Source organism: Rhipicephalus microplus, chromosome 6 (assembly GCF_043290135.1).
Source record: "Rhipicephalus microplus isolate Deutch F79 chromosome 6, USDA_Rmic, whole genome shotgun sequence".
Lineage (NCBI taxonomy): Eukaryota > Metazoa > Arthropoda > Arachnida > Ixodida > Ixodidae > Rhipicephalus > Rhipicephalus microplus.
This window is the reverse complement of record NC_134705.1, coordinates 100,974,368-101,046,456: the sequence shown is the minus strand read 5'-3', so window position 1 is coordinate 101,046,456 and position 72,089 is coordinate 100,974,368. Positions and strand designations below refer to the sequence as shown.

At 48.1% G+C, this 72,089-nt stretch overlaps 2 protein-coding genes, 3 non-coding genes and 1 pseudogene across 5 annotated transcripts; 5 read left to right on the top strand and 1 right to left on the bottom strand.

Annotated features, from left to right (window-relative positions):
* Window positions 1-21,247: 21,247 nt before the first annotated feature.
* Window positions 21,248-23,691, bottom strand: LOC119168509 (uncharacterized). The gene is made up of 3 exons (XM_037419911.2): window positions 23,555-23,691; window positions 22,422-22,504; window positions 21,248-21,814 (listed from the first exon to the last, which is right to left on the bottom strand). Exons 2-3 carry the CDS (start codon window positions 22,492-22,494, stop codon window positions 21,264-21,266), a joined length of 624 nt encoding a protein of 207 aa, XP_037275808.2. The 5' UTR covers window positions 22,495-22,504; window positions 23,555-23,691; the 3' UTR covers window positions 21,248-21,263.
* Window positions 23,692-52,735: 29,044 nt separating this feature from the next.
* LOC142765962 (uncharacterized protein T26G10.4-like) lies at window positions 52,736-54,187 on the top strand. The gene has a single exon (XM_075867769.1). The coding sequence runs from the start codon at window positions 52,736-52,738 to the stop codon at window positions 54,185-54,187; it is 1,452 nt and encodes a 483-aa protein (XP_075723884.1).
* Window positions 54,188-54,492: 305 nt separating this feature from the next.
* Window positions 54,493-54,675, top strand: LOC142766513 (U2 spliceosomal RNA). Its single transcript, XR_012884561.1, has one exon. It is a non-coding gene; the product is annotated as a U2 spliceosomal RNA (small nuclear RNA).
* Window positions 54,676-58,433: 3,758 nt separating this feature from the next.
* On the top strand, window positions 58,434-58,627 carry LOC142766460 (U2 spliceosomal RNA). The gene has a single exon (XR_012884531.1). It is a non-coding gene; the product is annotated as a U2 spliceosomal RNA (small nuclear RNA).
* Window positions 58,628-61,350: 2,723 nt separating this feature from the next.
* LOC142766458 (U2 spliceosomal RNA) lies at window positions 61,351-61,544 on the top strand. The gene has a single exon (XR_012884530.1). It is a non-coding gene; the product is annotated as a U2 spliceosomal RNA (small nuclear RNA).
* Window positions 61,545-70,541: 8,997 nt separating this feature from the next.
* LOC142766193 (U2 spliceosomal RNA) lies at window positions 70,542-70,716 on the top strand (annotated as a pseudogene).
* Window positions 70,717-72,089: the final 1,373 nt, after the last annotated feature.

Genomic DNA, 72,089 nt, shown 5'->3' with positions numbered 1-72,089 from the left:
TTTTCTGTTTTGGCTTATTTCGTTTTCCCTTCACGTTTCATTCGCCGACGTATAGCGCACTATATACCAGAATTACTATTCTAACCGTACCACACCCTTCACAAGATTTCCCGATGGCTCAATGGCTTAGTTCAAGGGTTCGTGTGTTTCTTATTAGCAAAATACCTAAAAGCCCCTCACGTGCCCCTCACTGAAAGAACGGCAAAAGTGGTTGTATTGCGCTTATATATATCCTGAATTAAACTGGCACTGTTTTCGACAATTCGTTGTTTCGACAATGTGTTGTTTTCTACAAATCACAATGATCTTTTCTTTCAAAGGACGTGTATTATTTTCAATGTGGTCCACATTTTCTTGTATATATAAGTATTTCACATTGATTCAGAGTTAAGTGTCTGATTTCATCGGTGAACTTGACCTAAACTTGTGATCACGTATCAACAGCGCACGTATTACCATGAAACAAGGTATGTTAACATTGAACTGCCAGACCTCACTCTACTAGAGCTGCTGCACAGGCACGGCATACCACAGCACAAACAAAGCGCACTTCCGCCAAGTACCACAAGTCAATTTCTCATTTTTTGTTGTGGTTGAGGTACTTTTGGGTCATACAATGCTCGCATGAACGATCGCAAACCACAATGGTGCAATGTACCCACGCCATAGAGGAGAGACCACAGTTGACATGTGGCATAGTGATTTACAGCACTTACCATTTTTGTTACAATCCAAATAGCAATATCGCACTCGTACGCTCGCGTGAACCTTATTACATGAATTGAATATCACAGCGTAACTGCAACGTACAAAGGAGCATTTTTGCGAGCTCAAAGAGCGTCATCGCAGACAAGAGCCAGAACGCACTTTTGACGCTGCAATCATCTTAAGCAGATTGCATCAGGGTGCGAATAAAGACAATAAAGAACCGGTACAAGTACAAGGACATTGCGCCAGTTTTAGTGCGCTGCCAGTTCACATTTCACTACAGATTCGAGAGTGTGCTCAAGGCACAATGCATGCTTTGTCCCCAGTGGCTACTTCATTACCACACCCGATGCCAACGATCACGTGCGCTGCGTGCGAGAAGCACCTGCCCTCAAGTTTCGTGACGATGACTTTCACATCGAGTTCCACGGATCTCAGGACGACCTGCCCCTGCAGTATAACTTTCACCTGAAATGCGTGGCTGGCTGCCCCAAGTTTTTCAAAAAATGACGTCCTCGAAGAGAAGGCAAAGCACTTTGATCTCAGGCTAGTGTTGTTGCGAAGTGTGCCACCAAGGTCATGGGCCACTCTCACCACTGTTGGGTATCGCGTGTTTCTCAGCTCGGGGCTGCTTCTGCGCAGAGAGAGTAGAAGGAGCGGGCAAGGTGACGGTGAATTAAGGCAACATTTATGCGCAGCATAATAGAGGCGTTACGTATTCGGTACTGTGGCCGACAGCTTATGGAGCTCGAAGAGCCGGGATGTCCTCCAACGCTCTGACGTACTCTCGTCTGCTGCTCGTTCTCATGCCGCTTGGTTCTCTTAAAGGCCCTGCTAACCGTTATGTCAGAAGGCTCTAATAAGTAACGTCGCTGGTACTTGCGTCAGCAGCCTCCAATCAGGAACGCCGCCATCCATGAGTCAGCAGTCTATAATCAGGAACAGCTGCTGGGTGCACCCATGGGCGAGTGCTGTTGGCCCACGTTGCTTAAGACACGCCACGCGAGATGATGCCGAAAGCATCATCGGGCTGGAATCGGACCCGTGGGTGAAGGGAAGTTGCGGTGTGTTGTGTTAGACACCGTTGCAGAGATTTGCGTAATCCTGACTTGCTCACTGATTTTGAGACTGGTTGTATTTTCAGAATAAAAAACGTTCGATTTTGACTGCATGGCATAACAGTGTATAAAAAGCGCCTTGAAGAACTGAAGAACTGAAGAACTGAATCCCCCGTGAATCGCGTGGATAGCGGCAGGTCTTTCAGTGTGCGTGCAAAACTCGTTCGATTTGTGGTTGATGTTGATGTACTTGAACATTTCGATGCCAGTGACATCGGGGTGCGTGTGAATGGTCGCCTCGTAAGGCTCCCACAACCCCTGCCACTCACGGTTGACACCATTGAAGACGGGCACTTGAAGTTTTGGCAGCGCGACTCACAATCTTGGGGCCCGTAGCCTATTGTGATCAACGTGGGTTTGGCCAGTAGTACCCGAGTGGGCAGCTGCCATGGAGTAGCTGTATGCGTCGCTCGTACCCGCATTCCCTGAATGATTGGTTTCGTGGACGATAGGGTCAACCGTTGCTCGCGCGTTCATCGCAGATTGAAGCCTGCTCATGGCTTTCACGATCTTCTCGTGGTATTCGAGAGCGCCCTCAACTTCTTCACTAAACTCTTCCCCTTGGAGGACATCGGCAATGTTTTAGAGCACTGCACGTGGCCAAACCGGCCCGAAAGCTAGGGCCTGGCCTGGCCCTTGGCCGGGTCGGGCTGGGTAAGGCGTCGTTGGGTCGGGCCCGGTCTGAGCTGGGGCCCATGAGCTTAGCGCTTGGGTAGGGCCTGGGCCTGCGTCAGGCCCGTATTAGGACCGAGTCTCATATACAGGGTGTTTCAGGTGACATTTCGAATAATATTTAAACATTACAAAAAGGAGCCATCTGCATGGCACATGGGGCGTTGCCTTTACTTTGACCATCTTCAAAAGAGTGCAAATAAATTGAAACTAAATTGAAAAAAATTAAAACTAAAATTCTGCCTAGTTTAAAAGAGTAGCATTCTCAATTATCACATTTTTAAACTGAATGGTAGATGCGCTGTTTCGTGCATTGGTTTCGTAAGCAACAGTAGCAAGATTTCATCACTCCGCCGCCTTGCAAAAGTTTTAATGTGGCTATAGGTTATTCGTAGGAAGAACTTTCATTCGCCCCATTTGACTAAACTAACACTTCCCACTGGCTCTAGATATTTGCACAGCGCAAGACTACGAGTAGTTACGACGTAACTAAAGAAGAAACAAGGACCGAAAAAGCGTTCTTCTGTCCTTGTTTACAGCGCTCTTTCTGTCCTTGTTTCTTCTGTAGTTACGGACCCCATTGTGGCGATGGCTTAGTGGTTAGAGCATCCACCTCACATGCAAAAGGTCCGTGGTTCAACTCCCGGTGCCACGCAGTTCCATACTGCATAAAAAAAATACTCCGCGTGGTGATAGAACTGCATTAGGAGGCCTGGGGTGCAGCCTCACCGGTAACCACCGCCGGGAACGCACTCTCTCAGCAGAGAATGATTGGCCACCCTGGCGCAGTATTTGGCCACTACCTCCCACATGCATACGTCAAATGACTCACGGCCCTCAGTCCCCAGCAGCTGCGAAGCAACTGACCTTGGCAGCGGTCAAATCTGCAACGCAGCAGAAAGTGCCAAGAATCTCTGGATCCGGACAGGCCGCCATTGGAACCTGAGCTTCGCAACGTTTAACGCTAAAACCTCATCTAGTGAGGGAAGTCCAGCTGCACTATTCGAGGAGCTAGAGCGTGTTAAATTTGTTATTATACGGCTCAGTGAGGTTAGGAGGATAGATGAGGCCTATACGAGGCTACAGAATGAGCACGTCCTGTGCTATCGGGGCCTGGCTGACATAAGAGAACTTGGAGTAGGGTTCCTAATTCACAAAAACATAGCTGGCAACATAAAGGAATACTATAGCGTTAGTGAAAGGGTGGTAGGTATCGTAGTTGAAATTAATAAAACATACAAATATAGGTGGTACAGGCTTACGCGCCTACATCCAGCCATGATGACGCTTCAGTTGAAAGCTTCTATGAAGACATGGAATCGGCAATGAGTAAGGTAAAAACACAGTACACTATACTGATGGGAGACTTTAATGCAAAGGTGAGGAAGAAGCAGGCTGGAGGCCTGGCAGGGGAAGATTATGGCATCGGTACTAGAAACGCCAGAGGAGAGCTACTAGTAGAATCCGCAGATCGCAATAATTTACGGATTTTGAATACCTTCTACCGAAAACGAGAAAACCGCAAGTGGAGATGAAGGAACCCTAATGGCAAAAATAAGATTGAATAGCTCTTTATAATGAGTGCGCACCAAGGCATCGTGCAAGATTTGGAAGTGCTTGGCAAGGTACGATGCAGACACCATAGAAGGGTACGGTCTCAAATTCTCCTAGACTTGAAAGAGGAACGACAGAAACTGATACGCAAGAAGCCAATCAATGAGCTAGCACTGAGAGGTAAAGAGCGGGAATTCAGAGTCTCACTTAAGAACAGGTACTCGGCTCTTTTTGAGAAAACCAACCTTAGCGTAGATACAATGAATGATAATCTGACAAGTATCATTACGGAGTGTGAAGTAGAAGTTGGAGGCAGGGTACTTAGACAGAAAGCTGGCAACTTTCCCAGGAAACGAAGAATCTCATTAAGAAGCGTCAAATCATGAAAGTCTCATGTACAGCAGACAAAATAGAACTGCCGGAGCTTTCGAAGTGGACTAATAGGCGTAAGGCATGCGATGTAAGAAGGTATAACATGGAGAGAATTGAACACGCTCTGAAAACCGAAGGAAGAGGCAAAGCAGTAAAGAGAAAACTTGGGATAGGCAAAAAGTGGACGTGTGCACTAAGGGACAGAGAAGGTGAAATAATTACCATTATGAATAGGATAGTTAAAATAGCGGAGGAGTTTTACAGAGATCTGAACAGTAGCCGGGACAACCACGATCTTAATACTATAAGAACTAGCAGTAACCCAGATGACACCCCACCAGTAATGATAGAAGAAGTCAGAAAAGCTTTGGAGAGCATGCACAGAGGTAAAGCTACTGGTGAGGATCAGGTAACATTAGATCTGCTGAAAGATGGAGGACAGATTGTGTTAGAAAAACTAGCCACCCTGTTTACGAGGTGTCTCCTGACGGGAAGAGTGCCAGAGTCCTCGAAGAACGCTAACATCATTTTAATACATAAGAAAGAAGATGACAAAGACTTGAAGAATTACAGGCCGATCAGCTTGCTGTCTGTAGTATACAAGCTATTTCCGAAGGTAATTGCTAACACAGTAAAGAAAACATTGGAATTCAATCAACCAAAGGAACAAGCAGGATTTCAAACAGGCTACTCAACAATCGACCAGATTCATACTATCAATGAGGTAATAGAGAAATGCTCAGAATATAACCAACCACTATACATAGCCTTCATAGATTACGAGAAGGCGTTTGATACAGCAGAGATATCAGCCGTCATGCAGGCATTGTGGAATCAAGGCGTCGAAGAACTATATATAAACATCCCGGAAGAAATCTACAGGGGATCAACTGCTACCATACTGCTTCATAAAGAAAGCAACAGAATACCAATCAAGAAGTGTGTAAGGCAGGGGGACACAATCTCCCCAATGCTATTTACCGCGTGCTTACAGGAGGTTTTCAGAAGCCTAGAATGGGAACAGTTAGGGATAAGAGTTAATGGAGAGTACCTTAGTAACCTGCGCTTCGCCGATGACATTGCATTGCTGAGGAACTCTGGGGAGGAATCGCAACTCATTATTACGGAGTTAGACAAGGAGAACAGAAAGCTTGGTCTTAAAATTAATCTGCAGAAAACGAAAGTAATGTACAACAACCTCGAAAAAGTGCAGCGCTTCGAGATAGGTAATAGTGCACTTCAAGTTGTAAAAGACTATGTCTACTTAGGGCAGGTAATAAACGCGGAGCGGAACCACGAGATCGAAGTAACGAGAAGAATAAGAATGGAATGGAGCACATTTGGCAAGCAGTCTCAAATTATGACAGGTAGATTGCCACTATCCCTCAAGAGGAAGGTATACAACAGCTGTATCTTGCCGGTACTTAGCTACGGAGCAGAAACCTGGAGACTTACAAAGAGGGTTCAACTTGAATTGAGGACGACACAGCGAGCAATGGAAAGAAAAATGGTAGGTGTAACCTTAAGAGACAAGAAAAGAACAGAGTGGATTAGGAAACAAACAGGGGTCAAGGATATCACAGCTGAAATCAAGAAGAAGGAATGGACATGGGCCGGGCATATAGCGCGTAGACAGGATAACCACTGGTCGTTAAGGTTACTGACTGGATTCCCAGAGAAGGCAAGCGGGTTAGGGGGAGAGAGTAGGTTAGGTGGGCAGATGAGATTAAGAAGTTTTCGGGTATAAATTGGCACCAGCAAGCACAGAACCGGGTTAACTGGTGGAACATGAGAGAGGCCTTTGTCCTGCAGTGGACGTAGTCAGGCTGATGATGATGATGATGATGGTGATGATGTTGATATGTTTCTTTGCGAATTTCAATTTGTGCCAGTCTACAACTCTGAGTTACGAGCCCTTAAATTTACGTGTGTCAAATTTCATATTGATCTACATAACGTTGTAATCGCTACCTAGATCCTGAACGTATTTAGCTATGTTCCTTTCGTAATTTTCTTCGTAAAGATGGGCTCTGGTGGAGTATCTGCACTAACATTAGGCCCTTGCCTTGTAGTTCTCGAAGGCTGTCTGGTGTAACGCCGTTGTCTTCTGCATCCATCCTTTGTGTTCTGCGTTTGAGGTTTTGAAATTTGTATCCCCATGTCACGTGTCAATGTTAAAATTCTCCTCCCAAATAACCAAGTCTCTTCCATCCGCGATAGAGAGGGACTTGCATAGAAATGTTCATAAACAGGGATATGTATTGCAGTAGCACGGATAATTATGCTAGTTGGTATCGGTTCATCGTTTAACTGCATCAGGGCGCGCACACGGACACTAGAACTTGTCTCACCTGCAAGGTCATTTGACAATTGCGATATATAAATGTACCTAACCTTGCTCTCGAATGCGAAAATGTCGCGACCCGTGTGCTCAGATTTGGGTGCACGTTAAAGAACCCCAGGTGGTCAAAATTTCCTGAGCCCTCCACTACGGCGTCTCTCATAATCATATGGTGGTTTTGGGACGTTAAACCCCACAAATCAATCAATTGCTCTCGAATGAACTTAGGTTGCAGGTAGGCGCTCTTGATCTGTTCAATTTCCTGTTCTAGAGTACGTGTCTGTGTGCGCGACGTCACTCTGTTAAAAGAGGTCGATTGCTCGCGTTGCTGTTAACAGTGTGAATAAGGAAGTTTTGATTATGCAATGCAAAGCATTTCTTTGCCTATCCCGTGCACTTTCTGCGTCTTTCTACGCATCTATCTATCTATCTATCTATCTATCTATCTATCTATCTATCTATCTATCTATCTATCTATTTATCTATCTATCTATCTGTCTAACTATCTATCTGTCTCTATGCCTATCTATCTATCTATCTCTCTATCTATCTATATATTTATCTATCTATCTGTCAGTCTATCTGTATGTCCGTCTGTCTATCTGTCTGTCTATATATCTATAGATCTGTCTATCTATTCATATATCTGCGTATCTATTTATCTAACTATCTATCTATCCGCCTACGTCTGAGTGCTCTCGCGTTCACTATATTACTTGGGGTGAACCAAAATTGGTATGGCAGGGTAAGATGGCTTGACCAATACGACTCGCTGGTCATGACATAAGGTTTGTCAAAATCCCGTCACGTACGTCTTCAAAACGTCGCCAAACAGTGGCACATACCCGCGGGTGGGCACCTACTGCTATGCGGCTTTGTGGTGCAGGTGATTGAGAGTTCATAACATTGTTTTTAATTATTTAGTTATGATACATAGAAACCATGAAGACAGTAAGGTATTAGGGAGGGAACAGGCTGACAGCTGCCATTTATCAGCGCTCAACGCCTGCCTGCACGTTCAGGAAGTGGAGGCATAGAGAAAAAGAAGGTAAAAGAAAGGAAAATTTGAGAAATGAATGAATGAAATGAACTTTGTTGAGACCAGACTCGTTGTACTCGAGCCCTAAGGTGGGTGGCCTCCTCAGTATAGGTAGCCATGGCTCGCTGCCGGTGCTTGAGCCCAGTTCACCAATCGTTGCTGATTGTCAGGGTTTGCGGCACCAGCAAAGCCTCCCACTGGTCTTCTAATACTTTCTCTGTGTCCGTTTCTTTCTTTTTGTTTGCATTTAGAGGTGGCAACAGCGGTACGTCCCGATCGTTGCGACACTTCAGCACCGTGTTGCACAGATGAGAGAGGAAAAAACAACCAAAACAAAAAAGAAAATTAAAAAACTACACGAAGACAGAAATAACTATTGACACGGAAAATATCTACAAGTGCGTAGGCAGCACGTTCTTTTTTCATTTAAAAAAAAATAGCTTGGTGAAATGGGCCTGGTAACGCAAAGCTTCAGATAATTCTGGGAACAAGCAACAGTCAAGACTCATTCAAGACGTAAACACGCAGCCGGCAAGTCTATAGGCTCATATTTCTTCGTATACCATGCTCACTGCACAACAATTGTAGGTTACTCTAAAATTATGTGCTGTAGTGTCTCCCAGGAGCCGCGCGACGAACATATCAAACTGTCCGCACGTTTTTGTTGATATGATCGTTTCCGCACTGATGCAGAACAAACATTTACCTTAAATGAATGGGCTCTCTCACGATAATAGGGCTCTGTAAATTGGTGATGACGAATACAAGACACTAACCATCCGCTTTCGAAACGTTGATCGGCGTGCTGCTTTAAAAATTGTTGATGGATCAGCAGACGAGCGTTGTAAAACTGGCAATGAATTTCTTAGCAGTTAAACTCGTTGTGGGCATACGTAGACGCGGGGTGATCAGCCTCTTCAGTCCCAGAAATACCGACATGCGAAGGTATACAGGGCAAGTGAGGGTTACCCCACAAGTAATAAGGTATGGGGCAAACTTAACAATGCCAAAACTACTTGGGCAATTACAGTCTTTTTTAATGAATTTCTTAAAGTCAGCAGGGCAGTCTGTAAGTTCTAAAACAATTGATTCTTCTACTAGCGGCTTCTAGTACGTATTTCGAAGCGACAGTAATTTCAGCTAGTTCCGCACTTGTTGATGGGGATGGATGGTGTATACGAAACACCCGTGAGACACTAGTCGAAGGAGCAAAAAAATACACAGCCACCTTGGCCGTCAGTACGTACAGATTTGTCTGTAAAATTTTGAAGATATTTTTCCATATTTTCATGTAGGTGCAACTGGGCCAATTGAATTAGCGTCGAAACAGGCTGTTCAGACTTTTTTAGTATTGCGGGAATGAAAACATGAACCAGGATATCTACCCAAGAACAGCAAGAACATACACGGCTGATTCTTACGCGTGAGCGTTATAAAAAAGCTGGCATCGCCAGCGTTCACCCAAAAAATGCAAGTAACGAATGCAAGTAACAACACCACACAACAAATTGGACAAAAGACAGGCGGTAACTCGGAGGTTAATACACACAAATACGTACCACAGCCCGGTGATCTTACGGGTGTTGCCCCGCCGCGGTGGTCTAGTGGCCAAGATACTCGGCTGCTGACCCGCAGGTCGCGGGTTCGAATCCCGGCTGCGGCGGCTGCATTTCCGATGGAGGCGGGAATGTTGTAGGCCCATGTGCTCAGATTTGGGTGCACGTTAAAGAACCCCAGGTGGTCGAAATTTCCGGAGCCCTCCACTACGGCGTCTCTCATAATCATATGGTGGTTTTGGGACAACCCCACATATCAATCAATCAATCTCACGGGTGTGTTATCCTCACCTATACCCGACGGACAAGTGTAAATGTTGCGGAGAAATGGCCACACTGCGACACATTGGGTCCCTTCGCGACGCATGTTAGGCAGGGACGAACTCCGAGGCCAATAGCTGCTGCCACCACCGCGCGAGGGAAGGGGCCGGCCTCCGCCACGGCTGCAGTCACTGTTGCCGAACAGCAGCGTTAGCTGCGCTGCCGCTGGGAGGCAGCACTCACAAGAGACGAGCTGGCCCACCAGCTTTGGGCCATGCGGCAACCTGAAGATGTCGCCCGGGTGCAAGGACTTCGAGCGGTCACCCCAGGCCCCGCCATCATAATCGACGGAGAGTCGGAAGGGACAAGGGTTAATCCTTTCTCCTCCCTCCTCGCCCGGGAAAACTGCCGGACTTTAAATGAAGTTCCTTCATTCATTCATTCATTCACTCATTCATCCAACAAATATCAGGATTCCAGCAGAAATTGAACCCCAGCATTCTGCGTGGCAATCAAGTGTTGTACCTATATTACTTTCTACAATAATATATTACACAGAACATCGCGCCTCCTTTGTCTTCATACGTGGTTTAATAGACTAACAGTGCGTACATTCCTAACAATATATGCGTCGCCAATGAGGAGATTGCAATATATCTTTATTAACGAACTGGCGCAATTTTGCGACCTTCAGTAGTCCAAATCACGGTGTCTCCAGGTCATTTTCTAACAGAAACAATTGAAAACATTACGACTGCAGCTTCATGAAGTACTAATAATAAGAAGATCTGTAATAACAACTACAATAAAGTTTGACGACATCTTTTCCAACAATTGCGATCATTTGCGCAGTAAATACATAAATCGCATTTTGGAATACGATTTGTGTAACTTAAAAACGCCTGCAGTTGTTGAAACTGATGCTCCAGTTTTCAAGGAAAAGGAACGTGTGGGAATTGCACTATTATCTCTGAGTTGTTCTTTTTCAATTCGTTCAGACGTAATTACTTCTTTTTACCATACGGAATTGCTTGCTATTATTTTAGCCGTGAGCAAATTTGGCCTATCACCATCAGAAGCTGCCTTTCTGACAAACGGCCTATTCGTCTGTTCTTCATTACCTGAATCAAATTTTTTAAGCTCTCCATAATTATTTATTTATGTTCCTTATTTCAAGAAATATATGTATTCTTTGCTTGGTGTGGCACCTGAGCACAAAGGTATACCTCTCATTGAACAAGCGTATCACCCGCACTTGCCTCTCAGAATGGTCCTATAATGTCTGTTTTCCCGACGTTGGAGTTTGGAATTTCGGCTTGATTCGAAAAATTCGCCACGTCGACTCTTCGGCTATGTCTGCGTTGTCAGCTTCTGGGCTCCCTCACCTCAACTATATATGAAAAAATCAATGGTGCTCCTTCAAAAGGGCCGAGATATCATTTATTAGATTACGACGCCTAGTCCTGCCACTAAAGTTTTACCTGCACTGGTCTGGTCTGAAGCAGTTACCTATATGCCCCAATTGCTATGAGATCAAATTTCTGGATTATTTCTCTCTAACGTGTAGCTATTCACCAATCAGAGGAAAGTACTTCTAGACGAACCGCTTTGAAGATTGGGATTATGTTTATTCCTTCTAGTTCTTTTTTGCTTTGGGGCTAGCGTGCAGGTTTTTAGCCACAGGAGCGTTTGCCTACGAGTGATGAGACAAATTGAATGCCAAGCTTATCAAAATCCAACATACGTTTAAAAACTGATGATTTTCTTCTTTCGATCAAGAGAAGTTGTTGTTGTTGTTGTTGTTGTTTCCCTGTGCAAATGGCTCGTACCCGAAGAAGAGGATTGGCCGATTATACGGTGAATTTGCCCTAAACTTTCAGCATTGCGTCATTCCTACAAATTTTTTGTAACTTAATTTTGATTTGAAATACCGATATCGAGTTTGCAGAAAAAAAAGAAGAAAAATAGTGAGACAGTAATTTTGCAAGAAAATCGTTTAGTCGAAGTGATGTATTCTTGAACGGCGAATAAAACATCCCTGTGGCTGAAACCCAGTGTAGAGGCTCCAAATGAAAGAGGATCAGGTTGTGATAGTTGCAAGCCCAGTCTTTGAAGAGGTGGCACTAGTATGCTTTGCCTGAATAAATCGAAATGGTGACAATGTAATAAAAAATGACTGATCGTTTCCTCTTGAATGCTGTAAATGCACATAGGGGAATTCAATATGCCTGATCTATGCAAGTAAAATTGAGGGAGGTAACGTGGCAACAAAATTCAGGAGAAGACGCCGGAGAAACCCCGCGCCTTGTCGTCGTTATCTTCTTCTTCTTTTTTGGTAAATAGACTTATTTTAATGATTGTCAGACTCAAGAATACTGATCAAAACACAACACTTTTTATTTTGAAATAGTCTAACGAAGGATTTCAGTATGTAGTGCTTACCATTTTCAAACTATGAACACAATCTTTTATATAGCAAGGCACCACTTGTTTCATGGCCGATCTCTCATGGTAGTTTGCACAAGGATGAAAAAAGCGATCAATCAATAAATGGCGTATGTGTCATGCTACGGCTGCCAGTCAACGTAGTGTCCCACAAGTCCACAGGTAGAAGACCTGGCAGCCACGCATCACCAACAAAGTCCTCAAACCTCAAAAGGACGTCTTGACCGTATGTGCAATGCAGAAGCGGATCCCCGCTGTACGCAGTGACTAGCACCAGGAGTCCATGGCATAATCAATGACGGACCTCTACGTCCCTAACTACACAGGTTCAGCAGACGACGGTCTCATAGAGGACTTTTCAACCTCTTCGAACGCCATGCTACCACTGCATCATGGACGAAACGCGAGATGGTCGTTAACTTCAGTATACGTCTACAGTGAAACACTTGACTTTTATCTGACACATATATTCAAAGATAACGAGTGAAAATCATTGATTTCAATAATCGGATGAAGACTTGTCTGTAATGCATCAGCTGCAGCCTTTAAGCTCGTCCAACACTGTTGACGATGATAATGTTTGGTGTATTGGGTCTCGAGGGCCATTCAATGGCCAATACGCACCATGTCATGGGAGTATAGTTTGTGGGATCTTGTTGTGAGATAGAGTACCACCACGCTCTTGGAGTGAACGGAAGCAGCAGATGCAGTCGGTCCACACCTTACAACATCACATTTATTTAACTACTTTTTCATCGACTACATTTTCAGCCGAGTTACTCTAAAGTCAATCATCCTTAAAATGCTAGGACATTCTTACACAATATTAAACAACCCTCAACAACAAGACAAACAAGGCGGTGTCACCAATGACTGGCTCACCATAAGGGCCCCCGGTAGACGGCCCGCGGTGCCGTGCACCGAGGTCGCCCTGCGAGAGACAACTGTTTGCGCCATACGCCAGTAGAGAAAGAGACTCGCTACTCTGTCTCTGCCGTCACCAAAGCTTGCCTTCCGCAAGGGGTTGCCGCCGGCGCTACCGCTCTAACAACCATAATGATGATAACAGTGATCAACGCTCGCGAACACAACGCCACTTATTGCTCACCAGCCGTGACCCCCAAATGCGGCTTCAGTGCGAGACATACACGCCACGAGGCGCAAACAACAAACAGGCGGTGTCAGCACCCTCACAAGTTCTGAGCAACGATTATTATTGGTGGCTGTGAAGAGCATTAGAGTTTTTCGCCCTAAGGCTGGTTGAAGACCCAGTATTAAAAACAGGACCGTGACGTGAAATGGGTGTAGTGTAAATGGATGGCGAATGTTCGTGATAAGAAAACCACGGTGCACATGTATTGCATTAGCGCAAGTGCCTCGATCATTTATGCCCTTGTGTCCAAGGGCCACCAGGCAAGTGTTTTCTTCAGTGTAGCCATCAAAGCACGACCTCTCTGAGAAGAGGTCACTGCTGCGATGATTCTACCAGAACAGCCATGCCTCTGCCTGTGAACGCTGTGAAAATAACTTGATTTTTTTAACTTGAGTGAATAACTCAAGTTAACTCAAATAACTTGAGTGAATGGGACTCTCATGCTTTACAAAAACACATGTCCTGTATACATGCTTCACAATACAACACAAAATATTGCCGTAATCATGCGTGGTACAAGCGTATGTTGCCGCGGAATTTCAGAACAAGTTATTATCATGATGAAATCATCGTTTAAAGATATAATATGTGGGGTTTAACGTCCCAAAACCACTATATGATTATGAGAGACACCGTAGTGGAGGGCTCCGGAAATTTCGACCACCTTGGGTTCTTTAACGTGCACCCAAATCAGAGCACACGGGCCTACAACATTTCCGCCTCCATCGGAAATGCAGCCGCCGCAGCCGGGATTTGAACCCGCGCCCTGCGGGTCAGCAGCCGAGTACCTTAGCCACTAGACCACCACGGCGGGGCGATCGTTTAAAGCCAGTCACCCACTAAATAAAGCACACACACTACTCCTTTACCAAGGGCACGTATTGGATGCACAGCAAGTAGGAAAAAATTTCGTACAGTATGTCTTTGAAGTGCGCACCAAGAATAGAATATCGTTAGTGCGTTATTCATTTTAAGCCGAAGCTTGTGGGTACCCTAACTTTTTTCATGCAATGCTTTAATTATATTTGTAAATTGTGTTCTGTAGCGTGCTTGGTACATAACAATAAAACAGAAATTCTTCTGATCTCCCAGTGATGATGTGTAGGTGTAGTTTGAAATTAAGGCATGTGTCTTATTTATTTTTTACTCTTTTCGTTGCGCTGGTAAGAACCTAAATATAAATTCACAGCATCTTTCGTCACTTTGTCGTTTAAAGGCGGCCGCTGTTGTTTCATAGCAATATGATTGAACATGGTGCGCATGTGCGGTTCAGATATTTTGAGCTCCGCCACTAATATCAGAAATGCTGACGTCTGTAGAATTCGTCCTTCCTTCGAGTTGTTCCGAAGCACGTGGCTCTGAAATAACGTCTTCTTTCTGAATGATCGATGCTTACGCTTACGGAATTATTCCTTTGTCACTGTTTTTGCAGACTTATCTCATACGTCTGTCTACAGACAGTTGTACTGATTTGATAAAGTCATTCTCGTCTGATAGTGATGTTGTATACCCTTCTCTGCCAAACATTGATAATGGAACGCCCGACGCACTCATGTCCGAAACATCCATTATTGTGCTGTTTGACTGTTCAGAAGCAATATTACAGTGATATCGGGCGTTCAATCACACCATGGATGGCAAAAAGGTTGCAATCATAATTTCATGCGTAAGCAAAGCAAGCGTGTTATGAATTAGAGTTATTTGCAGCTTCCGCAAGACACAGTGACTGAAAATATTCCACAAAATCGATTAAACATCATCTACTTTTAAATCTAAAACACTTCTTTGCCTACTACAGGCACATTGAGTATCTATCTATCTATCTATCTATCTATCTATCTATCTATCTATCTATCTATCTATCTATCTATCTATCTATCTATCTATCTATCTATCTTACAACCTACGTCTGAGAGCTCCCTGTTAACTCAGTGCAAACCAAAATTAGTAATGTAGGGTAACATGGTTTGACCAATACGAGTTGCTGGTCATTACGTGAATATTGTCAAAATTCCGTCGCACATACGCCATCAAACAATTTTCCTAGACAGTGGCACTAAACGGCAGGTGGGTTTGTCACTAGTATGTGGGTATAAGCCGCAGGTGATTGAAGCTTCATATCTCCCCAGCAATGACGAGAACACACATGGGCAATTTCGACGAGTGAGCGGTAACAAGATGCTAACATCAGCAACGTTGACCCGACGAATGGAAAGAAGAAATGTCCTAGTCTCTGCAGGATTCCAAGCCCAGCATTCTGCGTGGCAGTCAAGTACTGTACTGCAATGACACGCCACGTCTGAAAAATACTTTTCAGAAATACGATAATGTTCATGAATCATCAATGGTAGTTGGAGTACTGGCTATTTATTTTATAAACACAACATATGTACTGCAATGGCAAAGCTATAACGTTGGGTTAACGTCAGTGGTATTCAGGTGCCATTCCCTGAAGTTGATTTACTTAAAGGTGCGCAGGGCAACCATCTTCGCAAGCTCCTGCGCTTCACATTATTATCTTAACGCTTCTGGTGTGGCTAATATTAATGTTTATGACAGCATCATTGCGAAACTGTAAAGAACTGGTCATATGAAACATATACGGCTGTTTAACGTATGTCTGTGCGTGAATTTGCACATATCTTTCGCGTCACTTTGTTACGTTTCCCTCAATAAACAAATCCAAGCACAGCCACCTTCGATGCATTTGCTTCGTATAACGTCGATTCCCAGGCTACCTGGAATTGGCTCGCAGTCAAAATCATCTTTTTAATATTTGTAGCGTACACACAAAGTCACACTGTGCGACGCAATAGCAAGCAATATTCCGTGAATTTCGCGTTTGTTGTGCGGGCTCGTCTGTCTCATGGAACAGTTGCGGTATACAATAAACTGCCATGGTTTACCAACATACCATGTCTTCAACATTATTTATGACTCTGAGTAGTCAGTCAGCCCAAGGTGTAAAAGGGGTTCCTCAAAATTCGCAACACCAACTGTTAGCATTGAATCAAATGGTGACAGCATGTAAAAAATCTAAGATAAAGCTTCAACTGGGTGCGAGAATCATGGAGTCGTTATGTATTACAAGAGCTTGCCTTTCTTGCTTTTCCAAAGGAAGCCGTCTTAGTCTCTTGAGTTTGGCGGCCCACAGTCAATAAGGTGCCTGGCCGCCACCGTGAAAGAAAAGTTATCATCATGCATTTCAAATAAAGTTTCTACTAAATGCAGTATATGTCGATGCAGAAAAACTGCAAGCACCGAAAATGTACATTCACCGCATTTCTTCGTAAAGCACAGAACACGTACTTTTCACATGTGCGCTGCAATTTGGGAAAGCGCGCCCCCCTTGTTGTTTTCTGAACGCGAAAATGTTCTAGCATTCCCATGAAGTTAGTCTCCTCTGATGTTCACTGTGCTAGGGTAGCCTTGGGTCTCGATGCTTGCTCGAACCTCTTACCAGCAAGAAGAAAAGGCTTTACCGGCAGAAGATGCTCCAAAGCGCTTGATATGAGGATCAGTTGTGGGCTCTGCGGAAGGTTTACAATGACGTCATAAGGGTCGGCCTGATAATACGAACGTGGGCGTGACCCGCCTCGATCTGAAAAGTCCACGCTTCAGGACACTGGTAAAGTTTTGTCAACGAATTAATAAATGACCTGCAGACATGAAAAGGTGTTTTGGAACAACTTGGCTGAGCAGTGGCAGTCACTGGTTTCTTAAAATACCGAAACCCAGCCCCACATTCACTTTATAACAACTTTATTGTTGCCGTAAGCAGTTCATCTTACACTAGAACGGATGCAGTGAGTTCAAAAAAATGTATTCCCCTCTCGTGCACTGGTATGGTGCTTCCACCACTACAGGAAAATTCAGACAGACACGAGGTGTTCCCCAAGGAGTGGTTTTGTCCCCGTTACTCTTTAATATCTTGCTTAGCCCCATTCCTCGTCATCAAAGAGAGAACACGTATGTTTACGCGGATGACATAGCATTCTTTGCATCTGCGGATGACATACAATCACTTTATACCCTTTTACAAGAATACTTATTTACCTGGAAAGCTTGGCTAGACAGCATTTGTTTAACTCCTAATGAACTGACATGTGCAGTTCTACCGTTCCCTCCGCAAGACAATATAAATATACCACTCTCAGTCCACCAAGCAGATATTCCCCAAGTGCAAACACTCAAGTACCCCGGAATCATTTATGATGGCAAGCTCCACTGGAAGATGCATATTCAACATACAGTGACAAAAGCGTCACGCGCGTTAGGCCTACTCAGAAGAATCAGTAACAGTCGATGGGGCATGTGGACAGACGCCTTAATAATGATTTACCGGATGTACATACACCCTATACTGGAGTTTGGGTGTGCGTTATTTTATGGCGTACCAGCATTTTATGGCGTACCAGCTGCATTTCCGATGGAGGCGGAAATGTTGTAGGCCCGTGTGCTCAGATTTGGGGGCACGTTAAAGAACCCCAAGTGGTCGAAATTTCTGGAGCCCTCCACTACGGCGTCTCTCATAATCATATGGTGGTTTTGGGACGTTAAACCCCACATATAAATCAATCAGGGACGTGCCACTAATAGTGAAGTGTTCTGGTGCCCGAGTAACTGTGCACACTAATCAGAAACGGCTTTTTAGTTTACTATTTTCTATTTTTATATAGAGTTCATTATTGCCTCTAGTATATCCTGCCGACAGTCGGTGGAGTGTTCATTTTTGGGGGGGGGGGGGGGGAGGTAGTGTCGGGCCTATGGGCTCATATCTGCAGCACGCATGGTGAAAGAAGGGCGAGGAGAGCACATGTGCATAGCGCATGCTCGGGTCGAGCGTCAGCACATGAAAAAGCCGGAGCGGGTGGAAAAGTGGCAGGGGGTGCGGATTTGGTCGTGCTAGGCGCGATGGGTTTTTGCTCCCTGCTTGCTACAGAGCTGATGCCACGCGGGTTTGGGCGTCGGCTAACGCGAGTAGATGACTCGTATTTTACGTCGGGTTGCATGTGAGTCTGATTTCCTGCTGTTATGCTTCGCGCTGGCTTTTCTGTCGTTTCGCAGCGTATGTTCCTTTGACCGCCAGTCTGCGGTGATTGTTCCGGGTTGTGGATCCTCCCGGGTACGCTAGTGCTGTGTTGTGCCGGTCCGGAAGGCCAGCTGTGATTCTTTTGAGCGGTAAATTAAACTCGGTCGGTCAGTTGGTCGGTCCACTTCAAGCAACGTGCTCACTTTATCTGGCTCTCCAGTTGTCTGGCCCGCTTGCAGTGGTCATCGCACAGCTGCACCCAGTACTAGAGCTAGAGACTGACCTCTTTCACGGCCAGATCCAGTGCATTAGGCGCGGCAGCCACCTCAGTTCATATGCCTTACGGGCAGCACCAATAGATGATGAGAAATCTGTAGCGTTCATTGCCAAGAATGGGTGCGTGTTCCTTATTACAATCAGCAAATCGATTTGCATATGAGCTTGCACCATATTTTTTTCGTTCAGTTTCCCGAAATATAGAACATTGATTCTAGAACCTACTAGGCAAGTACGTTTAATAACAAAAGACTTTTGATGATATTACTAAAAAATGAAACACGGCTATTTATGTAACCCGGCGCGTGGTACATAAATATTTTTTCAAACACAAGTTTTCAGTTAATGTAGTAAACATAAATGTTCACAAGCCATGGAACACGCTCTAACACAAAGGACACATGGCACACTGTCATCTACTACAACTTATTGCGCGGTAACTACGCTCCTTATGCGCGATCGTTCTCAAAACAAAAATGCGTTGTTTACCAGATACTACTCGTCCATTTCACAGGCTGCCCATGTTCACACATCTCTTTTTTTTCTAGGTTCCCTGTAAAAATTAAAACCAAAGTGAAGATAACGCAAAAATAATTTGCTAGGCCTTGCCTACTCATCTTGCAGCTAGAATTCGCGTTTTTTTTCTCCAGATTTGATGTTTGCTGGCCACTAAATTACTGCGCGGTAATACTGACAGTACCGATAACTTTTTCTATTGACGAAATATTGCTAGTCGGCTAGAGAATGCAGCTCGCACAGACAATCGCTTGTTTCACAGCGCTCTTCCCAAGTTTCTTTGATTTGACGTAAGAGCGACTGCTATGCGGTAACGCCTTCGAAAATACTTCTTGTTTGTCTTTTGTCATATGCTTCATTTCCGTCAGCTCTACAAGCTGATAAAACAAATTTGTTCTCATTTGCGTAGGATCATTTCTATACCACATGCTTTTAAGGTTGTGCAGATTTTAAAGTTACTATCACCTTTCCTCATTTGTGCTTCGCATTTTGTCGATTCCCACCATACATGGGATCTGCTGCCAGTTTCATTGAGGTACACACATGGGTGCGTAATGCACGAGTATATACTGCGTCTATGTACATATTACCTAAAAATTCACACTTAGTCGTGCGCATTTGTCGGCCACCGGAAGCGTGCCTTTGGCGATGGCCCCGACGTCAGCTTTATTCACGCCAATTGCGATGAAGACCTCATTTCACTGAAATTTCAGCGTCGGCGTCAGTGTCGCAGTTGGCATCATTCCTCACGAGCGAAAAGCATCTTGTCCTTGACCAATAAATCTGACGAAATATGCAAATGGATACACTAAAAATTTTAGGGTGCAAGTGAGAATACTACTGAGGTCACCCGCATGGACCATACGTGACCTACAGCAGAGCCACTAAATTTCTTCAAGTGCTTTGAAAAAAAAAACCAAATATGAATATTATGCACTTGAAGCTGTCCACTTAATGCATTGTTTATTGCGAGGCAGAAGCGTGTACTTACAGCAGGCGCCGAAACATGTCAATTGATCAACCAGTGATCAACACTCTACAAAGCGCTCGGACATAAATAAGGATCATCAGCAGCACAACCATTAAAAAAGTGAACAGCTGCTTTGTTTCACGTATTACCCTATATACGGACGCAGAGGAAGTGTTGCCCTTCGCTATAATGAGAAAAAACAATTATTATGGCGTAGTGGGCACAAGAGAACTGTGCTTGCAGAAGGCATTCATTGATGCTTTTAAACGGTCAATGTAACGCGCATAATCGTCGGTTTTCTTATGGCATGGTTGAGGTATGCCTCGAGAAGATGGACCACCTGGGAACACAGAGTGCTCATGGCATTTTCTAAAGACCTGCCATGGTTGTCTAGTGGCTAAGGTACTCCACTGCTGACCCGCAGGTCAAGGAATCGAATCCCGGCTGCGGCGGCTGCGTTTTTGATGGAGGTGAAAATGCTATAGGTCCATGTGCTCAGATTTGGGTGCACGTTAAGGAACCCCAGGTAGTCTAAATTTCTAGAGACCTCCACTACGGCGTCTCTCATTTGGATGCTGTGATTTTGGGACGTCAAACCCATCATATCAATCAGAAAACAGCAGCAGCCAAGCCGGTCAGCATGCGGTGCACACGATGCCAGACTACACTATCTCGATCTCCTCTGAAAGGCTGAGTTAATGCGCCCAACTATTTTTTTCAGCATCTTAGTCAACGTGCTTTTTAGGATGCTTGTTCGACCCTATCGATTATCGGGTGCTTCTGGGAGAGCAGTCGCTCCTTCGGATATACAGTATATAAAGCGTGACCAAAACGACCCGAGGCACGAACGGCAACGCCGCCGACTTCCGATATTTTTCGTTTTGACTGTCAATCAATCTACCCACATCCGCCGCTTAGATGTGCGGCTCCCCCTGTGTCAACTATACTTCTCGGCGTTCCGCCTTAAGAGTTTGCCCACCATTTGGCTACAATACTGGTAAGGCATAAAAATAGTTTGTAAGTAAGGCTACGACAATTTACCCGTGATCGATATTGTCAGTTTCGAATGAAAGGGCACTAGAACTTGCTTAAGATGAAAAAAATTCTTCATTGATCTCGCTACAATTGTCATAAATATGTAACTGTTATTTAGCTAGAAGAACAATTCCTATGTCTACCACCACTGATTTTGTTTCGAAATTTATATCCACACCGGAAGAAATGGCGCACCAAATTCATGCCAAATTCGTTTATTTCGTGATCTGCTCGAGCATTTTGTGCATTCTCCAGGGCAGGTTCTCAATCCAGAAATCCTTGACAAACGCCGGCATGAGTTTGCCCATCAAGTGTGCCACCGTGTTGACCACCTCTCCGGCGCCCTCTACCTTGATGTCCATGGACTCTATCCACTTAGGTGACACCCTGACTGGTTTGAGTGCCACCTTGCCGCCCTCTTCCACAACGTCGAAGCCGATGCAGATCTTGACGTGATTCGCCTGGGTGCCCAAGAGACCACTCTTGCCACCACAGTACTTCCAGGGAATGGACATCTTAACCGGGGCCTGCGAGCCCATGCTGGTGTCGACGTGCGGCTTTCCGTTTTTGCAGTACACTCGTACAGTGCCGTATCGCTTGAGATAAGACAGGCCGCTGAGCGTCATGTCACCGACTGTGAATCCGGCGAGCACTTCGTTGTGTTTCGTGGCCTCGTTAGGACCGGGGAATGAGTACTCGTTGGGAATCTTGGCGAGAAACTGATCAACCAGCTCTTCCCAGTCTTCATCCGGAATTTGACATTTTTCTGTGAAAGTGCACAAAATAGTAATCATATGCGTGTTTTAGGCATAATTATCACTATACAAGTGATGCTGTAAGAACCTCAAACAAACAGGCTGCTTCAGCGAGTAGGGTCTTTCACGGCTAGCTACTTATTGTACACCAAACACTTTGCTAACATATCTGAGCTGAATGGCACGTGGCCACATTTTTTTTACATGAAAATAGTTTCAACAAGCGTGAGATGAATGGTTATTTGTGGGTATACTCGAAGGGTAGAATTTTATTTAGTACATTTCTGAGGCATGTTGACAGCAAAAGCAGACACAGAAATAATGACACCAAGAAACGCTTAATTAGCAAAAAAGAACTATATTTCAGTTAGGCGCTTTATTTTCAACCATGCAAAGAGTTTTCGTTACTGGCACTACAACCTGTACACCTTTTGCGCTACCAAGTGTATTGACAAAATACTGCAACCCCAATGTCAGCTTCAAGAGGGACGTCTCTTGCTTGTCCTTTTTTCTGAAGAGCAAATATGAGCTCCTTATGATCACTCGTGTGTTTACACTGAGGGCCGCATGATTGCATTTCAGAACTTTTGGGCACAGGCCAGGATAGTCGACACTTACCCGGAATGGCGACCACAGTTGCCGCTAGAAAGCACACAAACAAGGTAGCCAGATGAGTGGACACCATTTTCATTTCCGAAATCCTGAAATAAAATAGTCCAGTCTATTATTTTACTACATTTTAGTCGAACGAAGCGTCAGCCGGCTCGAATATTTAGCAAATGCATTATTTCTTTGTAGCTTTTGGAATATAAACTGAAATGTACGTTCTGTCCTCAATTTTGAAGAAAGTAAACTTGTTCAGAGAATCAAGCGCTGCAGCTGAGCGCTTGGTATAAATACTTGTATTGTTGATTCTCGGCATGTTTGGAAGTGCGCGGTCTGTTTTCAGTTACTCGTGTTCTGTGTAAATTTCATTTAAATTTTGTTCGTGACCATTGTATATTTACTGAACTGCTTTGTACTACTTGCCCTGTACTAGCGCAATAAACATACAGCAAAAACAATGCTCAAGCACCGTGCAGTAGCAAGGGATGTTCATATATTCACTGTCATTTCTGGCGTTATTGAACTTCATAGGATATAATTTCGATCATTTCTTTCTGATATTAGGAAGATGTCTTAGTGCTTTTCACTTCCAGTTTTTTCGTTAATACGTCTAAGTTTGTCAACTACAACTTTACACTGCATGTCACAACACACCGGCTGACAGTGTAAGGCGTGCATTTTCACAGTGTTCCGTTTGTCGATATCATTTTAAAGTAGGTCTGTAAAATCCAGGGTAACAAAAAATTCACATGTCTTAGCAAAGATTTGTTCTGTACACATTTTGATAAATGTAAAATATCTATGCAGAAGATCACACCGCAGTGGTCAATTGGTTATGGTGCTCAAATGCTGAATCACAATATCGCGGGATTGAGGAGTGACTGCGGCTGCCGAACTTGGTTGTGGGTGAAACGCTGAAGGCCCGTCCGCGGAAATTTAGGAGCGCAATAAAGAATTTCCGCCTGAAGAAATTTTCGTCGCCCTTCGCTACGAGGTCTCGCATAAAAATACCAATTTTTTAATATGTAAATGCTAACCTGAAATACTTTAGCTGTATAGCACAGTGGCTCTTATGAAGATCAGTCCCACTGCTACAGATTAGGCTATAACCTCGACTAAAAAACCTGAAAAACATATACCCTTACCTCGGGCGATTTCGCTGTAGCGCACCGAAAACAGGGCTGTGTAGACACACTCCGTGCGCAGCAATAACCGGCTGAACAGGAGAGCTTGTCTCTGTTACTCGCAGTTATCACTTATATACCCGGGAAACCGCGTGACTATATTTAGAAAAAGAAACATCAGAAGTGCCTACGCGGAAGGTTATCCGAAAGCCCGCCGCCCCTAAATCCAAACGCTAATGGTCCGTTCGGCACGGCTGCTGCGACCAACCGTGCCATTATGGATGACATCCGGAGTGACCTTTGGTAGAGGCTGGCAAGGACGTGCGAGCAAGACGTTGCGTAGAGGCGCCTTTCATTCCAATCACGTAATATTTGAGAAGCGATCCTAACAACGCTCTCAAACCGCAACAAAACAACTCCCCCAAGGTCACACGGGTCGAGTACAAAAAGTACAGTAGAGATATCTTTAGGCCATCATCGTTTCAACAACATGGATCGGTGTGTCGGCGAGTGAGATGTAATCACTGCAGTTATCTTAAGTAACGTGACGAGATACCTATAGTGTTTGCTTTTCTCGTGTTTACTCTATACAAAAGGCTGAAACTTAAACGGTGTGCCAATTGTTACTGTACGCGTGCATGCGTAATCAAAAGTGCAGCCGTCTCGTCGCTCCAAGGTGACCTGATGGAGTCGCTGATTGTACGCATCAACTTTCGCTGCCTTTTTCCTACACTTTATGTGCTGGTAGTAATAATAAGTAATGCAACAGCGTTTCCCTTCGGTGATACATTTAACCTAAAAACTGTTTCGTTTTGTTGCCACATGAGTCTGAGGAGCTCCTTTAGTTTTTCACCCTCTATAGTCAACGTTATTTATGAGTGGTGTCGTCCAAACAGTTCCTACAGAAGAGCTATAGGCTTGACACCGCTTAGATTTCATTTCATCTAAACTACAGATAACATATTGAGCCGAAATTACGGAAACTTCCATCTTATCAACACCCGCTGCTTACGTCAGAGTTTAAAACCACTTGAATAACATCGCTTCACTCATCCTTGCTGCCATTATGAAGAAGACTTGCGTAGAGGCAACCAAAACGTCTTTTTCGGACAATTTGTCCTGGTTAGTCCGCTTTTTTTTAAATCATCTTTTTACTTCCTTACCAAACAGCCTTACGTGAAAATGTCGGGTTCATCAAATTAGTACATGTAGGTATACATCAAGACGAACACTCTGGCGAAATCAATGAAAGCACCCAGATAGTGCATGAAGACTCACAATCTACCAGTGATGAATATCATTGATTTGTCGGGTTTAACGTCTCAAAACCACCATATGATTATTAGAGACGCCGTAGTGGAGGGCTCTGGAAATTTCGACCACCTGTGGTTCCTTAACGTGCACCCATATCTGAGCACACGGGCCTACAACATTTCCGCCTCTACCAGTGATGAATATGACTTTGTCGCGGAAGAAATCTTCATTTTCAGAAATAGACTTTTAATCATACCACAAAATGAAAACACACTTTATTCTTTAAATTGATAAGTTTTTCGGTTACATAACACAGGTTGTCAAGATAACGTGCAGCGATGCCGCTGTTTTATTGTAACTTGAAATATATGGTTCCCCTTTCGCGCACGCGCAAAGCTCACGGATTGCATCTATGGTATGGCTAACCAGAACTATTGCTGACTACCAGTGCTTTGGGCTCAATGAGGCGCCCGTGCACGCACTCCTCGTGGCCACCGCCACTGCCAAATCCAGCGATAAATTGACTTTGCCGGCACCATCTATTCCAGGTAGCGCATAGCTCGGACGCACAAACGTCGTCCAAAACTTGAGCTGGGATTCTCTTCACATTTTGGATGCACAAGAAAATTCAATATGAATGAAAATAATACTTGCTCTACTTTTAATCAAGAAGATGAGAGAGGGTTGGAAAAAAGAAAGCTGACAAGCAGTTTGGCTAGCTTCGGTACTCCAAATATACATCTGACATAAAATTACAGCTCAGAGTCTGCGCTTAGACCCGCCGTGGTGGTCTAGTGGCTAAGGTACTCGGCTGCTGACTCGCAGGTCGCGGGATTGAATCCCGGATGCGGTGGCTGCATTTCCGATGGAGGCGGAAATGTTGTGGGCCCGTGTGCTCAGATTTGGGTGCACGTTAAAGAACTCCAGGTGGTAAAAATTTCCGGAGTCCTCCACTACGGCGTCTCTCATAATCATATGGTGGTTTTGGGACTTTAAACCCCACAGATCAATCAATCAGAGTCTGCGCTTATCCTTGTCGTTTTTACTATTATTTCCCTGCGTAAAAAGGATTATAGCCAAACAATGGCCAATATTCTACTTCGTCTAAAAAGCTCAGTTCTTTTTCTGGTTGTATCGGGTTGTACTTCAAGGTGACTACGTTGTGATTTAGCGCAATACCGGAGAGGCGTAGTTCTTTTCTGTCATCTATAATTTATTTAGGCAACATTTACTATAGAGGGTGCACTTGAGCTGTTTAGCTTTGCAAAAGTCAGTACCGGCATCGAATGTAGCGTTTCGTGTATATGCGTTTTAATGTTGATCGTTTGAAAAAGAAGAAAGCCACTGCAAACACGAAAATTATAAGTCAACAGGACAACCTGTGGTGACGCAACCTTGCAGCTAAGGAACTTTTTTGTTGTTAGTACACACGCAGCTTGTACTTAATTCGAATTCAGCGAATAAGCCTTCTCCCAGTAAGTGACAATAGCAATGAGTCACCTTGTGTTTGCATTGAACACGTTGAAAAAACCCATTTCATGTAAAATGTAGCTTGGCTTTGTTTGCGGAGTTGGCCAACTTGTTTACTTTTCTCCAAACGCTCCATCACCGTTGTGGGAACTATAAATAGCTTCACTTTCCTCGTAGCGTACCACAAAGTATTCGACTACCCTCTTCAGTCACGAATTAAAATAGACTCTCAAAAACACGTGAAATTGGTGTCAGACAATTCTTAGGTGCTCAGCACAACATTCCAAGAAAGGAATTGAAGGAATGCGTTGTTTTTTGTGATTTTTCGTGTTTAAATTTAATTAGTGCTTCAATTATTATGTTACTACTCTGCCACCAGTCAGGTTCAATATTTGTATAAATAGAATCAAATATTTGATCGGAAATGCGTGCAGACCTTTTTTGGTTGTTTTCATTGCGAGTGCATTAACAAATTACTTTTTACATTGGTCTTGAAACATGGCACGTTGAACGATCGCCGAACATGGTAATGTCTCTAGCAAAGTCAAAATCGGCAGCAGTGTGAAGCAAAATGAAATTAATTGAGTAATATCTATTCCCTAAGGAAGCCTGCAGATTTGAAGAATCACGCAATATGTGATGCAACTCCGACGTTCGTCGACGCAATCATGCACGCCGTGACTGAAGGGGCTGCTTTGTGAAGCTGCGAGGCATACCACGCATGTCATGTATAGACTGTTCTTTGCGAGACTCTTGCAACTTCGCATTTGCACACTAATCAATCAAAAGAGCCTCTTTTTAGATAGAGGCACTATACAAGCGTATAAGCGCAGTTCCTTACGCAGCCGTTGTGAGTGGCAACACTGCAGAAAGCTAGAAAGTACCTTCCAAGCAACCAGGTTCTCTATCTCAGCTACTATTCAGGCATATGACAACCGGAAGGTTGTCGGTGCAAATATTTTTTTTACCCTCAGGGACTGGCACTGTCGTGTTACCGACAGGCTGTCTCACGTGCACAATCAATTCTAAACTCACAAATTGATCACGAGCAAAAAAAAATACGCACGGAACACGTTCGCTATGTTCAGCGCCTGTGTCATGCGTGATTTCTGGTGCTCGTCCCTTTCTGCTCTTAGAATTATTGATCATGTGTTAGCAATCCTTCCGAACTACTAAGGTTGTCACATGCAACCGTGTAAATTGTTGCATGTGGCTACATGTTTTCCTTCTTTTTTTCTGGCAGACCATGGTAATAAACCCGTCCTTTCATCGTTTCATGTCTAGCACCACCACAAACGCATATGCCCCAGGTAAATTCAGCGGTTAGGTAGTCTGTGCTAATACATGGTTTGGGGCAGCATACCTAAATATGAAGGCAGGGTTACGACGGACAATGGAACAAAGCACTCTGTGTTGTAATTTCTGTTCTGCATCTTGCCCTACCGCAGCTTTCGAATTTAGGTGATCGAATGTCTACTCGTTGCAGTAGCTCGCTGTTGCACTCCTGCTGAGCTTGAGGACGTGGTTGCGATCAACTTGTGTAATATTTCCACATCGGTGAAAAATAACTGCAAATACACCTGTTTTATGTGTACGGTAAAAACTCAGAGGTGGTCTCAAAGATTTTACGGGTTCCCCCTACGACGTGCCGCCACAAAATCCTATTCGCTTAGTATCGTAAGGCATAATCATTTCCTCTGATCCAGTATTCATCTAATCTAGCGCTTCATGAAGTACTCAAAGCTGAATTATGCGACATCTGCGTGCAGGCGCTGTAATATGTTCCTGCTATAGTAAAAAGATCACACATAATATAGACACTATCATGACAGCACGAGGAATTCGACTGGTTGTATCTTTTTTGCTTGTGCTGTTTTCACGTTGGGAAACATGGCATACAGTAGAAGCAATGCCAATCAGACCAAAGAGAGCTCCGAGCAGGTGGTGTGCAAGGTTAAGTTTGCGTTGTCCCATTTTAAATAGCGGTGATTACTCATCTTGACCAACTTCCTATGAACTACGGGAAAATGAAGTTATCAAATGCTGATGACGAACAAACTAGGGCCTCCTAGAATTGAGAACATTATTACCAGACATCTTAAAAAAATTCTTTGGCATAATGAATTTATGCAAAATAGATCTCCCCAACTCAGTTAAAAAAATCAAGCAAATAATTATTTCCTTTGTTTTAAAGTGTTTTGCTCCGTTACGTAAACGCTTTGTAATATATACTGTAGAATCTTGTTAACTAATACTGCCACGTTTGTACAACAATGCTGTTCCTTTTAGTTTCTTTCTTTATTTTTCTCTCAAAGCTAAAGAAGTATTTTTTTCTTGTTGTGTTATTGTTGCATAGAAGTGCTATTGCAGGTACGTAAACTCTGAATAACACACCGCTCTGCTGCAACTGCTTTCTAGGTGATGTAGTCTAGTCAGGCACCTTTCGGACCTTTTGCTGTGTCCCTAGGACAATTGTATATTGTTTTGAATGAAGTCTGAGTGAAATTATTTCTTCATAACTACACGCGATCTTCCTCAGGCGAAATTATATGTTTCGTTTTTGCCTACTGCTAAAAACGTGCTAGATGAGACTAAAATTTTGTTAACCGGAGGTGTCGCTGGAGCCGACATTTTCACATGTGTTGCTGTTTTCATGAAGGGAGTTCTAAAGGTCCAAGTACTCTTGCCATTAAGTGGCCGTGTTTCAGATGGCTGGATCATTCGACAAAATATGCCTCCAGTGGCACCCCTCGTTCAAGAGCATAGTGGCACCTTTTGGCTCACATTCACAGAAGAGCAGTAAACATATTAAAGACGACAGTCTTTCTTGGGGACCTTTGACGCAAAATCTTTGATCTGTCTGTCTGTCTTTCTCTCTCTACATTTGTCTGTTTGTCCACTTTTAACGGCACCGGGTTCTTGAAACGGCCGACCCCATCCGCAGCGCCCACCAAAGTTGCTCAAGATTTCGCGTTCATACTTGTGAAATTGTCAATTATAAGCAATTATTGCACAAGTCTGCGGCACCGTAACGACACGTTTGTGTTCTCCATGTGCATCTTTTACTAGAAAAGGCATACATGAGTAATTTTAAGGACCGTAGCGCTGATCACGCTGCACTGAACATGCAACGCTTGTACGAAAAGGTGAGTGTTTCCAACACTTTGCTAAGACGTGATGGTGGTGGCACCTACCCATCGCCTTGCGTTCTGCACCTTATCACCACTGAGACGAGTGCACACACCCGTCTCAGAGCCACGTGCTTCGTTTTCCAAGAACACTGCCAGGTGGCGCTCATGTCTCACGTGGGACGTGACTTGATGCGCTCGTTTGCCTCCGCTGAACGTTCGAGGCACTCTAACGCAGCACCTCCAAAATACCATTCTCCAATTTTCTTGCGCAGAACATTAAATAAATTGTTCGCTCTCTCCGCACGCAAAACTATAAAGTTTCGATGACATTTGCTGATTGCATGCAGATACGGGGCTATTTTTTTCATTTCTTCCGATTATCACACTGAATTTTCATTTTTAATAGCCAGTTATCAAAACCTAAGGATTTTATGTGCATGACTTTACGCTCTATTGGCCTGGTTACAATAGCTCCCATATGCAAAGACGAGCTAGTAAGGAGAGATGTACCGCGTTCACAAGCACAACATTGTTGATTCTTTTGTCACTTCACTAGTATGATTTGTTTACATTTTTGTTTCCGTTTTAACCCCTTCACTAATTCTCTCTCCTTGTTTCGTTGGTGGCCTCAAGTGGCACCTCACGAAAGATTGATAATTCATAGATTGCGCCCACCTGTTCTGGTTGCATTCTCTCAGTGCTTCTGTTAGGGTGCCCCCTACACCTATGCAGCGCAACATTCCGCAACATATTCCATGCCATATATGTCAGAGTACACAGGAAAAAATTGGTTTAACTTGTTTCTTCTGATCCGTGTTTTATTATGGCAAATGATCATAGTCATGTGACATGCACATACACGCCTATACTAATATTCGCCATTGCATAACCGCAATTGGTCAAGGATGATGACAGCGCCTATGCTATATGCGAGACGCCATTAGTTACCCGCGGCATGCTTGTAATGTTGCAGCAATTGGCAGTCTTCCCTGGATGAATTCTTCTATTGCAATAACACACTATCGTTTCGCATGGTCAGCTGTAAACCCTCGAACACCAGAAATGATTAATTGCGTGCACCGAATAAAACGGATCTCTACAACGAATGCTCGGTTTCGACATGCGTAACGAACGGCGACGAAACTAACCACGTGTCTTTTGAAAACGGGTAATTATAAACAAGCATAAGAAGGCATGACAACAATGGAGGCCATGGAAGGTGGTGCAGTGATGAGATTAGTAGACACAGGAGCCGAGAAGCGAGAATAATTTTTCGTTTAGATTCTTCCGGGGTCTCTTCGCTTGGCCATTCACTTTTGCAACCTTCGGTGTGTGATTCCTTTTGTTGTCTTTCTTTTGTCGGCGGCTTTATCCTGCTCATCGCCTATGGTCCTTGAAACAATTGATGGAACATCCTGGTTATAATTCAATACACGCGTGTAACATTACGTTCATGCATCTCCTTTAAAAAGGTGTTTGAAATGGTTGGTGTGAATAGCAACGTATACTTACGTCCGTACTATTGCAGCAGCAGATGTACAGGGTGTGTCACGATAGTTGCTGCCATAGTGTAAAAAAAGATTGAAGGAGACACCAAATAGTACCGAAAGAAAAATACAATAATCTAAGTAGGCTTCGTGGCTAACAATGTTACCCGTTTAAAATATAAAATTCTTTTGGGTGTGAACGCGCTTCTGTGAAACATGACTGATGCTGCGGAAATTTATGTATGTTGTATATTATTTTGATTTGCAATAGTATATTCGCGCCTGAGTAACTTTTTCTCGGTGTTCTAAAAGTACTTCAAGTGCTGAACGCGCCTGCATTCATGTTAAATTTCGTAACCGTTTAGGCCCTGGATTTGTCAAGTGACGCCATACCGCAAGGAGTGCCCTAGCAAGTCAGTAACGAAACCAAAATGGCTAATTATTAGGCAACCATTTCTTCCTTGATCCCCTTTGTGATTGACACCATTGTTGTGGAAGTATTGTTCAGCGGGGAGCCACGAGGAATTAAAGACGCCTGACCAATCTTATGAGTGTCGCCCAAATGAAAAAGCCGAATGCGAAAGTACCCTTTTTTATATGTTTCAAGGGCTTCGACAATGCAAGAGGTTGACTTAGAACGTGTGTTTTTAGGAAGTAGGTGGAAAAAAGAAGCCATTTCATCATTACCTGAACCCAGCGGACTCACAACCTAATTTCACAACGTGTATGTAAATCTATAAAACAATTGGCTCAATTTAGAGTTTGTGGTCTTTGCGGTTACGAACCATTGAAAAAAAAGGACTAGCAAAAACTATCACAGCATGGCACGCAGGGAATGACGATGAGCGGGGCGAGGCTTCGGAGGGTTTTACCGGTAAACCGTGAATCCTCCGTCGGTGCATTCATTCGTCTGTCTTCCTGTCTACCTTTTTGCCCCTAAAGCCACTAACGCCATCTAGTGATATTTCTACCAAGAGCTTATACACACAATGTCATTTATTGAGCAATCGATCAGCTAGACGTGGCTATATACAAAAATAATTTCGCAAGAGTCCCCGTACCTTGGCAATTTACGTTATGCGCAGCATGCGGAGGGAAGGTTAGCCTGTCGCCAATATTTTACTGAGCTACAAGCCATGAAGTGACGCTAAACATACGTACAACTGTCACGCGCAAAGACATATGTCAAGAGTTGCAGATGTTTATATAACCAGTTGTTTCCATTTGCGCAATGATGGCATTAGGAACTTGCGTACTAGCAACACCAGAAGCTACAGTATGAAGCGCTGATGTGCGCGAGGATGCTTGCCCTAGACACTAATACAAAAATAAACTTCAGGGCATCGCACCTAACCACAATTAACATGATACACTTTTTGTTGGGCGTACGTAACGAGCCCACGTACGCAATACTGCCACGGCAGAGAACTGCGCATGTGCAGTACGTAACGCAGTGATTCCAGAGATGCGCGCGTACGCCCGAAAAATAAAATTAGTTCCAAATCTGCATGTTACACTGCAAATTTAGTCGAAAGACGATAGTCTTGCGTCTGGAGAGAGTGAACAAAACGTTTATATGACGTTCTGCGCAAGAAAATCGGTGAAAGGTATTCTGGTGACGCTGCGTTAGAGTGCCTCGAGCGTATAGCGAAGGCGAACAAACGCATCGAGGATGGATGGATGGATGGATGGATGGATGGATGGATGGATGGATGGATGGATAGATGGATGGATGGATGGATGGATGGATGGATGGAATGATGGATGAATATGGCTGTACCCTTTAGATCGGGAGGTGGCTAATGCCACCAAGCCGTAGTACTTAGTGAACCAAAAACTTGATTTTTTTCTTTAAATAGTGAGGTTGAGGATTCGTACTTTGAAGTGAAGGGTTTGATTTTCACTCATGCCTTGACTTTAGCCACCAGTCAGATAACCTCCTTCTAGTTAATTCTACCCGCTTAAAGAATATTTTGCCCTCCCTGTCCCTAAACCCCAGTGTTTTGAAAAACTCTGCGCCATCATCCTGAACTATAGCGTGAAGCCCTTTACAAAACATTATCAAGTGTTCGGCAGTTTCTTCTTCCTCTCCACACGCACTGCATACAGTGTCTACCCCTTCGATATGTCTTGGTTCGCAATACTCCCGTCCTGGCCTCACGATGTAGAGAACTACACCGAGTATTATCATAGATCCTTTCCTTGGCAATTTCCTGCTTAAAAGTTCGATAGATCTCTAGTGCGGACTTCTTAATCATGCCGATTCTCCACATATCGGTCTCAGCTTCCTTCACCTTCTTCTTAACCGATAATTCTTTTTGGTTTGGCCCCCTGCTGTTTTCCAAGTATTTACCAGTCAAGTTTCTGGTTCGCTTGCTCCATTTTGTATCGACATTCTTCATGTACAAGTAGCTGAATACCTTCCTAGCCCAATGCTCCTCCCCCATTTCTCTCAATCGCTTCTCAAATTTTATCTCGCTGCTAGCTTCCCTGCCCTCAAATGATGTCCATCCCATATCACCTTGTACTCTTAGATTTGGTGTATTTCCGTGAGCTCCTAAGGCAAGCCTACCTAATCTACGTTGCTTAATTTCTAATCTTACTTGAACTTCTGCACAATGCACAAGACCGCATTGCCGAACGTCAGACCAGGAACCATGAGCTTTTTCCATATTCCTCTCACAGTATCATACCTATTGTAATTCCACAGTGCCCTGTTTTTCATTACCGCTGCATTTCTGTTACCTTTAGTCGACACGTAAATTTCGTGTTCCCTTAGGTACTCGGCCCCATTGCTTATCGATACGCCCAGATATTTGTATTTATCTGTTATCTCTAGCGCGACCTCCTGTATTCTAAGCTCACTACCTTCGTTGTAATTAAAAATCATGACTGCTGACTTTTTCTTACTGAATCTGAAATCTAACCTATCTCCCTCATTACCGCAGATGTCCACCAATGTCTGCAAATCTTCGTTGTTGTCGGCCGTTAGCACTATATCATCTGCGTACATCAATGCTGGTAGTGCCTGTTCAATGAGTTTTCCTTGTTTGACGAAAGAGAGGTTGGAGCCCAGTCCACTTCCTTCTAATTTGGCCTGTAATCCTTGTAGGTACATCATGAATAATAAGGGTGACAGGGGACACCCCTGCATAAGCCCCCGTTTTACCTCGGCAGGCTTCGATAGCTGTTTTTTGCACTTTATAACTACCTTGTTACTTTTATAGATTTCTTTTAAAAGATTAGTGACTCCATCTTCCACATCTAGTGTGTCCAGTATTCCCCACAAGTCCTCCTGAACTACACTATCGTACGCTCCCTTGATATCCAAAAATGCTAGCCACAGGGCCCTGTGTTCCTTTTCTGCTATTTCGATTCACTGCGTCAGTGAGAACAGATTGTCTTCCAACCTCCTGTGTTTCCGAAACCCATTCTGCAGTTCCCCCAGCACCCCCTCATCCTCTATCCATGCCTGCAGTCTTTCCATTATAATCTGCATCGCCAGCTTGTAGACCACTGATGTCACTGTTATAGGACGGTAGTTGTTTATTTCAGCTTTGTCCCCTTTTTCTTTATAGATCATGCTCATCCTGCTAAGGTTCCATCCATCGGGAACTTCTCCATCGATTATTATTTCGCTCACTGCCTCTCTGAAAGCCTGCTTAGACTTCGGACCTAATGTCTTTATGAGCATAATCGTAATGCCATCTGGGCTTGTTTATGTACTACTAGGGATTCTTTTCTCAGCACTTACCCACTCTTGTTGTGAAAATGGAGCCATTGCGCCACTTGGTTGATTCTTGTCTATTGTGGTGCATAAAGCACTTCTTTGTTGAACTTTTTCTGTCACCCTTGTTCTTATATATTCAATAGCTTCGTCCCCTTCTAGCCTAGCACCTTGAGATGTAGTTATAAACCTCTGCTCTAGGCTTGTCTCATTTCTTAGGGAGTTTAGATGGTTCTAAATATTCGTAGCTGCCTTTCTATCTTTTTTATGTACTTCTGCCAGCCACTTAGCTCCCTTTCTTCTAATCTTTTCATTGATCAGAAGGGATGCATCCCTTCTACAGCTTAGAAAGATTTACCATTTTCTTTCAACATCATCTGTCGGTTCACCCCGCTGCTTAGCATGTCTGTGTTCCCTAGAGGCTTCCTGACGTTTTGCTCAGGCTCTCTTAACTTCCTCTGCCCACCAACTTTTGGGTTTGTGTCTTCTTTTCTGAGGTGACTTGTCACGTGCCTTAGCAAGCTCTAGCTCAAATAGGGTAATTAAGTTCGTGTATATCTACACTGTTTCGTTATCCTCAGTGATTACTCTTTCAATTTGTTCAGTAGCTATTTCAATTTGCTTTTCTGAATAAACATTTTCCTGTAGTTGCTCATCTTGTCTCCTTCCCACTTTCACTGCTCTTCCAAAATTTAGCTTGATGCGTTTGTGATCACTACCCAGACTTCTGGAGCCACCTTAATCTATGAGCATTCCCCTGCCCTATCGGAAAAATTGCCATGGTGGATACTGGAAAACATGGTGGGCGTAGTGGAAATAATAGTGGGCATGGTGGAAATAATAGTGGGCATGGTGGAAATTATGATGGCTATGGTGGGACGTAGTGGAAAATATGGTGGTTATGCCGGGACATACTGGGTGGTATGGTGTACAGATGATGGGTAAAGTGGAAATGATGGTGGAAAGCAGAGGCTAGACAGTGGGCAATAATGGGACACTCTGCCCACCATTGCGATAATGCTGGGAAGCCCTAAGCATATGGTGGGTGGTGCTTATTATGGTGGGCTACATGGTGTACCAAGCTGAGAAACTCTTCCCCCCATTGCGATAATGCTGGGAAGCACTAAGCAGATGATGGGTGCTGCTTGTTATGGTGGGCCACATGGTGTACCAAGCTGAGAAGCTCTGCCCACCATCGCGATAATGCTGGGAAGCAGTAAGCAGATGATGGGTGGGCTTATAATGGCGGGCAATTTATATAGTGTACCAAGCTGGGATCTGTACACTACATGTTCTACCACCATGATTTCCACCAAAGGTTAGGCCTACTGACCGAGCCCGTACAATTGTGTTATCCGTGCTTCCGTGTTTCAGAATACATGATTACGACGATTAAGTATGACAATATGTCGCTGCCATATGGCATCAATTAACCTAAATGAAGCATTTTTCATTGTGTATGGTGTCCACTCAAGAAGCAACAAACATCGATGCGACGCGATTAAAGCACTCCCAGAGAACGTAATTAAGTGTCTTCTCACCGACAGCCGCCGGTCGCACTCGCCGGCACTTCTCTAGCTTTTGTACGAGAACTCAGACGTGGCAATTCGTGTGCTTGGTGAACCAATATGATAGCGTAATGTTTCCGGCACACTGCATTCGTTTTGGCCAAGCCGTTATGTAGTTGTTGCTTTAGCGAAAGAGCTACAGCATTGCGCTGGTGCGACCGCCTTCTACATTGCGCGAAAAGCATCCCAATACTCAATCAAATAAATTAGGCAGGCGTATCTATGGAATGAGCCTGGAAGCGCCATAAAGCGTGAGCAGATGTCGCCCTTTAGAACGAGCGCGAAACGGATATTAAACTTCGCAGACCCCGCCGGTAAACTCTTGCTGCTCCCCAGTCCACTTGGTTTTTTTTTCTTGAAGTTGTGAATTGTAAAAAAAAAAGCACTAGTGCCATTAACATAGTGGCAATCGTTGCAGGCCGCAGTTGCTTGTGTTTAATAAATGAGCAATTCTTAGTAGCAGGTGTAGATCTCGTATATGTTGTGTACACGACAAACATAACTCAAGTTGAACCTTAAGTTTGTTTTCCAACTAAGTATTTAACACACAATCAGCGTCATGTTGGTGTGGCGCAGTGGTTAGCGTCTTCGAATTGGAATCCGCAGGTTGCACGTTCGATCCTCCGTGGCGCCTTGTTTTTTTTTTTTTACGGGACGGGTGTTTTTTATATCAATTTTATAGAATTCTTTTTTATTTTTTGTGGCAGCTCGTCACGGTGATTCTGACGTCATTTCGCGCTCAAGTGTTGCCGGCGCTGCAGCACCCACCATACCCACCATGCGCCATGCTGGGCGTTTCCCACCATTCACCCACTACATTAATCCACTATAATGGTGGGTGGTGGTTTCCACCATGCCCACCATTCGTTTTTTTCCGATAGGGTGAGCTTATCATACATCCTATGTGACATCAGTGCGTAATCTATCGTCGACTGCAGCCTTCCTACCTCCCATGTTATTTGCCCTTCACACTTCTCGGTATTGTTGCAAATGATCAAATCAAGCCTTTCACACATATCTATGATCATTTTGCCTGTCGGGTCAGTATACCCATCTATATCTTCTATGTGCGCATTCATATCTCCTAGTATAATTATGTCGCACTCTTCATCTAACTCCTGAATGTCATTTGATATACACTCTACCATTGCCTGGTTTTCCTCTCGAACCATTACTCCCGTCCACAAGTACACGAAACCAAGGAGTGTCATTTGCCCTGCCACTTTTCCTTTTAGCCATAAACGTTCCTTGCACTCCTGCTTGACGCTTTGCCAGTCTGTACTTTTATGAATGAATGCCCCAATACCACCCCCCTTTCTGCTGCCTTCTGTTCTATAACAATATTCCCACGCGTAGTCCTCATTGTTAGGCGGTTGTTTAATGTCCCTGAGATGTGTTTCTACAAAACCGTATACCATCGGCCTCTCCCCCCTTAGCTGTTCTTCTATCTCTTCCCACTTCAGCCTGTTCCTGCCACCCTGCCTGTTAATATACCCTATGTCTGAATTGGCTCGGCGCTCGTGGCTACGTCTATTTCTGCCCAGGACTCTACCTATCTTAGATACTGGTGCCACTTTGGAATCGTATCTGTCCATACCACCTGTCAAAGAGTCTCCCTGGTTGTTTTCCTCGTTACTAGCTATCCTGCACACCGAAGGGCCCGCTTGCCCCCCACAAAAGCTACTGCGCGGTCTGCAAGTCGCCAACCCACCTCATGACCTAGCCGCCCATCGAAGTGAATTCTGTCTCGTTGAAAACCACCCCACCTATGCACCTCTCTGTTTATTTCCACCACCTCGAAGCCTTTCCCTCGACTCATCCGCCATATCTCTTGGTTTGCGTTGACAACCGCTCTTTGCAGGTTGCTATCACGCACCGGCACCTCCGGTATAGTGCATATTGCTACCTGTACCTGAGGAGAAGTGGCGTGCATGTCATCGAGGCCCTTCGCCAGTGTGGTTGCTTGTCCTGCTGTATCTTCATTAAGGACATCGTTTAAAGGCTTGTTAGACACAAGCGCCATCTGGCAGAATTATCTTCGAAAACGAAGGCGTGCAGCCCGCGGAGAAAGATGCGCGCCAGTCTAGGAGGTGATAAGGTGTAGAACGCAAAGCGACAGGCAGGTGCCACCACCGTGCGTGACGTCGTAGCAAAGTGTTGGAAATAACGTTTTGAGCATCGCGTTGCACTGTCAGCGCAGCGCGCGAAAACGCTACATTCCTTATAGTTACTTGTGTGTGCCTCTTCTAGTATAAAGGCAGACATACAAAACTTCTAAGTGTTGTTATGGCGCCTCAGATATGCGCAATAATTGCTTTTTAATTGACAATTACACAGCTATGAACGCTAAACCTTGAGCATTATTGGTGGGCGCTGTGAATGGGGTTGGCCATCCGGTGCCGCTTGAGATATCGTTAGGGCGGACAATTAAACAAATGCACATACAGACAGACAGACAGACAGACAGACAGACAGACAGACAGACAGACAGACAGACAGACAGACAGACAGGCAGGCAGGCAGGCAGGCAGGCAGACAGACAGACAGACCAAAATTTTTCAGTCGATGGTCCCCAAAAAAGAGTGTCGTCTTTTAAAAAACGTGGTGTGCGTAAACGTGACGAGGCGAAGCGTACGCGGCATGACGCTCTCGCGATATATCGATTGATATAGGAACCAAATTGCAAAACGGCAGCGATGGCGTCGAACGCAGAGAGCAAGAAAGCCGGTCCAAACCGAGCATCATTTACTTTGAGGAACGATGTTGTGCTACTAGCGCACGAGGGCGCTAAAAAGCACCCGAAACTCTTTTATTTCTAAGAACATACGTCTAGTTAAACCAAACGCATTTCGGTATGGTCAATACGGTGAACTAAATGTGTCGTTCAGAACATCGCATGCAGCGCACGCCACGTATCGTGCCACGTACGTAGATCTCGTTATGTACGCCCAACTAAAAGTGTCTATTAACCCGAAGTGACGGCTGCATCGAAGGAGTACATATGTTGTGTTTATAAAATAGGGTTGGCAGCACTGCAGCTGCTATTGATGTTTCACGATAATTAGCGTCTATTTGAAAAGTAACTCCGAGACCTGATGTAGCTTTGTGGTAGAGTGCTTTATTGTCACGCAGAATGCTTGGGTTTTATTTCAGCTGGGACCCTGACCTTTAATTTTGCATTCATCGGGTCGGCGCTACCGATGCCAGCAATTGTTAGCGCTCGTGCGTTGAAATTGTTCATGTGTGTTCCCGTCGATCTTCGGTAGATACTAAGCGTCAAGTACATACACGCTCAGTGGCTCATACTCACCCGTGTGTATGTGCCACTGTCCTGTGGGAAGTGTTTGACAAAGTACGCAACGGGAATGCGACATAATAGGCGACCGGCAAAAAGGGCAATCGGAGGGAACTTTGGGATACGACGGCTTCCGGTTCGGCGCACCACGTGGGTCAGCAGCGGCACGCGCGCATTTTTGAAGTGCTCCGTTGAAAAAACACCTCGCCGTGCAATGTTCGTGCTTTATAAGTTGTTTATTTTTTGCCAACCGTGACTATGACGATGACAAGCTACGAAAGCCATGAATGGTCAGGAAACATTTGATCACACAAAAATGATCAGCAATGTTTTTCGGCTGCTCGGGGGTACTGTCAGTTTGGCTAGCAGATCAGTCGATACACAAAACAGTATTTATTGTATGACACCTTACTGCAGATAAAAAGTTACCAATTTAAAGATCTCAAGGGATGGGGATGGCGGGGAATGGGGATAGATTTTGGGATCGCTGCTTCTGCCGACATCGTCAGTAGATCGGCATGAAGCGCAATACTTATTGAGCACGTTGAGATATTTTTTTCTAGCTTTCAGTGCGCTATAAGATGCCTTTCTTCATCAAAGCCAGATGCTTATATGAACGCTGATCTTGGTCACACTGCACGGCACGGTGGCACATAAACAATAGAGTCAGACTTAGGCGGCGCCGAACAAACAAAACGCTGCGCTTGTTTAACGCACATCTTCCTAAGGGTTCCGTTCTGGCGCACAGTTTCACCAACATAAACTCAAATGAACTCGTCCAGCGCTTCGCGTATACTTACTCTTGAGTCAAGCTTTCACGTTTTTTGTCATATCTATGGGTGCAATGGCCGGTGCTAATATCGTTAGGCAGGTAAATTTCACCCTCTCGTTATCATAGTATCTTTGCTAGGGGCACCAGCGCGACAATTTATTTCTCAATAAATATTCGCAGCAAATTTTTGCGTAAGCTTTTTTTTAATGCGTAATACACACGTATCTCTGATAAAAAGGATTTCGCACACTCTGGCTTCAAAGTTCCGTACTCAAAGGCTACTTGTCACTGTGGCTCTCATCACAGTCGCAGCCCATCTCGTTTTTCTGCCTTCATTACATTAGAATTGATATCTGCGTTTGCCTTGCAAGCTCGAGTTGAAGCAGCCACGGCTGAACAACCGACCATGGTTTATCATGATGAAGGTAAACGGGTGACCACGCGCGTGAATGCCGAACAATCTGAGGTTTGCGGCGAAACGGTTTGCCGTCGTCTACTCTTCTCGAACTGGAAGCCAGTAGCAGACGGCACATCCCACAATCCCTCGCTCTTTAACTGGTCACCTATAAAGGTTTTGACCAGCGCGCCATATCTGTCAAACCATCTCACCTTCGCATGCTAATTTTGGTTCACGCCAAGTTGAGGGGGTAATCACGAGAGCACTCTAACGTTAGCGGCTAGCTGTAGATAGATAGATAGATAGATAGATAGATAGATAGATAGATAGATAGATAGATAGATAGATAGATAGATAGATAGATAGATAGATAGATAGATAGATAGATAGATAGATAGACAGATACGTGTGTCGCATGTATCACCTTCTCAATCGCTATTCGCAAGCTTCATCACCTATAGGAGGCGTACACGGTGGTCCAATATGGAGCACACTGAGAGTGTCGGAGTCGCCCAGCACATGTGTGACCTGCACTAGAGTGTTTTTTTTTTCTATTTTGCTTCACGATGGCTTTAGCCTTTTTGAAATCGCATATTATGCGCCATCTACAACGATTCAGAGACTCGGATACAATGCCTGGCGAAAAGGTCCTGAATGTCAAACATGCCACTTGTTGTGGAGTGAAGACCTGTAGCGCATCTGTCGCTGTGCAAGTTATCGCAATGCCAATATTTTTGACGCATTTAAAAAAACGCCGCAGCTCTGCCACAAAGGCAAAGAAAGGAATGCGATAGCAACGAATCAGAAGGCCACGCGCCAAATGGCAAGCAGGTGAGAACGTGCCCGGTGATTCTTACGCACAAATGACGCAGGAAACGTACTCACCGGTAGAGATGAATGCTAACAAGCATCTCAGTTGTTACTTCGCTCTGTCTGAAAAGCGCACTATTTTCGCAAACGGAGACTTTGCAATGACTGCAGTGACCTTTGTGCGCCCGGTAACTGAAACAAAAACGTTCTAGTGAAAGCCCAACGCCAGCCATGACGTACATGAACAAGCTATGATGGTCGATGCCTCGCATCTACTCCAATACTCTTTGAAAAAAACTGCGCTGTCGGCCGTGGGGCGGCGTGACTGTCTACAGAAATCGCCGCCCTCACAGAATACTTCTGTGAGAAAAAAATCACAGCATATTTACGGAGTGCATGATGATGAGTGGGGCGAAGCATCTATCCGTCTGATAATTCTTGCTTCTGTCCGTTCGTGCGTCTTTCTCTGCGGTCATTCGTGCGTGCCTCCATCCGTCCGTGCATGTATGCGTTCGTGCGTCCATCCATCTGTGGATCCGTCTGTGCATCCATCAGTGCGTCCATCCCTGCGTTTTCCGTACGTCCGTCTTTGCGTCCGTCTGGCCGTGCATCTGTCGTCTATCCATCTGTTCATTCATCCGTCCATCTAATGAACACTGCAAGTACCACCATCCAGCATCTCTTTATCATATATTCAGCATATACAAGTACCATCATCCAGCAGACATGTCAAGGACTTAATTAGAGGTGGCACTCGCACACTTTCTTACGGCCTGCGCTTCGTGTCTACTTCCCACCTTTCACCGCCTCTAATTTATGGCTATATAGTAGTTCCCTGTATTCGTGGCACTGTGGGTCAACCCTCGCTAAGCCTTGCTAAAACTAAAGAGGACACGACCAACGAGTCAATATGGCTACCCTTTCTGGTCAGATATTAGTCAAAGTGCGTCTTTCTGATATAAGGTTTTTAGTAAGCATCAAATGCAAGGCAAATTTTATTGGAACTTAAGTCAGCAATACTCGTCTTTGTAAGTAATTTGATCCAAAACTACCTTATAATTATGAATAACGTGCGCGGCTTTCCTCCTCAAAAGAAAAGGGTGCGCGCGTGCCGCTCTTCTAGTCCGGCCATGAAAGTGGCTATCTACTACTACAATGACGGCTACATACATTGCTGACGCACGACCCGTGGCGTAGGGAGCTTCACTCCCAAAAATATCTGTGCGTGCAACGTCAGTCTTTATTACTAATTCTAAATGGTCTAAAGCAACTACAATTGTTAAGTGCCCACTACGCAGAAACGCTTCCTTATGCTAATCAGCGAAGGTAAAACTACGCGTTCTTAAGGCAAAACTTCAACATGCACAGCTCCTGAATATGTTAATGTAGTGATGATGAATAGATATGTCTCGGTGCCTTTGTAATGAGTGCGCCTTTAAAATGCTCATTCGCTGGTAAGTCATATGTTTCGACGGATGAAGCGATTTACGTTTTTGAACGCAGATAGATGCGTTAAGGAGATTCCTTCATTGATTGCTCTAGCAATGACATGGACACCCTCAGCTGTATGTTGCCGCCGGCGTCATCCGTCGACGTTACCGTTGCCATCACTCACCGTATATGTATACGTATCTATATATATGAAAATGCAAGAACGAAAAAAACTAGAAAAACACTCATGTGCGCGGAATCGAGTGGAGGACCTCCACGTTGAGAAGGCGAGGCGTTAACCACTGAGCCAGCCCGACGCACGTCCGTGACCATTCAAAGAGCAAGCGATAGGTAATCTATTACTTACCACTGCTTCCGAGCATCTCGGGGGGAATTGTGTTTTCAGCAATGCCAGTAAGATGGCGCAATGAGCGCGTCGGCACATCGCACGGTGGCGTCCACTCTAATTTCCTACGCGTACTTTGCCCGGCTTACAGAATAGGAGCGATGCTCTCTCACACCCTTCTCTAGCGGTAGCAAGGAGAGGAGGGCCGTACGCCTTGTCTGGCCTCGAGCTTTACCTGGAACGATTCCGTTGTAGTTACCGGGCGCACAAAGGCCAATGCAAATATTGCAGTCTCCATTTGCGAAAAGCGCGCGCTTTTCAGACACAGTGAAGTAACATTTGAGATGCCAATTTGCGTGCATCCGTACCTGTGAGTACGTTTCGTGCGTCATTTGTCTGATTGATTTGTGGGGTTTAGCGTCCCAAAACCACCATTTGATTATGAGAGACGCTGTAGTGGAGGGCTCCGAGAAATTTCGACCACCTGGGGTTATTTAACGTGCACCCGAATCTGAGTACACGGGCCTACAACATTTCCGCCTCCATCGGAAATGCAGCCGCCGTAGCCGGGAATCGAACCCGCGACCTGCGGGTCAGCAGCCGAGTACCTTAGCACTAGACCACCGCGGCTGGGTGTGCGTCATTTGTGCGTGAGAAACGCGGGGTAAGTTTCAATTTGTTTTTCATTCTGCGCGTGACCTTTCTATTGTTGTTGCTGTCGCGTTAATTGCTTCATCTTGCGGCAAAGCTGTGACTTTTTTACATGAAAGTCATATAGTGCTTTTTTTTCGAAGCCGTTTAAATGAAGAGTGTGGCAGAACATTTGCGTGCCACGCAGATTCCCTGGGATTAATTGGCACCCGAACCTAAGTTCTTGTTATTTTTATTACTTGCATACTTCTCGATTTTTTGGTCACGAACAGGATGCGCTTTCACTCACAACCAACGAGCAGATGTCAAAGTAGACACTGACCCGAATGCAAACACCGGAATTCCTGAAAAAACACTTCAGCTCTGTCGTGGTTAAATACCCTCTGGCAGAAACAAAAAAATCATATTTGGTAAGGTTAAGTACGCTCAACTCCCTTTGATATGTGCACGAGTAGTGCTCTGTATTTCACGTAGATCTGTCGTTCTAGACTTCCAGAGCAGAGCAGCAATAACGTAATCTTTTCAATAGGTGTTTATTTACATTGCCCTGTGAGAAGCAACACACATGCGAGGTGTGCAGATCCGTAAGCCTTCAAAACCCATTCTTTTGGTTGAATAAAGCCTAGCTGTAGTTATAGTTTTACTAGATCGAAGCTATGTTAACAATACCACTTTACAGAACGGGAATTGGCATCTTATAGAACGTTTTTCTTATTTAAAAACGTTGTATTCTTACTTCTTATCTACTTGCAAGCCTAAAAGCAAGCATCGCGAGAAAGCAAGACCGACAGTCAGGAAGAAATGACAAAAATGATGTGCCCGCCTCAATTTTCGTTTTTTTTTCGCGCTGCTTGCTAGCATAGAACTGGTCGAGCTGTCAACGTCAACTGTCCCAGCTATCAACACTTAAACAATTTACCTGGAACCTTTCATTGTGCCTTTGTTATGCCTTGTCATTATACATTCGTTATGGCTATCTATGTGGAACTCATACGTGTTCAAAATTTGCATGTGTTACACGGAGAATCCTATTGGCGAAGTATTCCATTTCACGTTACACCTCTACATGGGACACTATTTGCTCGTTTTATATTGAACATAGGTCCATGAGTGCTAATGTAGCACGCGTAATGCATTGTTAGTAAATAATATCTGTTTGTCACAATTAGCCTGGTGCAGCATTGACTTGAAATCTACATATTCGTTATATCAACGAAATGCGTAGCTTCTGGCTGTAAGCCTACGAGGTAGTGGGCCGCAGCAGTGCTGTTTACATACAACGCGAATAGGTTTGGAATTTCACAATAACTCCAGTAGCCTCACATAACTAATAATCTTTACTTTCTGGATTATCGCCAAGAAAAGTGTCTACACTATTGTTGTGTTTTAAAATAATTCGTGTTAGTTTAAGCTTTTGAGCTTTAGCTGGCCCACAACCTGAGATGTCGAAAAACAGACTAAAAAAATGTGTTCACATGTAGCATCTGATGAAAAGATGTTCGAGAACGCCAGGTGGCCGAAATTTTCGGAGCCTCCACTACGGCGTCTCTCATATTCATATGGTGGTTTCAAGACGGTAAACCCCTCATATATATCACAAATCAAAGACGTCCTCAGAAACCGCATCATTCTACTTCGTGGGATAACATCATACCACTCAGCGACCACTGTATAGTTGTCACATTGACTGAACGCGCTGCATCTTGTAATGCGATAAGACCATTGCGGCAAGCAAGTGAAGTGGAAAGGCAACCAGAATGAATGGTGAAAATTTTGTCTGTGTCTCTCGTCTTTAATTTGGTCTGGTTGGTGTACCTTTGCGCACTGATAACTAATGTATAGACGCATAATGTTCAAAGTTTAGGAGATACAAAGAGAAAAGCAAGGCAGGAGGAAAGAAAAAAGGAAAGAGAAGAGGGAAGTAAAAAAAATTCGCAGCATGTCCACGGAGCGAATGACATTGAATGGGGGGAAGGGCCGGACGATTATATTGATCCGGCCCAACCATCCGCCACCATCCGCCAATATCGTCCAGTACATCGTCAAAACGTGACAAACACTGTATATTTTAGGGAAGAATGTGAGACGACTACAAAGCAGCAAGCAAGACAAGCCACAGCGTTGATGATCTACACACGTGTGACCCGAGCTTGCGCTTGCTTGAGTTTCGGCTTGCTGACGTTCCTCGGTCTGCTGACGTTCCTCGGCCTTTCAGTTCGTCCGTACGTGAATAAATCACGTGACATCTGGTGGAGGTGCGAGGTACATTGAAGATGTGTTGCACCTATGCAGCCGCGTCAACTCTGTCATGCCTGAGGATCAAGAGACCAGGCACATTTTAAAAGGTATCGAGAACGGCACTTTTCAGGTATTGCTCACGAGAATCCCCCCAAAATCGCTTTGCTCGTGTCCTTCTGTCAGAACTTCGAGGAGTTGCGTAGGCTACGCGCGATTGCTCGTCAAGCCCCCGTGACGCCAGGGACACTCGCAAGCTTGCATGTACCTGCCTGTCCTACTGATGAGTAGCCGCTACTTTCGACAATTAAGGAGTTCGTCCGCGAAGAGGTAGCGCGCCAGCTGTCACTCCTGCCACTGGCACATGAGTTCGTACATGCTTTGGCTCTGGAACTCCAACACGCCATTCGGACCCAACTCGCTGAGGCCCTCCCACTCTTGCAACAGCAAAACCAGTAATTGTGCCTCTGCCTCTCACATACGCCGCCGCCGTTGCTCGTCCTACGCAAAAACGTATGCCTTATGCTCAACCTGTCATGCCACTCCATGTCCGGCCTACATTGGGTCAGGGTCCACCCTTGTAGCCTTGAGCTGAACAGCCGCCCCTGCCAAAACTGTTTTGTTTACTCCTTCTGATGTATTTTTCCTCTACCGTAGCCTACACCTGCCCTTTGCCGTACTCACTGTGGAATCCGCTGCTACCAGCATGCTTATTGTGAATTCACTATCGTCGCCAGTCAACTTACTTCGCGGAGACTGTTGGACAGCATACAAGACGTTGACCTCTTGCGCCCTCTAGAATTTGCCGAAAGCCAACCGCACCTCCAGCTCAATGCCATGACGCCGCCTGTGGCTACAATGCCCGCGCCAGACTCATTCCACCCTTGTGCTGCCGCTGAGCTATCAGCGGCACAAAAATTCGAACTTTTGTTCTTTCTTCGACAGTTCCGCTCTTCCTTCGATTGCGCTCAACCATCTTTGGGTCCCAGAGCAAACATCACGCACCACATTGACACCGGTTTGCATGCTTCCTTACGCCAACGACCATATCGAGTTTCAGCGGAAAAGCGGCGTAATATCAACGAACAAGTTGACATGCTCAAGCGCGGTGTCATCCAGCCATCGCAGAGCCCGTGGTTGTTCCCTATTGTGCTTGTCTGCATAAAGTATGGGTTGACACACAATCGTATGTGTGTCGACTACCACCAGCTCAATAAAATAAAACGGAAGGACGTGTACCCGTTGTCACGCATCGACAGTGCTCTCGATTGCTTGCAAGGAGCAAAATATTTCTCCTCTTTAGATTTACACTCAGGTTATTGGCAAGTTCCACTGGTTGACCTCGACTGATCTAAGACTGCATTTGTCACACCTGATGGGCTGTGCGAGTTTATCGTCATGCTGTTTTGATTCTGTAACGCCCCAGCTACTTTCTAACAGATGATGGAAACCATCCTTCGCGGCTACAAGTGGAACACGTGCCTCTGCTACCTTGACGACATCGTCGTTTTTTCTGGCGATTTTTCGACTTACCTCATTCGTATTCGTGATATTCTCACGTGTCTAACCTCTTCTGGCCTTCAACTGAACATCAAGAAGTGCCATTTTGCCGCACGCCAGCTCACTATACTGGTTCCCGTCGTTTGCAAGGAGGGTATTCTCCCGGATCCGGCGAAACTCCGTGCCATGGCCGACTATCCAAAGCCCAATTACATGCAGGCGCTTTGAAGTTTTATTGGGCTGTGCTCTTACTTTTGTCAATTTGTGCGCGACCTCTCTTCCATCATCGCACCTCTTACCAACCTGCTCACAACTTCCAAAGGCATTCCTGCTTGGTCAAAAGAGTGCGACAAATCCTTCACCACGCTTCAGCGGTTATTATTATGACTTCCAATACTACGTCATTTTGAGTCAGATGCCCCTACGGAAGTTCACACCGACGCAAGTGGTGTCGGTCGTGGCGTCGTACTGGCTCAACGAAAACCAGGATACCAAGAATACGTGGTCGCTTACACGAGTCGAACCCTCAAGGAAACTGAGTGTACTTATTCTGTCACTGAGAAAGAGTGTCGCGCAATTATCTGGGCTTTAATGAAAATCTGTCAACACCTTTATGGCCATCCTTTCGAAGTCATTACGGATCACCACGCTCTATGTTGGCTACAAGAATACCACATTTGTGTTGTATACCGATCCAACCGCAAGCACTCCGACGCTGATGTTCTATCCTGCTCACCGCTACCGGCTGGCCCGATTTCCTCTTCACCTTCTTCAGCTCTAATTGCACCAATTGGTTTCGCAGACATGACATCGGAGAACCACGAAGATGCGTGGATTTCCCCACTCCACGCCTTTCTGACTGATCCGTTGGCTCAGTCGGTCTCAAGAACAATCCCCGATCAAGCCACACATTTCATTCTTCAATGCGACGTCCTCTATCGGCAAAATTACACGTCCGAAAGTCAGAGGTGGCTGTTAGTGATACCCAACCACATGCGCTCGAAAACCTATACTGCGTTTCACAACAACCCTCGAAGCGCTCACGCCGGCGCTCTCAAAACGTACAAACGTCTGCGTCAGGGATACAACTGGCGCGGCATATACACATTTGTTCACAATACGTACGTTCTTTTATTGCATGCAAGCGAGGTAAAGTCCCACCTGAATACCCGGCTGGTACACTTTAGCATCTGCTTTGTCAAGCGCGTTCATTTGACCGCGCCGGTATCGACTTATACGGACCACTTTCGTCGTCATCTTCTGGAAATAGGTAGATAATTGTCGGCGTGGATCACTTCGTGCGATACGTAAAGACGGCAGCACTACACACAGCAACAGCAATATAAACTGCGTTTTTCACCATGCGCAACTTCGTTCCTCGCCACGGTGCTCCCCGCGAACTTTTGAGTGACAGGTGGCGTGTTTTCCTATCTGACGCCATTCATGCCATGCTCGCTCAGTGCAACATGGTTTATCGCATGAAGACAGCTTATCACCCGGAGACAAATGGACTCACAGAACACTTTACTCGCACTCTCGGTGGTATGTTGACAGTGTACACAGCTTCAGAGTAGATGAATAGGGACACTGTGCTTCCATTCGTCACGTATGCGTATATTACCGCTAGGCACGCGACCACAGGGTTTGCCCTTTCTTTCTGTTGTACGGCTGTGAACTATCGTGCGTGCTGGACACTATCCTCCCCTACACGCCTTACTCATCTGAGTACACTGCAATACCTGATGTTGCCAGATACACAAAAGATTGCAGACAACTGACCCGTTTACGAGATTGAGCCTTTGACACTGTCTGACTACTTACGTCGTTGTGGCCGAGAAATTGTACATGTTAGTCACCTGAAGCCGTATTATGACCCCAGAATAGTGACTACCCCTTAAGTCCTCAGGATGGCTACGCTCTTCACCAGGCGCCAATGTAGGAAACAATGCGAGAAGACGACGAAGCAGCAAGCAAGGCAAGCAACAGCGCTGGTGATCTACACGCATTTCCCCAGCTTACGCTTGTTTGGATTTTGGCCTGCTGATGTTCCTCACTCTGCCGATGTTCCTCGGCCTTCCAGTTTGTCTGTACATGATTTCGGCCTTTTGGCTAAGATCAAAGTGGATCTCCCACTTTTGATCTTTACAGCCAAAAGACGAGAACAGTCCCTCCCGGCGAGCCGGCCGCCCTGGAAGGTCCCCCTTCCCCTGGTCGCACGCAGCCACGCTGTACCTGGGTCCACCTGGTTCCTCGGCCCTGCTGTACTATCCAAGGAGTCTCCGGCCATCTACCGACACGGCGGGCCCACCAGCAGGAGCAGACGTCCTCCGGGAGTGGTAAGAGTCCACGAGCCTTTTCTTGCCTGCCACTCCCGGCCCGGTCGTCAATGCCTGCTGACCACATCCACGGGCCCCGGTCCTCGTGACCACCTCGCCATCGTCGCCCGAGCCTACCGGCCAGGACATCAAACAACGAGGACGTGGACACCGACCGACGAGGCGTTCCAGTCCAGCCAGCGGGAGAAGACGCCCTCCGGGACTGGTGAGAGTCTACTAGCCTTTTCTTGCCTGCCGCTCCCGGTCCGGTCGCCAATGCCTGCTGGTGACACCAACGGACCCTGGTCATCGTGACCACTTCGGCGCCGTCGTCGTCGTCGCCCCGGCATTCCTGCCTGGACGTCCGTCCACGGGTCCTGCCAACTGGAGAAGTCCCTGCCTGGCCATGCCTACCCCCCGCCGGCCACCTGCTGTGTCCATCGAGCCGCTCGTCCCGGGTTCCGGTAGCCGTCGGCGGCTTCCCGCTCCCCCTTCGGGGTTGAACACCCCGGCGCCGCCGCCGGCCCAACGGCCTCGTCCTGGCACCCCCGTGTCTACTGGCGTTTCAGCGGCAGCATCGGGCCCTCCTCGCTCCCGACCGCCCGTCATTCACCAGGGCATCATGACGGTGTACCTGCCGGTGCCCGGGATGCTACGTTGTCCTTATCTCTGTTGCGCGGGCTGCCTAGCCCGTACATCAGTCTCGCTCCGACTGTCCGCGTGGCGGTCCCACATGGAGCAGAAACACGGGGTTCGGCCAACGAGGCGTCTCTACCGGTGCGTCGCCTGTGATGCCCGGTTAATTCGCTGTCCGCCCGCCACGACTGCCCGGGTCCTGCCTCGAACGAGCCTTACCACCCCTGCCGGTATTGCCCGAAGTACTTCAACTGCGAGCGCTCCTTGGCCCGGCACACCATGGCACGGCATGCGCAAGAGGAGTCCACCCCATTTGTTCCTCTTCGCAACCCACGGCAGCCTACGGCGACTTCCTCCAGTTCCTCTGGCACAGAGACCACACCATCCCCCGGACCAGCTCCTTCCGGTACAACTTGCCGAGCACCACCAGCACTACAGACCCGAACAACCGTTTCCCGGTCTCGAAGACGTCGTGGAGGCAAGTCTTCCCCATCGACACCATCTTCGAGCACCGGGTCGGACTCCAGCAATACGGCCACCGGTTCTCCGTCGGCGTCAACCTCCGAGGCGTTTACCATGCCGGGCCACTCTTCAGCCACTTCCGGCTCCGGCTCTTCCACGCCTCGGCAGTCGCCTTCAGTTCCCGGAACGCCACCAGCCGTGCCACCAGATCCGGGTCCCCCGTCCACGACTGGCGAGGTCTCTTCCACGCCCGGCTCGTCTTCTCGTCGTCACACCGGTCCTGGCTCCACGTCGTCTGCTTCGAGGGCTTCCTCGCGGATGTCCACGGAGCTTGCCGACGTCCCCGGTACCGACGACTACGACGACGCATCGGCCAACGAGCCGGTAACGGACAGAGTGTCCCAGCTGCCGGCACCATCGTCGACCACCGCCCTCTGTCGACCAGTTCCCGTTCCTCCTCATCCCCTTCCCTTTCCGAGCGGTTGGAAGACACTGGCGCGGAAGATGCCGACGACGACGCACACGACACTCCCGTGGAAGCACCGACGATGGAAATACCACCGGACCACACCGTGCTGCTTGCGGAGCAGGTCCGCATCTTGCGAGCCACGCTCCACTCAGCCCCGACGCCTGACTCATGGGTCACGTGTGAGCAGGTGTGGTCTCGGGCTGTTGCTCTGGCCGCGGAGGCTGTCCGCCTCCCTCCGTCAACACCGGGACGCCCTGCTCGAGACGTCAATCCCAACAACGCGACGCAGATCCAGCGTCTATACCGCAGGAACCACCGACGTGCCGTGCGCCTGATCATGGAGGGTCCCACACGGTCCTGCACCATCCCCATACGAGACATCCAGGACCATTGGGCCTCCACCTGGTCACCTCGCACGGCAGACACCTCAGCACTGTTCCAACAACCCGCGGCTCCTGTTCCGGTCGACACGGCGTCGTTCTCGGCAGAGGAGGTTCTCCTCCAGCTCCGGAAGTCGGAGAATACGGCTCCCGGTCCAGACAGACTGACTTACCAACACTGGAGGTCCGTCGACCCGGAGGCCCGCTTCCTGTCTGCCCTATTCAACGCCTGCCTTCACCACCGTCGCACCCCGGACTCATGGCGAACGTCGCGTACGGTACTGATATACAAGAAAGGTGATCCCTCTGTTCCGGGCAACTGGCGACCGATTGCACTTGGCTGTACTGCCTCAAAGCTATACGCCAAGTGCCTTGCGTCGCGCCTGCAAGCCTGGATCATGAATCACCAGGTCTTGTCAAGGTGCCAAAAAGGTTTCCTCCCATATGATGGCGTTTTTGAACTCAACTACATCTTCCAGCACCGCATGGACGCAGCCAGAGCCGGTGGCACGGAGTTTTGCGCAGCCCTTCTGGACTTCGCAAACGCCTACGGGTCCGTGCCTCACCAAGCCCTCTTGGATGCCATCCGTGGTTCCGGTGCCGGAGAGACATTCACCGCCCTCATCGAGGACCTTTACCAAGACAACCAGACTGTCATCGTTGCTGCAGAGGGCACAACAGATCCGGTCGTCATCCACTCGGGTCTACGCCAGGGCTGCCCGCTCAGCGGGTTGCTCTTCAACCTGGTCATAGACCCCGTGGTTTGAGGCGTCCAAGGCACAGGCGACGACCACAATATCCTCGCCTATGCCGACGACCTGACGCCCCTGGCTGACTGTCCTGCTCTTCTCCAGCAACGCATCGACATGGTCGAGGCGCTAGCAACACCGCTTGGGCTATCTCTCAACCCGAGCAAGTGTACGACCCTGCACCTCAGCGGCGTCACCCCCGTCGGAATGCGGCCAACCGTCTTCCGGGTCTCCGGCGTCCCGGTCGCAGCTTTGAGCGACTCCGAGCCGCTCCGCCACCTCGGACGCCCGGTGGGTTTCCGCCTTCCACAGCGAGCGGGGACCGATGTTAATGACGACGCCATTCGCAACGCCACGGCTATTTTTTCGTCCCTTCTAGCCCCGTGGCAGCGTATTGACGCCCTCAAGACATTTGTGTTCCCCGCCCTCAACTTCTCCATGAGGTGCGGCGCCCTGACCAAAACAGACTGGCACCGGTTGGAGCTTGCCATCAGGCCCATGTTCAAGCGTACATTGTACCTACCGGTGAACGCCTCGACACACTACGTCCACGGGAGCGCCTCCGGAGGAGCTATAGCAATACCGGTGGCAGCGGAGTTATACGACATCTGTCGTATTGACTCCGCTTTTAAGCTCCTGACGACATCAGACCAGTCACTACGGGAACTCGCCCTGTCCGACGCTTACGAGATCGCCTCCACCCGCCTCGGATGGGAGGTTACCCGTTTCGAGTTGGAGGCGTACCTCTCTGGCGACCGACAGGTCGTCCACTCAAGGCCGGCAACCCAGCTGCGCAGCGTGTGGACCGAGGCCCGTAAGGCGTCCCGAAGGCTACAAGTCTCGTGGTCCCTGCGGCCGGACCACGTCACCATCACCTGCGGCGACGCAACGCTTCCTTCAACCCAAAGGAACCGGGTCATGCGGGCGCTACGAGATGTACTGGCCCACGTCCGGGACAACGCCCTCCATGACCAGCCGAACCAGGGGAAGGTGATGGCATGCGTCTCGGCGGATCGTGCGAGCTCCCATTTCATCACCACAGGAGCATTCACGCACTTCGCCGACTGGAGATTCATCCACCGGGCGCGCCTCAACCTGCTACCCCTGAATGGCGCCGTCATGTGGGGCCCACCTGAACGAGACCAGCGTTGCCGGGTATGCGGCTACGCGAGGAAGACGCTACCGCACGTGCTATGTCACTGCATGACGCATAGCACCATGTCTCAGGCGCGGCACAACGCGGTGGTCTCACGCCTTCGCACGGCCGCTGCCCGCGACTACACCGTGGCGTACGAGAACCGGCCGGTCGGCGACACTGGACTGCGTCCTGATCTTGTCTTGGTTCGTGGGGAGGAGGCCCTGGTGATCGACGTGGCTTGCGCGTTCGAGAATACACCGGAGGCCTTTACCAACACACGAAACGACAAGGTCGCACGCTACCAACCCATCGCCGACTATCTGCGTCGCCGCTACCAGAGAGTAACGGTGGCCGCCGTCATAGTCGGGGCTCTAGGCGCTTGGGACCCGGCCAACGACCGCGTCCTCCTGCGCCTGTGCTCCCGCAGCTAACTGCGTCTCATGAAGAAACTCTGCGTGAGCGAGGTGGTGGCAGCGTTTCGCGCCATCTACCACGCGCACGTGGGACATGGACGCAGATAGACGATCGCTGACCAAGGCAAGACCTGCCCTACTACGTCGCTACATCGCCTGCCGCCTACCAGGTGCCCTGGCTAACCCGCTGATGTCCCGGTGGTTCCTTTGATGCCCATTGTCCTGGTGTCCTTGGTGCGACCATCCGCGCCCGGCTTCCATCTGGCAATCCCGGTGCCATGTACGGGAATACAACCAAGTCGTCCGGCAAATTCAAGACATTCTAAGCATTGTCTTTACCACAATAAAATTCCTCTGTTCTTATCAGCTTAATATCTGATACGGATCCTATTTGGATCCAAGATATTAAACTTATTTTTGTAATGCGGCGAAGTGCTTGAAGCTTGCTTCACCTCCGCCACGGGTTGGCCCAGTATTGCACTACCTCCGGGATCGGCCAACTCACCCCTGCGGGGGTGAGTTCGACAATAAATTCAATGATAGAAAGAGTGTTCGGATTCACCAATGATTTTGGGGTAAACGGCGTGGGTGCGGCGAGTGTCCGAGATGGTGGCGTCTCGGTGGCGGCTGGGACGAGAAGGGAGATCACACGCCGCCGTCAGTGATCCCGGCAGGCGTTTCCCTGCCACGAACATGGGGGTGTACACTTCGTGGCTCGGTGTCGGAAACGCCGATGGTACCAGCAGAGGGGTGGAGGGCTGGGACTCCGAGCATCTCGTGTGCGTGGAAGAGCTCGACGACCGGAACGAGGCGAACGAGTCTCTTGCAGGGGGCTCCGGAGTGCGGCAATGGAGGCGGCGAGTTCGTCGATGCGGGCCTCAAGGCGCGAAATCGTTGTGTCTGCTGGTGGTAAGACAGCGTTGACAGATGGGGAGGTCGCTTCATGAACCTGATCGGCGAGCTCCGCCAGGCGGTCGAGATTGACGTCGCCGGCCGCCGCGAGGACGAGGCGGATTGGCTGAGAAAGGCGTTGCAGGAAGAGCTCGCGAAGCAACGCTGAGTGGGCAGAGACGTCGTGTTTCCCAAGAAGCTGTCGCATTCGGCGCAGTAGTTGGGAGGGGCGCCTGTCGCCAAGGTCCCCCTCTGCAAGGAGCTGCTGTAGGCGGACGCGTTCCGAAGGAACGAATCGTTCCAGCACCTTGGATTTAAGGTGCTGATATGGCGTGGTGTCCGAGGGGTTGGAGAGGACGTCGGAGAGCTCGCTGGCAACGTCAGGAGGAAGGACGGAGGCTACGTGGTAGTAGCGTGTCGTTTCCGAGGCGATGCGGTACAGGGAGAATTGCGCCTCGACCTGATGAAACCAAACTTGCGGGTCCTGTGGCCAGAAAGATGGGAGACGCAGTTGCACGGCCGAGACGTCCTGCGGACGTGAGGCTTGTTCGGTTGAGGGTGCATTCGAGTCCGTCATTGTCTTCGTCCGAGGTCACCACTTGTAGGCTTATGCCCCAGGAGCGAAAGAAAGACACGCCTGAACGATAACCGATGCCAGCCAGGAACGCGAGTCGTGGCTTCACGTGCCACGGCCTAGCGCCTTCTTTATTTTCCTCTGTCGCCATCGCGCGCTCTCCGGTTTGCGCGCCGCCCGAACGAGGGCGCTACATGTATTCGCGTGCGGGGAGTGCGCTAGCTGTGTTTACACTTACGATTGCTCTGGGCAAAATAAATGTTTCTGTGGAAATTTCATAATTGGAGGCCCCCCCCCCTTTTTTTGGTTATGTTCACACGTACATACTCAAGTTTTTTATTTTTTTAAACATCCCTACTCACAATAATAAAACTATTGAGTAATTTATTTTTACTATTACTGTTTCGGAGGAAAGCTAGAAGTGTGTATATGATGTGTATGTATGTGTGCAGAAGTGTGTATGTATTTGCCAAGCTATTTCCGCTTTTCGAATTCACCCGTTTCGGAACGAAAAATAAAACAGCCTCTAAGAGAAAATAGTTGTTGGTGTTTCTGTTTACAGTTGCAGTGACAAGCTAAGGCATTTTTATTTCACGTCTTCACGCGACGTCTTAACCTGAAGACGCGTGCTCTCGCCACGTCTATGCATCTACACTATTATTCCCCATCACAAATTAAAATCGCAAAGAACGCCACAGGACCCACCCCGCACACACCTGCTGTACGGTGGAGCGGCAAAGCCCCAATGTGCTTTTCCTATGTCCACTGACCTGGGTCCCAGCTTCTGCCAGCGGTGGCTGTTATTCTTTGCCACGCGGTCAGCTACCTCGCTGGCGCCCTCAGCCATCACCTTGATGACGATATGATGATATGTGGGGTTTGACGTCCCAAAACCACCATATGATTATGAGAGACGCCGTAATGGAGGGCTCCGGAAATTTCGACCACCTGGGGTTCTTTAACGTGCACCCTAATCTGAGCACAGGGAAATGCAGCCGCCGCGGCCGGGATTCGATCCGACAACCTGCGGGTCAGCAGCCGAGTACCTTACAGCCACTAGACCACCACGGCGGACATCACCTTGTTGATCACACACTGCATTTCTGAACACCACCTCATACCAGCTCATCCACCGTGGGCTCTCGTTAATTACAACAAACATCCTCGCACGCTCACCTGAATGGAATTGCCAGTTGCTGGAAGTTCCAAGAAAATTGCGCACTAGACGTACGGAGGCACCACGCACGTACCTGAAGCGCCGTGGAATCCAGGACGCGTGAGATCACGCCCCGGGCGCGCTTTGCTGTGCTTTGCCTCTGTACCCACTCATCACTCCTCACAGCTTCACTAAGCCGAGTATGCAGAAGTCGAAGAAGCAGAACAACAAGCCGGCCAATCCCCCACAGTGGGTGTGAGCCACAAGTGAAAGTCAACAAAAACAAGCAACACCAGCGAGCGCAGTGACGAAGCTATCATAATGGGGCGAAATAATCCACGAATACGGCTGCACGTTGACGCACGGTCGCATTTGTGCAACCACCCGTCTCCCGAAGACCCGAAGACCGTCTGTCGCGAGTCTTCTCGCACCTTACTCAGCGGAATTCGACGAAAAGCGCAAGCGAGTACTTCTCCACTGATTTCCGCGACCACTTGACGACCGCCTTCTGCCGCCTAATGTCCGTCTGGCACGATCGACGGAGCGCCGCACCAGCGCCTCGTACACGCCACCATAGCACTCCTACCCCTCGGAATCAGCAAAACTCGGACGTTTTCGACCACGACAGGCAGAGCCTGCCGGCCCGTTGAACGCTTGAACGACATCGCAGCGGCATGTCGCACACTCACGTTCCGTCACCCTCTGCCACATGACCCTTCATTCACCGGCTTCACAACGCACGCGGTAGACGTTTCGCACGCATTCCCGCGTCTGCCTTTCACGGCAGGGCCTTCGTCGACCTCTGTGCGGTGTTCCGCCACGTCGGAACTTGCAAGGCATACGTTGAGCGCGCTGAAGCAGCCAAAGGCAACATCTTTTTTTCGATGATTGTGGGCGTCGTTGGAGAGGCGTTGCTTGGGCAGCCAGCGTAGAAGCCATGTTAGATGGGTGACGTAGTCACATTTTGCACAGTCATTTTTTTTTCTTTTTTCCTTCCAGGCTTTGGTGCTCGAGTTGGACATGTACACTATGCATCAGTTTTTAAAACAAGTGCTGTAGCATCCCTCGCGACATGCCTGATAATGTTCGCCGGCAAGCATTTGGTGTGACGTCATGGGCACATTCGAGAGTACGCATGCAAGCAAGCACGCGTGGCTTCGACCTCTGGGAAAAAGAAGGTTTCAGTTTTAACAAGTTTGTAAGCGAAACAAGAAACTTCAAGCGGACCAGGGATAAAAGCAATGCCGTGAAGCCAGCGCTGCCGCTGTCGGTGCACAATGCTGGTGTGTCCCATGGGTGGACCGCGAAATTGCTTTGCTACTGTTTGCCTGGCTTTTGGCCAGAACTAAGTACGAGGTGTGAAAGAATGGATTTTAATTACGTGCTAATGAATTGCATCGCTTCTCGGCCTTTTGGCTAGGATCAAAGACTTTGCGTTTCAGACACGATCGCCGCCTCTACGAACATTTACCGTGGCCATATAGGCGTTTTGTAAATAGTTGTGTGTTTTTATTCGAGAAGCGATACCGCCTTTTTTATTGTCATACACTTTTATCCATACTAACACCACTAACACTTTTTAGCCTTTTTGTTACCTGATTTTATTTATACACCTTTTATTGCCGTTTCTTGTTATGTTCTATAACCATTTATGTTGTTTGTGTAATAAGTATAATAAAGAAATTCTGTTCTGATCAGCTTAATATCTGATACGGATCCTATTTGGATCCAAGATATTAAACTTATTTTTGTAATGCGGCGGAGTGCTTGAAGCTTGCTTCACCTCCGCCACGGGTTGGCCCGGTATTGCACTACCTCCGGGATCGGCCCACTCACCCCTGCGGGGGTGAGTTCGACAATAAATTCAGTGATAGAAAGAGTGTTCGGATTCACCAATGATTTTGGGGTAAACGGCGCGGGTGCGGCGAGTGTCCGAGACGGTGGCGTCACGCCGCCCCGGGTGACGCGGTATTCGCGTGCGGGGAGTGCGCTAGCTGTGTTTACACTTACGATTGCTCTGGGCAAAATAAATGTTTCTGTGGAAATTTCATAATTGGAGGCCCCCCCCCTTTTTTTGGTTATGTTCACACGTACATACTCAAGTTTTTTATTTTTTTAAACATCCCTACTCACAATAATAAAACTATTGAGTAATTTATTTTTACTATTACTGTTTCGGAGGAAAGCTAGAAGTGTGTATATGATGTGTATGTATGTGTGCAGAAGTGTGTATGTATGTGCCAAGCTATTTCCGCTTTTCGAATTCACCCGTTTCGGAACGAAAAATAAAACAGCCTCTAAGAGAAAATAGTTGTTGGTGTTTCTGTTTACAGTTGCAGTGACAAGCTAAGGCATTTTTATTTCACGTCTTCACGCGACGTCTTAACCTGAAGACGCGTGCTCTCGCCACGTCTATGCATCTACACTATTATTCCCCATCACAAATTAAAATCGCAAAGAACGCCACAGGACCCACCCCGCACACACCTGCTGTACGGTGGAGCGGCAAAGCCCCAATGTGCTTTTCCTATGTCCACTGACCTGGGTCCCAGCTTCTGCCAGCGGTGGCTGTTATTCTTTGCCACGCGGTCAGCTACCTCGCTGGCGCCCTCAGCCATCACCTTGATGACGATATGATGATATGTGGGGTTTGACGTCCCAAAACCACCATATGATTATGAGAGACGCCGTAATGGAGGGCTCCGGAAATTTCGACCACCTGGGGTTCTTTAACGTGCACCCTAATCTGAGCACAGGGAAATGCAGCCACCGCGGCCGGGATTCGATCCGACAACCTGCGGGTCAGCAGCCGAGTACCTTACAGCCACTAGACCACCACGGCGGACATCACCTTGTTGATCACACACTGCATTTCTGAACACCACCTCATACCAGCTCATCCACCGTGGGCTCTCGTTAATTACAACAAACATCCTCGCACGCTCACCTGAATGGAATTGCCAGTTGCTGGAAGTTCCAAGAAAATTGCGCACTAGACGTACGGAGGCACCACGCACGTACCTGAAGCGCCGTGGAATCCAGGACGCGTGAGATCACGCCCCGGGCGCGCTTTGCTGTGCTTTGCCTCTGTACCCACTCATCACTCCTCACAGCTTCACTAAGCCGAGTATGTAGAAGTCGAAGAAGCCGAACAACAAGCCGGCCAATACCCCACAGTGGGTGTTAGCCACAAGGGAAGGTCAACAAACACAAGCAACACCAGCGAGCGCAGTGACGTAGCTATCATAATGGGGCGAAATAATCCACGAATACGGCTGCACGTTGACGCACGGTCGCATTTGTGCAACCACCCGTCTCCCGAAGACCGTCTGTCGCGAGTCTTCTCGCACCTTACTCAGCGGAATTCGACGAAAAGCGCAGGCGAGTACTTCTCCACTGATTTCCGCGACCACTTGACGACCGCCTTCTGCCGCCTAATGTCCGTCTGGCACGATCGACGGAGCGCCGCACCAGCGCCTCGTACACGCCACCATAGCACTCCTACCCCTCGGAATCAGCAAAACTCGGACGTTTTCGACCACGACAGGCAGAGCCTGCCGGCCCGTTGAACGCTTGAACGACATCGCAGCGGCATGTCGCACACTCACGTTCCGTCACCCTCTGCCACATGACCCTTCATTCACCGGCTTCACAACGCACGCGGTAGACGTTTCGCACGCATTCCCGCGTCTGCCTTTCACGGCAGGGCCTTCGTCGACCTCTGTGCGGTGTTCCGCCACGTCGGAACTTGCAAGGCATACGTTGAGCGCGCTGAAGCAGCCAAAGGCAACACATTTTTTTCGATGATTGTGGGCGTCGTTGGAGAGGCGTTGCTTGGGCAGCCAGCGTAGAAGCCATGTTGGATGGGTGACGTAGTCACATTTTGCACAGTCATTTTTTTTTCTTTTTTCCTTCCAGGCTTTGGTGCTCGAGTTGGACATGTACACTATGCATCAGTTTTTAAAACAAGTGCTGTAGCATCCCTCGCGACATGCCTGATAATGTTCGCCGGCAAGCATTTGGTGTGACGTCATGGGCACATTCGAGAGTACGCATGCAAGCAAGCACGCGTGGCTTCGACCTCTGGGAAAAAGAAGGTTTCAGTTTTAACAAGTTTGTAAGCGAAACAAGAAACTTCAAGCGGACCAGGGATAAAAGCAATGCCGTGAAGCCAGCGCTGCCGCTGTCGGTGCACAATGCTGGTTGTGCATGGGTGGACCGCGAAATTGCTTTGCTACTGTTTGCCTGGGTTTTGGCCAGAACTAAGTACGAGGTGTGAAAGAATGGATTTTAATTACGTGCTAATGAATTGCATCGCTTCTCGGCCTTTTGGCTAGGATCAAAGACTTTGCGTTTCAGACACGATCGCCGCCTCTACGAACATTTACCGTGGCCATATAGGCGTTTTGTAAATAGTTGTGTGTTTTTATTCGAGAAGCGATACCGCCTTTTTTATTGTCATACACTTTTATCCATACTAACACCACTAACACTTTTTAGCCTTTTTGTTATTTGATTTTATTTATACACCTTTTATTGCCGTTTCTTGTTATGTTCTATAACCATTTATGTTGTTTGTGTAATAAGTATAATAAAGAAATTCTGTTCTGATCAGCTTAATATCTGATACGGATCCTATTTGGATCCAAGATATTAAACTTATTTTTGTAATGCGGCGGAGTGCTTGAAGCTTGCTTCACCTCCGCCACGGGTTGGCCCGGTATTGCACTACCTCCGGGATCGGCCCACTCACCCCTGCGGGGGTGAGTTCGACAATAAATTCAGTGATAGAAAGAGTGTTCGGATTCACCAATGATTTTGGGGTAAACGGCGCGGGTGCGGCGAGTGTCCAAGACGGTGGCGTCACGCCGCCCCGGGTGACGCGGTATTCGCGTGCGGGGAGTGCGCTAGCTGTGTTTACACTTACGATTGCTCTGGGCAAAATAAATGTTTCTGTGGAAATTTCATAATTGGAGGGACCCCCCCCTTTTTTTGGTTATGTTCACACGTACATACTCAAGTTTTTTTATTTTTTAAACATCCCTACTCACATTATTAAAACTATTGAGTAATTTATTGTTACAATTACTGTTTCGGAGGAAAGCTGGAAGTGTGTATATGATGTGTATGTATGTGTGTAGAAGTGTTTATGTATGTGCCAAGCTATTTCCGCTTTTCGAATTCACCCGTTTCGGAACGAAAAATAAAACAGCCTCTAAGAGAAAATGGTTGTTGGTGTTTCTGTTTACAGTTGCAGTGACAAGCGAAGGCATTTTTATTTCACATCTTCACGCGACGTCTTAACCTGAAGACGCGTGCTATCGCCACGTCTATGCATCTACACTATTATTCCCCATCACAAATTAAAATCGCAAAGAACGCCACAGGACCCACCCCGCACACACCTGCTGTACGGTGGAGTGGCAAAGCCCCGATGTGCTTTTCCTATGTCCACTGACCTTGGTCCCAGCTTCTGCCAGCGGTGGCTGTTATTCTTTGCCATGCGGTCAGCTACCTCGCTGGCGCCCTCAGCCATCACCTTGATGACGATATGATGATATGTGGGGTTTGACGTCCCAAAACCACCATATGATTATGAGAGACGCCGTAATGGAGGGCTCCGGAAATTTCGACCACCTGGGGTTCTTTAACGTGCACCCTAATCTGAGCACAGGGAAATGCAGCCGCCGCGGCCGGGATTCGATCCCACAACCTGTGGGTCAGCAGCCGAGTACCTTACAGCCACTAGACCACCACGGCGGACATCACCTTGTTGATCACACACTGCATTTCTGAACACCATCTCATACCAGCTCATCCACCGTGGGCTCTCGTTAATTACAACAAACATCCTCGCACGCTCACCTGAATGGAATTGCCAGTTGCTGGAAGTTCCAAGAAAATTGCGCACTAGACGTACGGACGCACCACGCACGTACCTGAAGCGCCGTGGAACCCAGGACGCGTGAGATCACGCCCCGGGCGCGCTTTGCTGTGCTTTGCCTCTGTACCCACTCATCACTCCTCACAGCTTCACTAAGCCGAGTATGTAGAAGTCGAAGAAGCCGAACAACAAGCCGGCCAATACCCCACAGTGGGTGTTAGCCACAAGGGAAGGTCAACAAACACAAGCAACACCAGCGAGCGCAGTGACGTAGCTATCATAATGGGGCAAAATAATCCACGAATATGGCTGCACGTTGACGCACGGTCGCATTTGTGCAACCACCCGTCTCCCGAAGACCCAAAGACCGTCTGTCGCGAGTCTTCTCGCACCTTACTCAGCGGAATTCGACGAAAAGCGCAGGCGAGTACTTCTCTACTGATTTCCGCGACCACTTGACGACCGCCTTCTGCCGCCTAATGTGTCTGGCACGATCGACGGAACGCCGCACCAGCGCCTCGTACACGCCACCATAGCACTCCTACCCCTCGGAATCAGCAAAACTCGGACGTTTTCGACCACGACAGGAAGAGCCTGCCGGCCCGTTGAACGCTTGAACGACATCGCAGCGGCATGTCGCACACTCGCGTTCCATCACCCTCTGCCACATGACCCTTCATTCACCGGCTTCAAAACGCACGCGGTAGACGTTTCGCACGCATTCCCGGGTCTGCCTTTCCCGGCAGGGCCTTCGTCGACCTCGGTGCGGTGTTCCGCCACGTCGGAACTTGCAAGGCATACGTTGAGCGCGCTGAAGCAGCCAAAGGCAACACCTTTTTGCCGATGATTGTGGGCGTCGTTGCAGTGGCGTTGCTTGGGCAGCCAGCGTAGAAGCCATGTTGGATGGGTGACGTAGTCACATTTTGCACAGTCATTTTTTTTCTTTTTTCCTTCCAGGCTTTGGTGCTCGAGTTGGACATGTACACTATACATCAGTTTTTAAAACAAGTGCTGTAGCATCCCTCGCGAGATGCCTGATAATGTTCGCGGGCAAGCATTTGGTGTGACGTCATGGGCACATTCGAGAGTACGCATGCAAGCAAGCACGCGTGGCTTTGACCTCTGAGAAAAAGAAGGTTTCAGTTTTAACATGTTTGTCAGCGAAACAAGAAACTTCAAGCGGACCAGGGATAAAAGCAATGCCGTGAAGCCAGCGCTGCCGCTGTCGGTGCACAATGCTGGTTGTGCATGGGTGGACGTCGGAATTGCTTTGCTACTGTTTGCCCGGCTTTTGGCCAGAACTAAGTACGAGGTGTGAAAGAATTGATTTTAATTACGTGATAATGAATTGCATCGCTTCTCGGCGTTTTGGCTAAGTTCAAAGTGTCGAGCTAGCTGTTTTCTACGAGTTACTTTGCGAGACCTGGGGTCACATCACGTTGGCGTCGGCACCCGGTTCTTGTGAAGTTCGTGCAAGTGGTCGTTCCTGTGGCAGCGCCGCTCCGCGCGCCCGCCTGCCGTCTCGGGTTCCCGGCTCCTGCCTAGTGCCCGCTCGCCCCATGCCTGGTGGTGCAAGGTCCCCGGCCCACGCCTGCCGTCCCGGAGCCCCCCTGCGGTCCACCGGGCACTACCTAGTCCTGCGCGGCCCCGGCCTCGGCTGAGCCGCGTTCTACCAGTGTGCAGCTCACCTGCACGTAACGAGTCGTCCTCAAGCCTCGCCCGACCCGGCGACTTGCGGAATCTACCTACCAGTATGGCCACACCATTTGAACTCCCGGTGAGGGAGAATTGTTTTATGTTTTCAGCGCCCGAAGGCGACGTTTCTGTGGACGATTCATTAGACGCAGTAGAGGAAACAGCCGGAGATGATAGTGTATTGATGCTCCAACACATGGGGGGATCAAAATTTCTTGTTTGCACCCGCAATGCTAGTCAGGCGACGAAGCTAATGGTCGCAGAAGGCTTTAAGGTTAACGGAGTGAATGTGCTGGTAGAGGCAGTCGGGCCACCTGTTACGTACGTGAACGTCTACCGCTACCCCGGTTTTCTGTCGGATGAGACGCTTAGTAATGCCTTAGCCCAGTGTTGTAAGCTGAAGGGCATTTCGTTCGCCACCCTAGCCACTCGCCAGACCAAGTTGAACGGGGTGCGTCTCGTGAAAATTGAGATGCGTCGCCCTGTCCCCAACTTCATAACGATTGCGGGGCACAAAGTAATGTGCGAGTATAGAGGCATGCGTCGGGTATGCGCACGCTGCGGCGAGGTCGGGCACATGGCGACCGCGTGCACGGCCGCGTTTTGCAAGCGTTGTGGCGTCTTCGGCCACGACACAGAGGGCTGCACAGCCGAGTGTACGCGTTGCGGGGGCCGTCACGGGACGCGCGAGTGTTTCCGCAGGCGTTCCTACGCAGCCGCTGCCCGTGGTTCATCAGTGCTGACAGTCACCAACGCAGCAACTAGCCAGTCATCCGGCGCCCCTTCGCCGAGGTCGGGTGAGATCTCTTCGCGTCTACAGGTCCTTACGCCTAAGTCCGCGCCCCGCACGACCGCAGAGGGCCCCCTCTCTTGGCGTCGCGACGGGGAGTCAGACTCGAGCGCAAGCAGCAGTGCGGCGTCTTCAGGTGTCAAGGAAGAGGCGCGCGGAGCGTCTGCCTTCGTTGCTTCGGCGTCGGCGTCCTCTGGCGCAGACTCAATTGATACCGAGACGGGCCCGACGCGATCGGCGTCCCTTACGACACCCGCAAGCCTATCGAGCGCCGAGGACTGGCCGCCTTTGGCTACCTTAGAAGACGCGTCCCAGGCGCCTCCTGAGCAAGAGGAGACAAGCCACCCCGTCTCCGATGCGCCGGCCAATGTGCTGGCCCCTGTCACGGCACAAGATTTGGGAGCGCTTTCGCAAGCCCCGGCCCGGGATGACAGGCCTATCGTGAGCCGCGGGCACTACGCCCTGCCTGAAGTCGACGACCGCGCGTCGCCAAACCCTTCCCCCGAGCGAGTTGTGCCCCACAAGGGCCGGCGACCGGACCCGCCCGTGGTTCACCCGGCGTCTGGCCGTGAGCGGAGATCTCGCTCGCGCTCGCGTCGTCGCCGCGGAGACGGGGCTGGTCGCGATTCGGGCGCGCGGGCCTCAAGTCGCGACACGGGCCGCGAGCCGAGGTCTCGCTCGCGTCGCCGTCAAGGAGACGAGCCGCAGCGCGACTCCCGTGAGGGCTCCCCCACTCGTGAGGCGAGGCAGCGGCGGACCGGGCTTGAAGTTAGCAGCAGCGACAGCGACGCCCCGCCGAAGACCCCGAGGTTGGGTAAGAACGCCGCGTCCAAAGGGGATCCCCCCGCGGATGGCGGCGAAACAATCGAGTAGGCTGCCGGCGTCTCGGCGCCATGCGGCGACGGGGCGGGGGGGGGGGGGGAGGTTGTTTGCGCGCCTCGGACGTGCCGCGCCTTTCCACCTGGAGTGAGCAGTCGCTGTTCGCGTCCTCTGTGCCGGGCGAGGTTTTTTTTCCATTTCACTGGTTCCACCTGGCTTCCCTCTGTGTTTTGCGGCGACGCAGCTCGCGTCGTCTGCTCCTGCTTAGTTTGTTACATTCCTTCTGGTTCACTTTATTCTGTTTTTTGCTGCGACGCAGCTCACACTGGTGGTGTCGTCTGCCCTTCGTCTTTAGCCAAACCTGCCGCCTTCAAGTTCCCTGTATGCGCTGCTCCGCGCCCTCGCCGACTGCGCAGCTCCCAGCTACTCTAAGCTCACGCCCGGCAGCGGCATACATAAAAATGACGTCACGAGCCCATTCCACTTTGCCTTGCGCGACCGTGCACGGCTTCACGCCACCCTCCACTCCTGCGAGTCGTTTGTTGACACTCCTCCGGCCACGCTCGCTTCCGTATTCCTCCGTCCCCTCTCCCACGTGGTTTTCATAGATGCATCCTGAGGCGCCCTGGCTTCTGTGTCGACCGTTCGCCCCAGACCAACTTATCTAGGTGGTGTTGCCCAGACTGCCTTCCGCGCACGCCTAGCGCGCCCAAGCCTGTCATGACGTAAATCGGCACCCTTTCCGGTATCAGCGGCGCTCACTTTGCTTCCCTCTCTGCTCCCCTCCTTCGTTCGCCGGAGCCTCGACTTTGTTTGTGTATGTTTACGTTCGCCACCTGGAATGTTCGCTGCTTTCGCGACGAGTCTAAACAGAGGGACGTACTAATGTACGCACAGGCACAAGCCATAGATATCCTTTTTGTGCAAGAAACGAACTTCAGGACCCCATTAGACGTGGCCATATTCCGTCGGAAATTCCAGGTGGATGCCTTTTCGTTAACCAGCTCCAAATCCTGCGGAGTTGGTGTTATCTTCATTTCCAACCGTTTCAGGAAGAAATCCTTTTGCACTTTTGGAACGAATGGGCGCATGCTGATGCTGGACGTTTTTGTGAACGGCAAAAAGATCCGATTCGTCAATATTTATGCCCCGGTCACGAGGTCCGACACGAACGCTTTTTTTGCGGAGATACACCAGCTCGTGTTAGAACCACTTCCGCACGTACTCGGCGACTTTAATTGCGTCGTCAACGCACAGCGAGACTTGAGGGGTCCCGGCCAGAGGGGGTCAACATACCACGCAAGGGAATTGGTAAACGTCCTAAGACATATCAACCTAACGGACGTTTGGGTACATATGCACAATGATCGGTTCGTGCCAACCAGGACCTCACGCACCACGCAAAGCCGAATTGATCGCATCTATCTCCCGGACTACTTGGTTCCCTCAGTAGTTAGGTGCGAAGTGTTGACCCCCCCCCCCCCCATAGACCTCGCAAAAAGATCGGATCATGCTCCGCTTGTGGCGTTGTTGAGAGGAACACCCGGACAACGCCTGGGAGACCTAGGCTGGCGGATAGATCCCAACCTTCTGCATGACGACGTTTGCGTCGCCCGAATCGAAGACCGCCTGCGGGAGTCAGTAGAATCCGCTGGTCCCTTAAACCCGCAAAGTTGGGACCTGCTGAAGAGCTCGTGGAAGGACATCTTGCAGGAGGAGGGCAGAGACAGGAAAAAGAGGCTGACACAGCAGATGAATGAAATCCTCCGCAGGATACAAATTATACGGAGGGCAGAGCTCCTGACATCATGCACAAGGGATTATCTCGCCGCTTTGGAAGAGACCCACGCCAAACTGCTTCAACGCAGGACAAGCCGGCGGGCACAGCCAACAGGTCAAGAGAACTCCTTCTACGACGACATAAGAGAAGTGCACGGAAATGGTGGTATGCAACTGGCAGAGGTGAAACGCCCAGACGGTTCAATCGCTACCGACCCGCAAGAAATAGCAGGCATCTTCCAAAACCGCTTTGCAAGCCGCTTCCAAGAAAGAGAACCACGAGAAGACGGTCCCCCACTACATCTGGTTAAATCCCTCTGCCAGAATCTCCGGCACCCGGAGGAGGAGGAGCTCGAGAGTCTATGCCGTGAAGCAACGATGGAAGAATTGAGCAGCGCTATACGAAACATGCCCCCGAATTCAGCCCCGGGACCGGATGGGCTCACGGCGGGTTTTTACGCCACGTTCTTCGACTCCTTGGGCGACGCCCTTCTGGAAACAGTGAAGGCCTTTCTCACTGAACAGAAAAAACCCGCCTCCTTTGGTGCCCGGCGGCATAGTACTGTTGTACAAGGAGGGCTCACCCCCAGAGGACCCAGCATCGTGGCGCCCGATAACCCTGCTTAATGTCGATTATAAGATCACTGCTGCCATCTTGAACAACAGATTGAAGCCACTCTTGTCGACGTTAATCTCCCCTTGCCAGGCGTGTGCTGTTCCCGGCCGCTCCATGTATGCGAACCTAACGGTCACGAGAGATGCTTTCGAGTACATGACCCAGAAGAAACTTTTCGGTGTATTTTTTTCACTAGACCAAGCGAAAGCATTTGACAAGGTCAGACATGCGTACCTATTCCAGGTTATGCAGGAGTTCGGCTTACCAACGACTTTCATCGACCTCATCAAGCTTCTATACTCGGACTTGACGAGCAACGTGGTTGTGAACGGTGCGGTCACGCCTTCCTTTAGCTAAACTCGTGGTATAAGACAGGGCTGCCCGTTGGGTCCTACCCTGTTCATCCTCTCGATCGAACCGCTCCTGACAAGCCTGACCACAGCCTCCAACATCCGAGGCTTCCCACTGACCGGAAGCGACGAGCTCAAGGTGCTAGCGTACGCCGACGATGTGTGTCTTTTTTTAAGCGACGAGTGCGGCTTACGCGAGTTTCGGAGCGCCTTCCACCGTTACGCCCAGGCCTCTGGCGCCGAGTTGAACTCGGAGAAAAGCAAAGCGCTTATTTTTGGCTCCTTCCCTAAAGAGGCACTCGGGAATATTGGGACGGTAGACACGGTGAAGGTCCTCGGAATATACTTCAGCTGTAACGGCGTGACAGAGAAGACTTGGCAGCAAGCGCTGGAGCGTGCTCAACGGGTAGCTACCCGCGCCGAAAGCCTTGAGCTCAACCTGCGGGAGGAGGCACATGTAGTCAAGTTGAGCGTATGCGCTTTCGCAAACCACGTTAGCCGGGTGGCGGTGATCCCAACCCGAATAGCAAGCCAACTGAATAAGATCATCGGGCACCTATTGTGGGACGGGAAACCTGCCCCGATTAGGCGCAACCTGTTCTATCTACCGACGAGCGAAGGGGGTCTCGCCTTACCACACGTCACGGCAATGAGCAAAATTCTAGCCCTAAAGACAACACGAGCCCTGCACCAAGCTGGCGAATTCATCGGCAGGAACCTCCTGCGATACTGGGCGAGTACGAACGCAGAGTTTCTCGACGCAGGGAGACATACGGGACCACTCGCGGAAACACCGTCGCAGTTCTACAAAACAGCGGCAATAACAATGCGCATGCTACAGAAGGAAGCCTCCGAGTGCGACATTGACAAAGATCCGCCCGTCAGTATTGCGGAGGCTCTAGTAATAAACCAGCTCTCGGAAGAAGAGAGAATGAAAGTCGGCGCATGGAAAAAGAAAGCGCTACAAAGAGGCCGCCTTTGCGCAAGAGAAGTGCAAGACTTCGTGTGGAAGTTGAATTGGGACGTCCTCCCAACACGGCAGCGATTAAAGAACTTCGGAGTGGTACCATCAGACCAGTGCCCCAACTGTCGGGCCACTGAAACATCGAAGCACGCGTTGTACGAGTGCACCGCTGCTATACCCGTCTGGCGGCTGGTGGCGCGAGAATTCAAGATCCGACCCCCCCCCCCCCCAGCACTGGCCCAGAACAAGGGTGCGTTCGCACGATTGGTTATCGTATGCACCATGTTCATAATATGGAAGCGCCGTTGCCTGGCTGAGGCTCGGAAAACGCCGATCCGTGCAGCATTCCCCGCAATATCACGAATCCGCAGACTTTTGCGGAACTCCCTAGCGAAAGAGCTAGAGGCAAACGGCGAGGAAGCATTTCTTCGCCGCTGGCATACAAAATTCCTTTTTGTTAAGGAAAGGAAGATCCACCTCCCAATCACCCCATATTAGCCTCCCGCCCCCCCTTGGATAAACACGCAAGGACAAATGGGCCTGTGAAGTGACATAAGCAGATGTAATAACACCACTTATTGTAATCCTTTCGTGTGGCTTGTATACGAATGTGCCTGCACACTTGTGTGAAGTGTATACAGCATCATTTCCTCCTCGCGATTCAGTGTTGAGCGCCTTCTTATGTCACCCCTTCTTTGTAACGTTGTATAAGGATGTTATAGGGCAAGTGCATGGTTCACGTAGAAGATAGAACGAGATAGCGTGCATCGCGGCCCCAGGAACACGAAGCAACAAGAGAACAAGAAGATCATTGTCGGTGAAGACAGATGTAAATAATTCCGAAACCCGTACAAATAAATTCTCTTTGTTGTAGTATCTGTTCTTATCAGCTTAATATCTGATACGGATCCTATTTGGATCCAAGATATTAAACTTATTTTTGTAATGCGGCGGAGTGCTTGAAGCTTGCTTCACCTCCGCCACGGGTTGGCCCGGTATTGCACTACCTCCGGGATCGGCCCACTCACCCCTGCGGGGGGGTGAGTTCGACAATAAATTCAGCGATAGAAAGAGTGTTCGGATTCACCAATGATTTTGGGGTAAACGGCGTGGGTGCGGCGAGTGTCCGAGACGGTGGCGTCACGCCGCCCCGGGTGACGCGGTATTCGCGTGCGGGGAGTGCGCTAGCTGTGTTTACACTTACGATTGCTCTGGGCAAAATAAATGTTTCTGTGGAAATTTCATAATGCGAGGGCCCCCCTCCTTTTTTTTGGTTATGTTCAAACGAACATACTCAAGTTTTTTATTTTTTTAAACATCCCTACTCACATTAATAAAACTATTGAGTAATTTATTGTTACTACTACTGTTTCGGAGGAAAACTAGAAGTGTGTATATGATGTGTATGTATGTGTGTAGAAGTGTGTATGTATGCGCCAAGCTATTTCCGCTTTTCGAATTCACCCGTTTCGGAACGAAAAATAAAACAGCCTCTAAGAGAAAATGGTTGTTGGTGTTTCTTTTTACAGTTGCAGTGACAAGCGAAGGCATTTTTATTTCACATCTTCACGCGACGTCTTAACCTGAAGACGCGTAATCTCGCCACGTCTATGCATCTACACTATTATTCCCCATCACAAATTAAAATCGCAAAGAACGCCACAGGACCCACCCCGCACACACCTGCTGTACGGTGGAGCGGCAAAGCCCCGATGTGCTTTTCCTATGTCCACTGACCTGGGTCCCAGCTTCTGCCAGCGGTGGCTGTTATTCTTTGCCACGCGGTCAGCTACCTCGCTGGCGCCCTCAGCCATCACCTTGATGACGATATGATGATATGTGGGGTTTGACGTCCCAAAACCACCATATGATTATGAGAGATGCCGTAATGGAGGGCTCCGGAAATTTCGACCACCTGGGGTTCTTTAACGTACACCCTAATCTGAGCACAGGGAAATGCAGCCGCCACGGCCGGGATTTGATCCCACAACCTGCGGGTCAGCAGCCGAGTACCTTACAGCCACTAGACCACCAAGGCGGACATCACCTTGTTGATCACACACTGCATTTCTGAACACCATCTCATACCAGCTCATCCACCGTGGGCTCTCGTTAATTACAACAAACATCCTCGCACGCTCACCTGAATGGAATTGCCAGTTGCTGGAAGTTCCAAGAAAATTGCGCAGTAGACGTACGGACGCACCACGCACGTACCTGAAGCGCCGTGGAACCCAGGACGCGTGAGATCACGCCCGGGCGCGCTTTGCTGTGCTTTGCCTCTGTACCCACTCATCACTCCTCACAGCTTCACTAAGCCGAGTATGTAGAAGTCGAAGAAGCAGAACAACAAGCCGGCTAATCCCCCACAGTGGGTGTGAGCCACAAGTGAAGGTCAACAA

Bases quoted from the DNA above. Each gene is read 5' to 3' on its own strand.
- LOC119168509 (XM_037419911.2), bottom strand. From the start codon at position 22,494: ATGAAAATGGTGTCCACTCATCTGGCTACCTTGTTTGTGTGCTTTCTA. The intron at 21,815-22,421 runs GTAAGTGTCGAC...GCACTTTCACAG, and splicing joins AACTGTGGTCGCCATTCCGG to AAAAATGTCAAATTCCGGAT.
- LOC142765962 (XM_075867769.1), top strand. From the start codon at position 52,736: ATGGTCGAGGCGCTAGCAACACCGCTTGGGCTATCTCTCAACCCGAGC.